The 72,089-nt window shown below is 39.3% G+C and overlaps 2 protein-coding genes across 7 annotated transcripts; both read right to left on the bottom strand.

Moving 5' to 3' along the window:
* Positions 1-22,356: 22,356 nt before the first annotated feature.
* On the bottom strand, positions 22,357-48,563 carry LOC124868852 (cAMP-specific 3',5'-cyclic phosphodiesterase 4C-like). Its single transcript, XM_047366477.1, is given in 19 exon segments — positions 22,357-23,874; positions 23,877-24,371; positions 27,811-27,993; positions 28,133-28,255; positions 28,903-29,057; positions 29,146-29,245; positions 31,447-31,611; positions 31,720-31,818; positions 31,967-32,124; positions 32,226-32,319; positions 33,888-34,050; positions 34,714-34,784; positions 34,909-34,948; positions 35,050-35,232; positions 35,318-35,445; positions 41,730-41,864; positions 45,777-46,516; positions 47,902-47,985; positions 48,363-48,563. Coding segments are annotated over 17 exon segments (2,709 nt in total). The 5' UTR covers positions 45,819-46,516; positions 47,902-47,985; positions 48,363-48,563; the 3' UTR covers positions 22,357-23,499.
* A 3,448-nt stretch (positions 48,564-52,011) lies between these two features.
* On the bottom strand, positions 52,012-68,006 carry cdc37 (cell division cycle 37 homolog (S. cerevisiae)). Of its 6 annotated transcripts, XM_047364657.1 has the most exons (7): positions 67,674-68,006; positions 61,155-61,441; positions 60,506-60,611; positions 56,179-56,484; positions 55,924-56,088; positions 52,780-52,851; positions 52,012-52,681 (listed from the first exon to the last, which is right to left on the bottom strand). In XM_047364657.1, exons 4-7 carry the CDS (start codon positions 56,257-56,259, stop codon positions 52,670-52,672), a joined length of 330 nt encoding a protein of 109 aa, XP_047220613.1. In that variant the 5' UTR covers positions 56,260-56,484; positions 60,506-60,611; positions 61,155-61,441; positions 67,674-68,006; the 3' UTR covers positions 52,012-52,669. The 6 variants fall into 6 exon arrangements, 5 of the variants coding, with proteins under 5 accessions (XP_047220613.1, XP_047220609.1, XP_047220611.1 ...); XM_047364653.1 differs by having other exon boundaries at positions 52,012-52,851; XM_047364655.1 differs by lacking the exon at positions 67,674-68,006 and adding an exon at positions 62,490-62,551 and having other exon boundaries at positions 52,012-52,851.
* Between the last annotated feature and the right edge of the window lie 4,083 nt (positions 68,007-72,089).

Here is a 72,089-nt window from a genome sequence, read left to right as displayed (position 1 = left end):
TATGTCTTTGCCAATGGACTGTCAGAATTAGCACTGATTTAATCAACTAGGACACAACTAATCATTTAGCTTCCCAGCAAATCACTAATTCTCACCCATATTTGCCAGAATTTGATTTGAAAAGGTCTTTAGGAGTCTAATATCAGGATTTCACCATTTAATGGTCTTTAATGAGTATTCATATGTTTGGATTGAGTGAAATTAAAGTAAGAAAATAAGGTGAACACACTTCATCCTAACAAATCTTACAGGTGGAATAAAGACTATAAAATGCATTTTACATTACATCTCCTAACACCAGACATGTTGCATTACCATTTATCAGTGGAGTCAAAACTCAGTTCAGTGTTCCCATTTTTACCCTCAGGGGGACTGCCATGCCCTCCAAAACAGATTTTAATCTAATTCATTTTAGAAAATGGCACATTGTGGTTATCAAAATAATTACCGCTTCATCTGCTCCAACCTTGCCTTTTCCCCTGCATGGGTTTGTGTCTTTCTAAACTTCCCAGTCACTGTATATCTTTGCATGTTTCCATCATAAAAGCTTTAGCCAACAGAAGCCTTTGCTCTATCTTCATTAGTGATAACATTGGTGTCTTAATTAATCCTCATAATTTCTTTTCCACCAATATAATTTCCTCTTCATGAAATGTTAATACAATTTTTATTCAGTCCAGTTTAATTTGTGGGGTTCAACATTTGTTTCAACTGTAATTGTGACAGATATGATTTTTGTCAAACATTAGAAATTAAGTGGCAGGATTTTTAACTTATAGTTCAATTACTTGTGCAACTTTAAACTGGGAACAATTAAATATTCAGTCCTGCTCCTAAGAAAATGGAATTGGCTGCTTCATAGCTTTAAAGTTATATATGGCCTGCACTTGTATAGTGCTTTATCAGGTCAGAGGACTCCAAAGCGCTTTAGACTACAGTCATTTATACACACGTTCACAGTGGAAAACTACATTGTAGCCACAGCTGCCCTTGAGCAGACTGACAGTGAGCCTGCCACACAATTGGCACCACCGGGCCACCATCAACAAGCAAGGCAGAGGACACAAAGGACACAATGACTGAGACAGAAGGAGCAGGGGTTCGAACCGGCAACCCACCTGTTACAGGACAAACCCCTACCACCTCAGCCACCATCATATCACCATACATGATTTACTGAATATTAAACAGTATTTACAATGTCAAAATATAACGCTGCAAATAAAGAAGGATTATCTGTTGAAAATTACAATCAATCAGCAGTTGATGATAAAGGAATAAATCAAATCAAAAAAGAAACATTTTGATTTGAATGAAGTTCACCCTTAAAACTTAAATAAATTTTAGAATATGCACAATTGTTCTGAAAAATACATCAATTACAGTACAATAAATAGCAAATAATTATTATATACAGAAGGAGGTTACTGCAGCCTACATGTGTAAAAAGAGATCTTACTTACAATCCAGGCTAAAGTTTAAACCTCTGTCACAACATTTAGATGTAATTTTAATCCTTTAATATTTTTATTCCATTTTTATTCCATATGCAATCACAAGTAACTGTGACATGTAATTAGAAATGTGATTAAGGCATGGCTTTGCAAGAAAACCTGAAACAACTACTTCATGTAAACTCTTCAAATTGGGAATTTGTTTTTGTTTGTAAAGAAATAGTATCATTTTGGTTTGTTTGGTACATGTGTTAAGGATAATCATTATCGACCCAGAATTTCTCAGCAAAAGCTCCAGAGACAAGAGAAATCCTTTCTAAGCTGCAAACCTTTTGAGACCAGAGAAATCCTCTCAAACACTGGAATATCATTTAAAAAAGTGGTTTGTAGCTTTTTCTGAAGAGTTTATTGGTAAAAATAGATTTATTTTCTAGACATTTGCTTGTGCAAAATGGTTGTTAGTCACTTTACCAAGCTGCAGCGGAGAAAATATTAAGATACAAATCATATTCCTTAAATGCATGAGTCAGAAGTAACTATATCATTACAGTGTTTCTGTACAGTGTACAGAAATCTCATGTAATTCAAATTAAAGAACAATACTTAAAAGTGACAAGTTTAGCTCCTCGCTTGTCGTTTCATTCCTCTATCAATGCTTCTGCTCCTCTTCAAGGCTGAGCTCCAGCTGCTTTTTAACCCTCCCTCAAAACAAAGCCATGTGAAATGAACTGGGTGTGTTTATGGTAATTTTCCTCCTCTTCGCTTCCTCTAACATAGAGATTCTGCATATAAGATGATTTATATAACTAGCATGAAACATGCTTCTATCTGCCCTGTGCTAAAACAAAGATAAATAAATAAAACCTGTTTAGGAAGAAAACAGCCGGAGGGATGATGTTTTGTCCATATTTAGGTCAAAGGTCTGCTACAGTTTTTAGGCATTTTGCATTTTGTGTTAAAGATTAAACAGTGTGAAATAAATTTTAGATTTCACCCTTTTGGACCTGAAGAGCCTTTTGCTGACCGACATGGATGACAGACACTCACCTAGCAGTTTACTGTACACTGAACCAGTGGTTAACCTTTGAATGTATGGCACTACATCTGTGGGTGAAGGGGTTTGGGAGTCTAGATGTACTGGAGAAGAGGCACTTGCTTCAGCAAATAAACCTGTTAAAAAACTAGCAGCTCTTTGGCTTTATGCCTCAATCATTGTCTTTCCTTTTATCATAATTCCTACTCATCTATCAATCTATTGAAATCTTCCGCTTATGTAGGATGAAATTAAATCTACATTGTTTTCTGACAGTTCCAAATGTATTATGCTGATCACACACAACCTTATATTTCTGAGTCACCACATGGCAACGGTCTAATGTATGCATGGGTCCGAATTTTCTCCAACTTTAAGCAGAAAGTAATTGTTTTTGGTTCTGCAAAATGAAAGGTCAGCACTCAACTTGACTCAATGAGGCTAAATGCCATGGAGTATGCAAAAACCTAGGTGTAGTTATTAGCCCAGTCGAATGAATCTACAAATGTCTTAAAAACATGGCAAGAACAAAGGGTTTCCTGTCAAAACATGACAGAAAAAAATAGTGTATGCCTTTATTTTCTGCGTGTTCGATTGCTGTAAGGGTGTCTCTGCCAGACTCTGTAAAAAATAAATCAATCGGGCAGTGGCAGTTTATCCAAGATGCTGCTGCTGGAGTCCTGACCAACACCAGGAAAGTTGATCAGATCACACCAGTCATTAAAGCAATGTACTGTCATCATGTTTGTAAAAGAATAGATTATAAAATCCTGTTACTTGTCTAAAACCATCTGAGAGATGTTGGGCCTGAGTACATTTTTAGGGTATATTGTTTGGTACGAATCATCTAGACAAGTGTCTCCCAAATTTAAATTTTTCAACATCCACAACAACAAAGGCAGAGGTTTGTAAACCTATTAGTGGAGTATCCAAGCTTTAATTGTGTGTCAGTTCAGTAGAGGTAAAATGACAACACAACAGCATCAACAACCAATATATAATATTTTTACATTTTTGTTGATTTTGTTATCTGTTGCAGCATTTATGGAATAGATATGCTTTTATCATTACAAATGGAGTTCAAACGAAAATTCAACATGGAAGACTCACCACCCCGCCACATCCAATCACTCCTCACTGGCTGCTCCAATCAACGGCAGGTCCGCACTCCTCCTCGGCCAATCATCTCCCAGGGCATCACTTTTAAAGACCCTCTGCATGGAAAACACCGCTCTTCTGCTGAGCTTCAACCCTCCTCCACCCCTTCTCCACCATAGGCTCCCAACTCCTTCAATACCAAGGCCTACACCACCACCAGGATCGGATCCCAGGGGGGAAGACGTACCTAATCATAATCATAAGATGTTTATTCAAACCTACTTCATCCTCAGCGTTTACGTCTTCCTCTGGGGTCCGACCACCAAAGAAATAATCTTTCATTAATAAATTCTTTAACCGTCTTCTTGTTGTTTCTCCGTTATGTGAGTCTTTCCAGGTTGAATTTCTGTTAGTTTGATTTCTTAAGAGCATCAGAGGACCTTAAAAGTGCTTCTCAACGTTTCAATTTCTCCTCAACTTTGGAACACATTCCCTAAAATCCTGAGATGTGCAGAAACTGTTGACTGTTAAATCAGGACTGAAAACAATACTGCTTTCTGCAGCTTACCCATAAGGGTCAACAATTATTTTATCAGTTAATTATTGTCATGTCTTCGCTAATTGTTTAGTTTAAAATAGCTTTTTATTTACTTATTTTATGTCATGTCTAAATTTTACAATTATTCTTTTGACTTATTTCTTGTATTTATTTTAATTTTCTTTTTTGCTGTTCCATAATTTTCTGTAAAGGACGTTTAATTATCTTGAGTATGAATACAAATAAACTTGCCTCACCTAAAATGACAGCATCTAACTCTGCTGAAAAATGTCCTGTTCATTAACATTAAAGGGCAGGAATAAAACTTGTACTAATGCTAATTTGTTTTGGCTTCAGTTCCCATGTCCCATTCAAATGTCCAGTGTGTAAATACAGTCAAAGGCTCCATCATTTTCCTGAAGATCTCCTTGCTCTCTCTTATCTTGACTTTAGGCCGTTCAGCTCAATCCTCCAGCATTCTCTATCTTTTCCTGAAGTCTGCTCTTTTCTTGCTCATCAACAGTCAATCATGATCACTGAAGTGTTAATGGGAAAGCACCTTACGTTCCTGGTAGGTGTGCTCCATACAGAAATGTTTCTACTATTATCACTGTACATCAGTACATTAGTGTGTACTGTCAATGCCCTCCTTCTTTGGTTCTTCAGCTTATTGTGACCATTTCCTCTCAGTTCATAAGCTCTCACAGACAAATTGTTTAACATTGCTAACATTGATAAATAAATATAAAATATTGCCAGTTTTGTATTCACTAAGTGATAGCTGAAATCCCCTGAGATTGTAATGAATGCTCTTGGGTTTTTGTGTAGCCTGGCAACAACTGAGCTGATAACGTCACATGCACCATTATAAGAAGCTGTAGGTAGGATCAACACTGCAGCAAAGTAGCACAGATGAATTCTTTAGGTATGTATTATGAAGAGAATCTTACAGCTAACAGCTTTTACCACTTTGCTCCTTTAATACCATGTTCATAACTGCAGTCAGTTCTCATCACTATATTTCTTTATTTATTGTTTCCAAGCATGCAGAGTAATACCTTTAAGTGGGTCTAGGGTATCTGTAGATATCTTGCTTCTAGCAGTCTGTTACAAATAAACAATCAGTCTTTTTTGGTGCAAGCTTTAAAAAGTACAACAGTTAACAAAAACTGAACAACCAAAAACCATATTTTTGCACCACCGAAGTAACAGCCCAAAGCTATTTAGCAGATTGCGTACATTAGATGATCAGCTGAAACATGATGCATCTTTCAGGTCCTATGTCGGGTCTTTGCTGGAGCCTTTCCTATTTCCTGAAGACATGACTCGTAGGTAAAGTATTAGGTAATTTGTAATGGATGTTAAGGAACGTTTTAAAACAACAACGCTACCTGATACAGTTAGCCCTTTAGATAAGAGATATTGAGGATTCAGCCTGTAGGAGCATTTGAGATGCACATAATTCTCATTGGTTTGGGACCCAGAGATTTAGGGTTAGGGTTAGGGCAACAATCCTTCACTGAATGGGGCACCGTGTCACAGTCCACATAAGTACATTTGGTGGCAGAGTTTCCACTCGCTCCTTCTAGACCTCAGATGGTGAGATTTGTCCAAGATTACTTATTGTGTTTTCAGGGGTAGATTTTATTTGATAAACGGACAAAGAGGGTCAGTGACCCAGATTCTGACCTAATCATTTTACCTTTTCATATCAGATTAATATGGTAATAATTAATGTAATGTGAAAGAAATTCTATAGGTTTGTGTGGTTGCACAGTTAGCCCATGTAAGAGCGATAAAACAATGCCTAATGACAAAAAGCACCGATTTTAGACTAAGAATGTATTATTCTAAAGTGATAAGAGCTGTGCCCACTGAGCAATACACTTGATTTCACAGTTAAGGCTAAATGTTCATTTCATTTAATCTCATCTATCCAATAATCAACATTTAGTCCATATGTATCCCTAAATGCCTTTACATTTCATCTAAGTTTAGACCACGAATAAAAAGAGCAGTATTTCCTGTTCATTTATATTCATTTAATTTATATATCCTACAGAAACACATACAAATTTACCAAAGAAAAAATTAACAAAAGCTATAAATAATGCAAAAATCCCAGAAACTGCTGACCGCTGCATTTGATTGAGTTTAAATGAACCCCATTACAATTTTACGTATTGTCTTCCATTTCAATTACAGAAAAAGAAACATACTTTTAATTAAATAATACATCACAGGTGTATGCATTTGCTTCTGTAGTATACATAATTTGATCTCTAGCTAACAAGGCTGCCACAGCTTTTTGGAGATATGGAAGAATTTTGTGCCATGATTGCCACAACTTAGAGGCACCATGTGTACTGCACATATGCTCAACTGCTACAAAACCTCTGCAATTGCTACTTATATGTTCCAGCAGGAAGCCGATAATATAATTAATCTCCTGCTACACTATGCAGATGCTCTGTCTGCATATATGAAGATTGTTTAACCATGGCATGCCTAATACTTAAACTGGCTCCAACAGGAGGTCATTCTGACTTTTGTTTTTTATTTTCAGCAGAATTGATGGGCACTTACTTTCAGCGCACAATGGTTAGGCAATTATGGGAAAGTAAATGTGACATCACAGACAAAGTAACGTGATCTGTCCTGACACAGAACCATGCTATAAACCTTACACCAGTCATCATTCATCCCACCACAAAAAGGAGGAGCTTGAGACATCCTTTATAGATGTGACAGGAACTGATGTTTCACCAAATGCAATTACTTCATGTTTACATGAAACAATGAATCACATACAACATGTCTTCAGATATGCCAACATACTTGGCATAATAAGGAAAAGTGTGATGCCACTTCAAGTTTGTTTACACATTGTAGTTTTCTACATGCAGTAATAACAATTGTGAAATCTCTCATGTCAATGTCATGTTTGTTTGCACATTTCTCACCCACATGCAGAAATGACACTCAGGAAGATGTAGATAAGGATTTGAATGGATTTTATTGACAGAATAATGACTAAGAGTTCTGTAATGGATGGTTCCTTTAGGGTCTTGGTTTCTAAAAGTGGTCAGAATGGAGAAGTGAATATAATTTTCATTAGAAGGTTGTTATTCATGACTTCGGTTATTGTTCTGTTTTGTTGGTTGTTGTTGTTGACTTTGGGGAATGTTTTAACAGTTCTTGGGTTGTTGGAGGTCTGTGACACACTGTAAATCACGAGCAGGTCCAGAGCTGAGCATTGGAGGGACACATAGGTGGCATGGAGTTGGGTCTGGTTGAAGGAGCTGCAAAAGAGCCATTGTGGAAACAGGTGAGTTAACAAAAATCTGTATTTTTGTAGCTTGGCTTGGAATGGAGAAATATTTTCAGGGGAAACGTTCAAGAGGATCTTGCTATCCATTCCAGTTATTTACTCCAGTTTTGAAATGAGTCTTTTAGAACCGGGTCATTCTCCCGCGGTGCTGTGTGCAGTGATTTATCGTCCTCCCAAATACAACAAAGACTTCTTAAGTGAATTTTGTGATCTTTTGGTCGACCTTATGTCAAATATGTTTTAATCAAGTTTTAATCATCAGGAATTTTAACATTCATGTTTGTTGTTCTGAGAAGACTTTGATGAAGGACTTTTTGGATTTGTTTGACTCTTTTGGTTTACCTCCGTCTGTAAATGGTCCAACTCAGGAATGTGGGCATAGACTAGACTTGACTTTATCACAAGGTATTTCTGTTTGTAATCTTAAAATTGGTGATGCTGCGTTTTCAGACCATATGCCTGTCTTATATGAGTTTCTTCCTCTCTGTCGACACTCTAAACTGTGCGCTCCTGCTCGGCTTAGCTGGACGTTTAATCGCTCCACTGCTGCTCATTTAACTGCGGTTTTTAATACTGACGGGATTATTTTAGTTATTAGGTTTGTTTCTCTTTTTAACCTCTGTTGTTTTTTTGTCTTGTTTTTTGAGCTTGATTCGATGCGCCAGGTGCAGCCTGCCACTCCTGGAGCCACGCTCTCCAGGAGATGAAGAATCTGCAGCTCAATGAACCAAACAAATGTACAGACATGCCAAAAATCCCAGAATTATGACAGGCAAATTTGAGTGAATTTATTGATTGGACTAATTTGTTAAAAACCAAAAGCCGTACCAGCTTGAATCTCAGTAAAAATAACAATTCCTAGAGAAAAAATAACGTTTTAGATTTTTTTATGTTTAAATTCTACTTTTTATTTGAAGCGGACATCATTGACTGTATACTTCGCAACAAGTCTTAATGTTTAACTGATGTGAGAATTATATATTGCACATAGATGATCGTATTAAATTACCTTTGCACCTCAAAAGTGTTACTGCTGTGATTGCAAGGTTGCTTGTTTATACTTTATGATTCTATGATTGAAATTGTTTTTCTTTGTCTCCTCTGATTATGAAAATAACGGTGGTTCACAAGTGAGGATATTATTGCCTCAATCCTATGAGACTGATTGAAATCAAATGCAACCAATAGACATTCATACAAATCATCTAATTTAAATGATAATGTATGTTAGATACGCTTTATTCTGATTTGATGTTTAAAACTGGCTCATCAAAACTGTAACAACGGTGGGCATTTCAACATTTCAACAGAGATCCATGGTTCACAGGAAAAATGGCAAATTCTTGCTTTTTGAATTTCAGCAGGTTGTCTCGAAGTTTAATCTGAATATCGATTTCACCCTTTCAGTAGAAGGAAAAATATCTCAGCTCTACCCGAAAGCTATTTTTCAGTTAAATGAGCTGGCAACAGAGATACTTTCTTCCTATATTCCAGTGGAAATCTAAAGAAATCATTAAATGTAAACGTTGAATTAATCTTGGCTGTTGAGTCAGAAGCAGATTGTAGAACAGTTTTCATTTAAAACAAAGTGTTAAACCATGCAGATTCTTTTAAAAACCTTTCAGTTGAATTTACCTACAGCTATGATGTATCTGAAACCTGTACAGCTGAAGATGTTATCAAACTCTGAAAATATGAAATATTAATTTTATAATGGGTCAACAGCAGTATGACGATTTTCATTCCCAAGGCCTGCATGTTAGGTCATAAGGTAATTTTAGGTTGACCGTTTTGTGTTTTTGAGTCGTGCATTTCTGTAGCGGCTCATGACTGACAGCTCAACCTGTACAGTAAAGGTTCGGTACCTCAACACGTAGGAACTCCACACCCTCAATAAGACAGAGATCAATAAATAAATGTATGAATGATTGTTCACAGCCAGTGGCAGTTCCTGCACACAACAAAAACACACCAATATTTATGTGGCATTTTCCAAAATTCCACATATAAAACAAAATAATTTTAAAGCTTTTGTATACATATTTACCAGGCGCTACTATGCAGAAGTCGCTATAGCTAATACGCATGGATATATGGTTTTGTTTGTTAATATTTTACCTGTTCTTGACCCAATTATTATTTTAATGTTTAAAAAGATTGTAATAAATTTTGTTGTCTGTGCAGTCTTAAGATTTATTAATGATCATGTCTGTTTATGTGCAATCATGGCAAAATATGCTATTAGAAACTCTTTTTAGTTTTGTTGTTTTAGAAAAACAAATAAAAAAACATGTTTCTATAAACAAATTGTAATCCAAATATACTTCTCAGTGAAATTAACTGTGCTGTTCACAAACCTCTCATGCAGTTTTTAATTTACAAAATGCCCAAAATCAGGCCAACGAGTAGTAATTATTAATATCAACATAGTAAGTTTTGTTCTGAGATGTGCTTTCATTGTTATTGCCTGAGGCCATATTTTCTAAGAGGAGAGTATGATTCTTGACATCTAAAAATGTTTAGTGTATTTCTTGTTCCACACAGAACCCAGCACAATGCACACTAAAAATACACTATATAAACTTGAGTCACATGAAGTTAGCCATGATATATAATTTAGTTGTCACTGTTTAGTGTTATCAAACCAGCAAAAAGGGTCAGACAGAGTGTAGCTGCACTGTAATTTTGTAGCTGGAGTTTCAAACATTTATCCAAATGAATTTAACTACACACATGGGAAAAATTTTTGGTACCCCTCAGTTAATGAAAGAAAAACCCACAATGGTCACAGAAATAACTTGAATCTGACAAAGGTAATAATGAATAAAAATTCTATGAAAATGTACAAATAAAAGTCAGAAATTGCTTTTCAAACATGTTTCAACAGAATTATTTAAAAAAATAAACTCATGAAAAAGGCCTGGAAAAAAATGATGGTACCCCTGAAAATAATGTGACCAAAGGGACATGTCAAATCAAGGTACTTGTACTCGCAGTCTTCCACTTTATTGCGGACCGGGTCGTGGGGGCAGCAGACTCAGGAGAGAAACCCAGACATCCCTCTCCCAAGACACCTCCTTCAGCTCCTCTGGGGGGAGCCCAAGGCGTTCCCAGGCCAGCCGAGAGACATAGTCCCTCCAGCGTGTCCTGGGCCGTCCCCTAGGCCTCCTCCTGGTGGGACGTGCCTGGAACACCTCCCGAGGAAGGCGTCCAGGAGGCATCCGGTATAGATGCCCGAGCCACCTTAACTGGCTCCTCTCGATGTGGAGGAGCAGTGGCTCTACTCCGCCGCTAAATCAAGGTGTCCATTAATTAGCATCACAGGTGTCTACATTCTTGTAATCAGTCAGTGGGCCTATATACAGGTAGTCACTGTGCTGTTTGGTGACATGGTGTGTACCACACTCAACATGGACCAGAAGAAGCGAAGGAAAGAGTCTCAGGAGATTAGAAAGAAAATTATAGACAAGCATGTTAAAGGTAAAGGTTATAAGACCATCTCCAAGCAGCTTCATGTTCCTGTGACAACAGTTGCACATATTATTCAGAAACTTAAGATCCATGGGACTTTAGCCAACCTCCCTGGACGTGGCCGCAGGAGGAAAACTGACGACAAAACAAAGAGACGGATAATACGAACGGTAACAAAAAAGCCTAGAAAAACTTCTAAAGAGATTAAAGGTGAACTTCAAGCTCAAGGAACATCAGTGTCAGATTGCACCATCCGACGTTGTTTGAGGCAAAGTGGACTTAATGGGAGACAACCAAGGAGACCATTGTTGAAAACAAATCAATGAAAAGCCAGACTGGAATTTGCCAAACTACATGTTGACAAGCCACAAAGCTGGGAGAATGTCCTATGGACAGATGAGACAAAAATTAAACTTTTTGGCAAGGCACATTAGCTCTACAGGTCCTTCTCAAAAAATTAGCATATTGTGATAAAGTTCATTATTTTCCATAATGTCATGATGAAAATTTAACATTCATATATTTTAGATTCATTGCACACTAACTGAAATATTTCAGGTATTTTATTGTCTTAATACAGATGATTTTGGCATACAGCTCATGAAAACCCAAAATTCCTATCTCACAAAATTAGCATATCATTAAAAGGGTCTCTAAACGAGCTATGAACCTAATCATCTGAATCAACGAGTTAACTCTAAACACCTGCAAAAGATTCCTGAGGCCTTTAAAACTCCCAGCTTGGTTCATCACTCAAAACCCCAATCATGGGTAAGACTGCCGACCTGACTGCTGTCCAGAAGGCCACTATTGACACCCTCAAGCAAGAGGGTAAGACACAGAAAGAAATTTCTGAACAAATAGGCTGTTCCCAGAGTGCTGTATCAAGGCACCTCAGTGGGAAGTCTGTGGGAAGGAAAAAGTGTGGCAGAAAACGCTGCACAACGAGAAGAGGTGACCGGACCCTGAGGAAGATTGTGGAGAAGGGCCGATTCCAGACCTTGGGGGACCTGCAGAAGCAGTGGACTGAGTCTGGAGTAGAAACATCCAGAGCCACAGGCGTGTGCAGGAAATGGGCTACAGGTGCCGCATTCCCCGGGTCAAGCCACTTTTGAACCAGAAACAGCGGCAGAAGCGCCTGACCTGGGCTACAGAGAAGCAGCACTGGACTGTTGCTCAGTGGTCCAAAGTACTTTTTTCGGATGAAAGCAAATTCTGCATGTCATTCAGAAATCAAGGTACCAGAGTCTGGAGGAAGACTGGGGAGAAGGAAATGCCAAAATGCCAGAAGTCCAGTGTCAAGTACCCACAGTCAGTGATGGTCTGGGGTGCCGTGTCAGCTGCTGGTGTTGGTCCACTGTGTTTTATCAAGGGCAGGGTCAATGCAGCTAGCTATCAGGAGATTTTGGAGCACTTCATGCTTCCATCTGCTGAAAAGCTTTATGGAAATGAAGATTTCCTTTTTCAGCACGACCTGGCACCTGCTCACAGTGCCAAAACCACTGGTAAATGGTTTACTGACCATGGTATCACTGTGCTCAATTGGCCTGCCAACTCTCCTGACCTGAACCCCATAGAGAATCTGTGGGATATTGTGAAGGGAACGTTGAGAGACTCAAGACCCAACACTCTGGATGAGCTAAAGGCCGCTATCGAAGCATCCTGGGCCTCCATAAGACCTCAGCAGTGCCACAGGTTGATTGCCTCCATGCCACGCCGCATTGAAGCAGTCATTTCTGCCAAAGGATTCCCGACCAAGTATTGAGTGCATAACTGTACATGATTATTTGAAGGTTGACGTTTTTTGTATTAAAAACACTTTTCTTTTATTGGTCGGATGAAATATGCTAATTTTGTGAGATAGGAATTTTGGGTTTTCATGAGCTGTATGCCAAAATCATCTGTATTAAGACAATAAAAGACCTGAAATATTTCAGTTAGTGTGCAATGAATCTAAAATATATGAATGTTACATTTTCATCATGACATTATGGAAAATAATGAACTTTATCACAATATGCTAATTTTTTGAGAAGGACCTGTATGTTTGCAGATGGAAAAATTGAGCATATGAAGAAAAGAACCCTGTCCCTGCTGTGAAACATGGAAGAGTCTCTGTTATGTTCTGGGGCTGCTTTGCGGCATCTGGCACAGGGTGTCTTGAATCTGTGCAGGTATAATGAAATCTCAAGACTATCAAGAGATTCTAGAGAGAAATGTACTGCCCAGTGTCAGAAAGCTTGGTCTCAGTTGCAGGTCATGGGTCTTGCAACAGGATAATGACCCAAAACACACAGCTAAAAACACCCAAGAATGGCTAAGAGGAAACATTGGACTATTCTGAAATGGCCTTCTATGAGCCCTAAATCCTATTGAGCATCTTTGGAAGGAGCTGAAACATGCCGTCTGGAAAAGGCACGCTTCAAACCTGAAACAACTGGAGCAGTTTGCTCATGAGGAGTGGGCCAGAATACCTGCTGAGAGGTGCAGAAGTCTCATTGACAGTTATAGGAATCATTTGATTGCAGTGATCGCCTCAAAAGGTTGTGCAACGAAATATTAAGTTAAGGGTACCATCATTTTTGTCCAGGCCGGTTTCATGAGTTTATTTTTTTAAATAATTCTGTTGAAGCCTGTTTGAAAAGCAATGTCTGACTTTCATTTGTTCATTTTCATAGAATATTTATTCATTATTACCTTTGTCAGATTCAAGTTATTTCTGTGACCATTGTGGGTTTTTCTTTCATTAACCGAGGGGTACCAACAATTTTGTCCACGTGTGTATTTAAGTCAGGTTGGTTAAGTCTGTTTTTTCACAGATTAGTTGTGAGATTAGTTTTTTTTCCTTGGGAAAAAAAGAGCTATATTATGTTCTACTTGATGTTGCATTACATCTGCAGGCTTCAACCGTTAAAAAAGTTATTTATTACTGAGACTCGATGTGACGTAAAACTTTACATTTCACTGCTTTGATTCTGTTGTGCTGCAACTACAAACATGGTGAAAATGTTGAACAGTTCTTCACAACATCTTGAAGCAGTTGGGTTCAAATCTTCAAGAAAGGACAGTTTTTAACCGTGATGTTGGTGGGTTTCCTGTTCAAGTCTGCCCACAACATTTAACCGTTCCTTTAAGAATTAAATTTAGTGTTTTCCTTTTACCGTTTATGAGTGCTTTTCTTTTTAATCAAAAAAGTTCTGTCTGAGCAAAATTAGAGTGTTTTACTTCAACCTTTAACTCACCGAATCAGGTTTGATCTATTTTAGGTGAATAAATGAGCACAATAATGTAGCGCAGTTCTGGCACAGCTTCACCTTCTTCCAGGTTGCAAAGATATGAGCAGTTGAAGACTCCAGCAACACTTGCATTATTGAGAAACCATCTTTGTTGACAATTATGTAACTAAGACATTATAAATCTGTAGGTTTGGCACCACTGGTGGCAAACAGTTGTTTACTGAACAAATTACAAGCAAACCAGCAATATCAAGAAAAGTACGGGATACAGCAGCCAAGACCATCACAAACTTTCCACCATCACGAACTTTCATTTGATTCCTTTAAAGTAAACTATAAAGCAAAGCTTTTAGTGCAAAAAAGCTTTGGCTGAACACTATTTTTAAAGCTGATCTTGCTCTTGTAGGATGCACCAGTGACTCATCAAACAGCCGACTTCTTATCTTTTTAAACATATAAGAAGGTTAGTTCCCTACCAAAGACCGACAGATGCAATCATTAAATGTGTGCTGGCAAGTCGAAAGAGCACGAAGAAGGTTCTTTAAACCACTTTTTCATATCATGCTGCAGAAGCTCGATGTTGTTCAACGGTTACTCTGATGTAGTTTCAGGATAAAAACCCTTTCAATCCATATAGATGGATGGATGGATGGATGGATGGAGAGAGAGAGAGAGAGAAAGAGATAGATAGATAGATAGATAGATAGATAGATAGATAGATAGATAGATAGATAGATAGATAGATAGATAGATAGATAGATAGATAGATAGATAGATAGATAGATAGATAGATAGATAGATAGATAGATAGATAGATAGATAGATAGATAGATAGATAGATTTTCCACAGTGCTTTAACACATGCACAATATGTGCAAGTGTTGTATATTTCAGAAAAGAGTTTAATGGGCTTTTTTTTTATCAGTGCATGAAACCTTTACATTTTATTTTACTATTTCTGTACAAGCAGAGCACCAAAATTCAGTCCTATAGAAGGACACCATCAGATTTATTAAAGTTTGTTGTTGCAGAGTGTCATTAGCAGTAGGTCTTATTAAATATTTTGAAACTGCATGGTTAACTTCTAAAGATAGTTTACTGGCTTTAAATTTTGCCTTGACATTGCAGTTACATTTTCCCCTGGACATGTTATGTCACTTTGAGGTTTGCTCTTGCGGATGTCTGATTCTAGATGATGAAAATGTAAAACACCTCATTGTCCCTCCTTACAGACATTGTTTTATAACACTGACAGGGTTACGTGATTGAAGGACCTAAATACAGGCTTGTAGGCAGGCTTGAAATAAAACTTCCTCGATTAATGACAAACATTTAAACAAAGGCACTGTTATGTTAACAAAAAATCTTAGCAGTACTAGCAGCAGTACTAGACAAAAAAAAAGTCAAACATTATAAAGCCCTGTTCCTAAGTAAGTGGTTACTCTGTAGAGACCCCATATGCTCATCTAGGTACCTGCATGGCAAGGTACCCAATATGTATTGTGAAGATGCCTAATATTTACTTTATAAATACCCCATGAGTACTCTGTAGATACTCAGTAAGTACCTGGCAAGAAACCTGTAGATACCCTGTAAATAAACCATATCAAGGGACCATCGAAGTACCGGTACACAGAAAGTAGCCAATATTTTCACTCTTAGTCATTGTATCTTGGTACCCAGCCAGTTGCTTGTAAGCAACATGTACACATGTTCCCAACCGCTGTGCCATATGTAACTCACAGATACTCGGTAAGCACCTCTTCATCCCACATAGGTACGGGGTAGATACATGGTACCTACCAGGCCCTACCAGGCATCTTCAAAAGTACCAAGATATCTGACAAGTACTATGTAAATAATGCTGGTGGTCGTAGGTAATCTTTGGGCGCTAGGCTGTATTGCTACAAAAATCTTAACACATGAGAAGGAAAACCAAGAGAAACAGCAATCTTAAGCAACCAACTGAAAACAAAATAAAGGGCAAGTGTAAATGGTCTCAGTTATTAAGTCATTGTCAACTGTATTTACCACTCCCTCAGTTAATGTCCATTTTGCTGCAACCCAGATGTGTACATCAAAAACCAGTTTTAACTTTATATATAAAGGTGATTTGGGTAAGTCAAATCCTGGCTGTGGACACTTTTCTGCAGAGTGACCTTGACCATGCAGCTCATATTCATATTCATAGTGCAGCTGGGTTTTTTTTCTCATCCATGGACTGTTGGACAATTGACTAACCCAACTCAAAACCCTGAACAGGACAAACCTGAAAAAAAGAAGGATGGATAGATGGACAGAGTTCACCCTGAAGGGAGCCATGCAAATCCAATTTTCACAGTGGACATTAGGCCTGATTAATTAGACTTATTTCTGACAGAGTTAATGCATGTAACTGCTCAGATACATATAAATAAACAGTGTATTAAAGACCAAAATGGATGATGACTAAAAATATTTTAAGAAGGGATATTTACACATTTAATAATTAAAAAACAACACCAGCCATTTCACATATTTGTAGGTTATTATTTAATCAAGTTTAAATTCACATGATTAAATAATGTTTGGGTTATTACGCAGGACTTTTTACCTAAGAGGAGTTACAGAGAAGTAATAATTAAAAATATTAAAACACGTAAAGTTTTAAGTCTGTAGTTTTGTCTATTTATTTTTGGTTTTCTTGGTGACATGCACACATGCTATAACAGGGGTGTGTATGTGTGTGTGTGTGAGAGAGAGATAAAATGGTACAGGGCATGTCACCATCAGGTTTTTTGCTTGTGTGTTAATCTCACGCCTGATTAGGAGAGCAATAACACAACTGTCTGGGCAGGTTAGTAAAACGTGGGCTTCCTTCCCACACTGCAGCTGCGTCTGCCTTTACATGACTGTCAACCAGGAAAATGTTTATTGAACCTCCTAACTGTTGCATTACGACCAGACAGCTTCTGTTTTTTTCCCCCACATGTAAAGGCCTTTTGTTTCATGCCTATAACACACTACAAATTCCCAGCCCTGACCTTAATCCAACCTTCTCGGTTCCTTCTTTTTACATCTTCTCTCCCCCGTGGCTTCACTTCAATTTCTTTGCCCAGGGAAAGGTTGATTGCAGCGATGCCCACTGGTTGGATCAGTAAACAATGGACACGCTCACTTGACAGATGCTAATAGTCTGCTCTCAGCGTGTTTTTTTTTTTGTTTTTTTTTTCTTAAAGGGATAGGTGTGGATTTTTGAAGTGAGGTTGTCTGAATACGTCAGTCTCTTGTGCAGTAACGGATTGTCAATTTGGAATTGCAAATATGATTGTTTCAAGGAATTTATCTTTTTTTTGCAGCGCCTTTATTTTTGCTTTTTTTTTTTTTTTTTAAGTAGGCAGACAGGAAATGGGCTGGAGATGAAGGGAAGCAGCACAGCTCTCTGGGGTCAGGACTGAAGCGTCCGTAAATGGGTCTACCCCACTCAACCCGCCCCCTAAATGCGATTCTTGATGGATGAGGTAGGACAACTAAATGCTGTTCAGATTATAGAGCTGCCTAAAAGGTTTTTTATTTTGCTTCCTATAGAGAACCAAATCCTTTCACTTCAAAACTTTTCATTTCCATTTAATCAAGGACTTTTGTAAAATGTCTCTTTTGCATCAGTAAAAGATGGAAAAGATGCAGTGATGGAACACAGGTCTTTGTATTAGATGTTAAATAACCGCAATCAGCAATAAAATATGATTTTTACAGGGCCTGGCAAAAGTTGACCATAACAAATGAAAGGAAAATTACACATAATTTTCAAAGGTTTTTAAGAATAAAAATGTAAAACCTGCTATGTGCATTTACTCAGCCCCCCTGAGTCTGTATTATTGTTTTATTACATAACCCTGCTCTAAACCTCTCCACAAATTTCTATCTGGTCCGTCTGTTGAGTCATTTGGTCTTCATGATGCCGATGTACACCAGTGTTCTCTAACAAACCTCTGAGACCTTCACAGAAGAAGTGGATTAATACAAGATTAAACAGATGACTTTTAATGCCCTGGATTTTGTTTCTGAATGGAAAGGCAGGTCATACTTCTCAGTTTTCTTTAGAAAACCGATTAAAAGGCACAAGCCATTTTTCTTCACTTTATTTCAGTTATGCACTACTTTATGTTGGTCTAACATACAAAATTGCAATGAAATACTTTAAAATTTTGTTTGGAACGTGACAAAATGTGGAAAGGTTCAAGGAGTAGAAATACTTATGCAAGGCTTTAAACGTAAGCCTTACTATTCCTTTAAATTGCTGCTCTTCTTCTCTTCTCTTTGCTCACCTTCACTTTATTTTATTCCTTCATTCACTTACAGTATCTGCCCTGTGTGACCTCTCCTTTGTAGTGCTCTTTTTGCTTTGGTTCCAAAAAATGTAGAGAAGCAGAAAGCTTGCAGAAACCCTTTGTGCTTCAGAAATGATCAGCAGCAAGATAACCGCTTATTTTTATCTTTAAGGCAACAGCACCTCCGTGTGGTAAATTCCGTTGTTGCAACACATTCTTTAAATCTGAACAAGGACATTTATGATAATGCCACATATTGTTGCCACAAGTAATACATAATATGCAAGACAGAAGGTATTTCAACTTTTTTGATGGGATTTTAAATAAACTTGTACTTTTTAGAGAGTCAAATATTGCTGCAGTAAAAAACAATATTTATATGGAAGTGATAACATTAAAGTTTGTCAATTCATCTGCTAACAATGTTTTAATCTAAGTAAGATCATGCATCACACACTGTAAGTGGCTAATTCAGAAATATATTTATGGAGTTATATTTCATATTTCTATAGTCCCTCCAAGACACGCTGGAGGCACTACGTCTCTCAGCTGGCCTGGGAACGCCTTGGGCTCCCCCCTGGAGGAGCTGGAAGAGCTGTCTGGGGAGAGGGAAGTCTGGGCAATTCTACTTAGTCTGCTGACCCCGTGACCCGGTCCCAGATAAGTGGAAGACAACGATTTATATTGATACAAAATATATACTTATTGTGCAAGAACTAAAAAAATGTGTTAACCCCCCAAGGGCTGCAAGAACCAAATGACATTATCTTGATCTTGCAGCTTTGATTTTGGGGTTCTTGTTCCATTCATGGTCACGTAAGACCATTGAACACTGATGTGAAAGGGAGCTTTAGAAAAATAATGGAGAAATTGCAATGTCAACAACTATAAATCGGGGTTCTGGTTCTCTTTGAAATACAAAATCTGCTGGCCTCTACCAGAAAACTGGGTCAAGCATAGGGTAACATATGGTTATACTAACACAGAAATGGTTCAACAGACCAAATTAACCTTCTTCCATTGCCATGTTATTCTAAAAGCAATGTAGATATCTTCAAACTGTGAGGTTCTGGAGATTGTGACAGGGAACCAAAAAACAGTTTTATGAATGTGATGACATAAAGGAATTGTTTTATGCTATTCCAGAACCAGAATCAACATGTTGATAAAATAAAAACTAATTTTGATTAAAAATAAAGCAGCAGTATAAATAATCTTCAAATTAATTGTCTCTTTACGCAGTGTGGTGTAGGAAGGTGCTACTCACTGGTGAAATGGCATTATTAACTCAAGCTTGATTATTAGCACATTATTTTTTTACTGAAAAGTTCAAAATTCATCATGAGTTGGTTGTAATGACTAAGCTAGTGCTTGTTTAATTTATATACTAAACTGGAAGCATTTCCTCCACCAAATTAAAGTCAGCAAAACCCAGCCCAAAACATTAGCTCCACAGGTCATGTAAGACAGTTGAAAACTAATGTGAAAGGTAGCTTTGGAAAAACAATGGAGAAATTGCAATATCAGCAGCTATAAATCTTTGAACTCAGCTGAGAAAATTGATAAAACTCAGAGAAGTAATATCCATCTTGTTTCATAACAGCAGACTGAAGCAAAATCCACCGTTGATTAAATTCAGTCGATGAAATTCTCACTTCATTTATATCAACACTTCTCAGAACCAAGTCTTTGCTAAACTAATTAAGTGAATGCTTAGATTTATTTTTTATTTTTTTTTTTTTGCTGTTCCATTTGGTGCTACGATGTTTATTTTCCTAAAGGTTTCAGGCTTTGTTTCCTACCTGCTCAGCAGGAAGCAGGATTGGCGGAGCAGCATGTGGAAAGGCCCAACATCTGATTTGCAGAATTAAATCGGCAGAGGACCTTTGTGTTTAAGACAGAACAATTACAACTCTTTACAATCTCATAGATGTTTACAGTAATAAACAGTCTATTAATATCCATCATTCAAAATTACAAGCTATCTCTATTAATAATAATAACACACCAGATCTCAATTTTAAAAAAAGCATGCTGGATATCCATACTCATATGGAATGGGTTGTGTTAGGAGCAAAAATGATGCCACATCATTTGATGAAACTGATTACTGAAAAGCAGTCGAAAAAATGAGGCAGGAAAACATATTTCTGGCCTCCACCAGCAGAAAACGTCCTGTTTATGTGGTTGTCTGATTGTTGTGTCTTTAGTGTACCTGTTGTTAATTTAATTAACACCAAAACAGTTGGCACTGATTAAAAACCCTCTCTACCACTTAACTGGCCAAATCAAAACTCCTGACCTCAACCTTCCTGAACACTTTTGGGATAAATTAGAGCAGAGGCTGCAATTCCAGTTTTCTCATCTAACGATGAACACACTCCTAAACCTTGTGGAAGATGTTTACGGAAAAGCTAATGTTGCTGGTTCTGGGAACAGTGGGTCCACCAACGATTTGGGTCTTAAAGATGAAGAATATGATGTCATCAAAGTTCATGTACATGTAAAAGTAAACTGTATTTTTGGGGACATATTTATATGCCCTGTTCTCTGAAACTCCCAGTTGGTGGCAGCAGATGGTGCCTGGTTCTGCTGTAGGTTTCTCTCTGTTAATCAGGAGTTTTCCTTTCCACTGTGACCGCCTACAAGCACAGAATCAGGGATTGTTGCAATCTTTTTATCTATTTAAATAATAAGAACTGCATTATTTTATAAATAACATCTTGTAAAATATTTTATTAGATGCTAAAAAAAAAAAAAGGAAAACAAACTTTTGTACAATTTCAGTAAACTTTTTCTAATAATTACGAAATTTTAAAAAAAGTCATTGCACTCATACGTTTTGGAAGCTCCTATAATACATCCAATAATTCCTTTATGAAAGTGCCATTTGTTTCCATCCACTTGTTTTCTTCAAAGAAGCAATGTTTAAAGCTAAAAAAAAATGCTTGAGGTTTGATGATGAGGTTTGTTTGTCTTTTCACAAAATGGTATCAAACATTTTACCACGGGCGGTTGTGTGCCTCAATGTACAGCATCGTCCACATTTATCGGCATTTCTGGTCTTAGACGTGTAAAAAGAAGTACAACACGTATCTTTTACTGAGGAATCATCATTATAAGATTGAAATTTCTAGAAAGCTCCCACCTCAAACTTGAGTACATTTTTTCTTTAAGATTTAATTCTGAGGACTGAATTGTCATGTTTGTCTGCAGCAGACAGCATTTGTGCGCAGACCAAGATATTCATTTTTGGAATGGTGAGAAGAGTTTCCCTGTGGTGCTGCTGACTGGAAAACATTTGTCCCTCACATGAATGGTGGTCCATTCTAAATGAGACTCGTGCTTTTAATTCGCTGCTTGTCTGATGAATGCTTTTCTTGTCAGTTAAAGGTGGGTTTGACAAGTCTTCTGTGTCTTGTTTAAACTTGTGATATTGTTTTATAATCTAAACCCTGCTTTAAACTTCACCACAACTTTCTCCTTGACCTGCCCGCTGTTATTCTTTTAGGCACTCACAGAACAACAGGATTTTTGCTCTGAGATTAAATTGCACACATGTGGACTCTATTGGACTATTTAGGTGACCTCTGCAGGCCATTGGTTGGGTTGCAATGAATGATTTTTAGGACTATCAGAGTAAAGGGGTCTGTATAAAAATGCACACCACACTTTTCAAAATTTTCTTTTTAAAAAAACCCACTTGCATCATTTTATCTTCCTTCCACTTCTCAACCGTTTTACGAAATGTGTGAAGCAGGTAGAAATACTCTGGCAAGCATATAAGATTAACGACGGTTAACCGTTTCTAAATTGTTACAGCAAATTATTTGGGCCCTGGATTCAGAATTGAGTTTCTTCAATGAAAACCACTAATCCATCAAATGAATTGATCATATTTATTATATGACATCAGCAGATTAAATTACATGTTATTATTATGTACATATATGCAACAAGGGTGTTTTTATAAAGTGCCAAATACAATTATTTTACAAAAAACAAAAATGGAATGGAAGACCATCACACCTGCCGGCCTGGTCCCACAGATTCATTGCTTCGTGATGAGTAGTCCTCCGTTTGGAGGCTGCATTGCTCAGTGCTGGTTGTGGGACAGCTTGGCACAACTCAGGTTACAATGTTACAATGGCATAAACACTTGGTGTGATTATTTTCTTTTTTAATCTCCACACGACTGAACATTGACAACATACAATAAATCAGCCTTGTAGGTTTTCACTGTGACGAGAACAGCCTGTGTTTCATTTAGAAATGGGTTCAGAAATCCAGCATCGTTGCTTCAGGGTTAGGATGTGAGGAGCTTACTCTGTTTCCCAACCACAGTGTATGAAACATACCGCTCACAGGTTGAAAAGGGTTTCGTATTAAATATAAGACAGCAAACTACACCATCCTGACCGCATTTTTTAGTCTCTTTTCTGGATTTATTTAAAAATTTGCTCTTTAGTTATAATGGTCTATGTGTGTGTGTTATGGTCCTCATCAATAAGACATTAGACGGTGACCAACAGACAACGCGTAACAGTCTATAACAACCGGAAAACAGGCACACACTTATTTGCATGTACGAATTTCAGCATTTATTTTTTTCCTTTGTTACCAGAAGCTACAAAACGGTTGATCAAACCAGTCCCCCCAGTCTTGTTACAGTTATGTCCCCATTTATCCCAAACGGCAGTGATAGACGCACCGACACAGGGTTAGAAGACCCCAGTTTCTGTCACTACCGGATGATCCGCTTCCTGCAACGATTAGGCTGTTCAGAAAAATCCAGAGTTTGCCTGTCTCCAGCCCTTCGCTGTTGGTGCAAAATATTGCTCTGAAGATGAGCATAGTCTGACCTTCAGATGGTAAAGCAGTTAGAAACAATTTATCTGGAAAGACGGACATGTTTCAGCTTTTTTCCTTCTTTTACAGCCACTCTGCAGCCTTTAAGAGCCTCTCTGGACCCTCATCCTCCCTCCTTTACCCGTTTTCCTCACTGACCCTGATAATTTGTCTGTTTAGCTAACTCTCCTGTTCCTCTTGTAATTCATCATCTTCACCTTCCTGAGGTTCTGCTACCTCCTCTGCATTCTCCTCTGCTACTTCCTGTTCTGCCTCTTCATCTTTACTGTCCATTTCTGTCTCATCCTCTTTATCTTCTTCTGTGTTGCCCTCTTCTTCTTTGCCTTCTTCTCCTTCCGTTAAATTCTCCTCTGTCTCCTCCTCTACTTCTGCATCCTCGTTTTCACCCTCTTCCTCCCCTTGGTTTTCCTCTTCCTCAGCTTTCTCAACTTCAGCCTCATCCTTGTTTACCTCTTCCTCAATTTCTTCATCTCTCTCATCCTCTTCTTTTATTTCTTCATCTTGTTCCCCATTGATTTCTCCCCCCCTCCTTCTTCTTGCTCCTCGAGAACGTCCTCTAGCTCCTCTTCAGCTTCCTCCCCTTGCTTTTCTCCAGTGTTTTCTTCCTCCTCCTCCTCCTCCTCCTGGATTCCATTCTGTTCACCGTTGTGGTTCTCCTCGTCATCCTCTTCAACTTCAGCTTGGTTCTGACCCTCCTCGCCTGTTTCCTCCCGCTCGCCCTGTGTTCTGTCCCCGTTGCTGTCATCACATAGGGCTTTCAGGCTGTTTCTGATGCCCCTGCTGCTGCCGCCGCTGGTCCTTCGATAGATGTTGTTGTGATTGTTGTGCTCCAGCTCTTCGAGTGTGAGTTCAAACTGGAAGCGGTCATGCTGGAGGTGTCTATCAGGGGGAGGTGAAGGTGACTGGGGCATGGTGTTCAGGTACCACTCCCTGTTCTCCTCTAAGGTGTCCAGGATCTCCTGGGCGTCTGGGTGCACCAGGTCAGCCCACGTCTCCCACAGCGGGTGGACAATGTAGTCAATGAAGCCCACCTATAGAGGAGAGAATAGCAAAATCTACATTTACCTACTTGAAGATATGCAAGGGATTGCTAAGAGAAAAACAAATTTTAGAAAAAGTACAGTTTAATTTTCGTCTTCAGAGTTGACACTGAGCAAGAAAACCGTTTGCTTTGTGCTGATAAGACTTCTGAGGGTCACAGTAACACAAATTCCAGCATTTATTATTAGAAAAGCGATTTTAAATATTCTTATCTTGAGAAGGTCAAAAATGTTACACAAAAAATGCACCAAATGGGTATTGTTATGCTTTCAGCTATCCACAGGATACTTTGGCCGCATATGATTGACTATAGTTTTAGCAGCATTAATGCAAATGTCTCCTTCCCCTTACAGGAGGACAGTCATGTCAAAATCCATGTGCTTTTAGGCAGCAATGCTAATACTGCCTTGCAAATGTTTCTGGCAGGGCCGTTCTGATAAGCGTTGATCAAAACCAGTCCTTTGTAGCTCTGGCTGTATGCTTAGGGTTGTGTCTCTGCCACAAGGTGATCTTCCAAACCAGTTTCAAGTCTTTTGAAACTCAGAGCACCTTCCTTCGCATGTTTGCTATGTTTCCTACAACTGCAAAAAGGACCTTTTCTGGCTTTCTTTCAACATGGGATAACACTAAAGATTTGACACCAAGTAAAGCAGTCGGTGTATTGCTTGTGTAATGGTGTAAATGTTCTGTTCCCTCAAAATAACTCAACACACAGCCATTAATGTCATAACCGCTGGCAACAAAATGAGTACACCCCTAGTTGAAAATGTCAAAATTGTGCTCAAAGTGTCAATATTTTTTGGGGCCATCATTGTTTTCCAGCGAGGCCTTAACTCTCTTGGGTATGAAATTCACTAGAGCTCCACAGGTTGCCACAGGAATCTTCTTCCACTCCTCCATGACGACATCACAGAGATTGTGGGTGCTGGAGACCTTGCACTCCTCCACTTTCTGCTTGAGGATGACCCAAAGATGCTCAGTAGGGTTTTTGTCTGGAGACATGCTTGTCCAGTCCAGCACCTTTACCCTCAGTTTTTTTTTTAGCGAGGCAGTGGTCGTCTTGGAGGTGTGTTTGGGGTCGTTTTCATGTGGGAACACTGCCCTGTGGCACAGTTTCTGAAGGGAGGGGATCATGCTCTGCTTCAGTATGTCACAATACATGCTAGCATTCATGGTTACCTCAATGATCTGTAGCTCCCCACAAGTGGCAGCACTTATGCAGCCTCAAACCATGACACCTCCACTACCATGCTTGACTGTAGTCAAAACACACTTTTCTTTGTACTCACCTGCTTGCTGCCACACATGCTTGACAGCATCTGAACCAAATAAGTTAATCTTTATATCAGACCACAGGATATGGTTCCAGTAATATATGTGCTTGTTTCTGGTAAACTGTTTGCAGGCTTTCTTGTGCATCATCTTGAGAAGAGGCTTCCTTCCTTGGAAAGACAGCAATGCAGACCAGTTTGAAGCAGTGTGTGGCGCATGGTCACCTCTTCAACCTCTGTAGCAATGCTGGCAACACTCACACACCTATTTTAGAAGATGACCTCTCAATATGACGCTGAGCACGTACACTCAACCTCTTTGATCGACCATGGCGAGGCCTGTTCTGAGTGGAGTCTGTCCTGTTAAATCGCAGTATGGTCTTGGCCACCATGCTGCAGCTCAGTTTCAGGGTGCTGGCAATCTTCTTATATCTTATATTAGAGAGATCTTTGCTATGAGTTGAGCATTGAACAATTTCCAGTGACCAGTATGAGAGAGCAATAAGACCAAATTTAACACACCTGCTCCTACATTCACACCTGAGACCTTGTAACACTAAAGGGTAACATGACACTGGGAAGGGAACATGGCTAATTGGGCATAATGTGGACATTTTGACTTAGGGGTGTACTCACTTTTGTTGCCAGGGGTTTAGACATGAATGGCTGTGTGTTATTTTAAGGGTACAGGAAAGTTACACTGTTATACAAGCCATATACTGACTACTTTACATTGTATCAGTGTCATATCTTCAGTGTTGTTCCATGAAAAGATATAATAAAATATTTACAAAAATGTTAGGGGTGTACTGACTTTTCTAAGGTACTGTACTAACCATACACACATAGATGAATCTATTTATATACCTTTGTGCATTGACAGTGCCATTGACAATGTCAAGTGTTAAAGTAGTCCAAGAACTTAATACTAAGGAGTTTTCTTAGTGTAATATTACTTCTTAAATTCCTTCACCATTATTTAAGGTTATGCTCTGAAGCAGGCAAGGAAGTCAAATAGTATTGAAGAAAATAGACATGAAGTATGACTACACAAAGGTGCAGAAAAGACAGAAATGTTTATATAAACACAAAATAAATGATGCTAAATACAAATACATCCTTTATTTCTGAATTTTATTTACAAAGAATTTTGAAAACTGTGTATCCTTTCTCTCAGTTTCACAATTATGATCTACTTTATCTTGACATATCAATAAAATCACAATAAAACATATTGAAGTTTTTGGTTGTTACATTTAATATAAAGTTTTTGGTTGTTAAATTTAATTTAAAGTTTGTGGTTGTCACATTTAATGTGAAAAAGTTCGAGTGGCAGGAAAGTTCTTGCCACAAATCAAGGGGCTGCTTTAAATACAAAAGGGACTGGATTTTCCACCACGACTGATGTGGCATAGCTGATGTGGATAACGTTTCTGACTCCAACATGCTAAAGAAGAGAGCAAAATGGCATGCTTTTCATTTTTCTCTAAGATATGAGGACATTTAAGAGTGCTGCTGCCCCCTACTGGTCAGTCAACAGCATTCATGGAAATATTAATCTGCCCAGTGCTTTGAGGTGACATCTGATCAGAAACCTCAACTCCAGACAAATGTGGCAACACATACCAGTGAGGAAGTTCAAATTCAGAGGAAACTGATATGTATCAAGCAGTTAAACTATGATGGATCACATGTGATGCAATTAACCCAATGTGTCTGGGTTAGCGGTAAGGATAAGAAATTTCCATACTGTTTATCGTGGAAATAAAGAAAAGAAAAAAAAAAAAATAGAGAAATTGCCACAAATTATAATGATAAAATATTCGGTCCAGATTGTCCATTCCTTGGTTAGTCGCAAAAGCCACAAAAAAATTTAAAAGATGCTGCCATAGTTTTTCACTTGTAAAAGCAACATATAGGAAACCTTAAACGGTAAATAATGGTTATCAGTAACAAAACAAGAACATGACTTCATGAATTATTCTATTAATATTGCAAAATTAGACATTAACGTAAGAAAAATCCCACTCATTCTAGATTAAAAACATAGAACGTCACAAGAACAATCAAACCATGAACCAGAGGCTTACTATTTATTATTTTGTCCACTTTGTTGCATCTTCAGTGCACTAGCAATGACACCCAGGTGGAGTTTTACCTGACTCTTCTCCACAGAGGCAGTGTGTTTGTCGCACATGGCGCTGATCTCCATCCCCCTCTCTCGTTCTTTGTCGCCCTGTCGGAAGAACTCCTCCATGATCCTCTCTGTCCACTGCCTGTATAACGGTAACAGTTTCGTGGGGTTGCTCAGGTCTGCACAGTGGACCATGTTCTTCAGCACCTGCAAGAAAAAAAAACATTTTTTAGAATATATATGTTTTAAATATTCTTTTAGAGAAATGCACTGATACAGATAAAGATTAGAGGTATTTCAGTGACTGAGATGGGGAAAAAGGAAATCTGTCATGATGACGCCTTACCTGTATCCTCTCTGTGTAGTGATCCAGCAGCAAAACACCTGAACTCGTCACCTTCTTGGTTTCCACCATGGTCTTTAGGTCAGCCAGCAGAGTCATGTGTTTGGACATGTCTGTGCCCAACACCTGCAGACCAACAGAAATATTCAGTTAATCTTTTTTTCTTGTTTTAGTTATTTGTGCCTCTTACTCTCAGATGCTGACTTCCCACTTTACCCCTTTATCACTAGCAGTTGCTGTTTAGAAAATAAAGAGTTGATAATTAAGCAAAAATTAAGGCAACAGTTAAATAACTCTCTCCTTTCTGAAAAAGTTAAATATATATAAATATAATTTAATATAAAATTGTAATCTACTAAACTTCTGTAACTGAAATTCACAAAATGAGCAAGTTATTATAGAAACTTGTTCTTTATTTTGTCTAAAAAGGCCTCTACAAATCTAATCCATAAAATATATTTGAGATTCATTAAATGAATTTTAGCAAACAATATATATTTTATTTTTAATTTTAATTTTAACCTTTGAAACAATTTAATCCAGGACTAATGTACATTACTTTACTAAATCTAATTTAAACAAAGTGAAATTCCATCGTTATGTCAATAACAAGCATCAACAAGCAAAGAGATCATCTCCCACATAGACACGTTGGATTTCTGCAGCATTGTTTGCAAGAAGCAAAGATCGAGAGGCATCATATATATCTATATATAGATATAGATATAAATCTATCATGTGTAGGTTCGATGTGGTTTTGCAGAGGCCCCGACCATATCAATGACGAGTTTCCGTAGGCTCTGCCGCTGCCTCTTGGTGAGGTTCTGGAAAATGTCGCAGTTCTCCTGATGCAGGAGCTTGAAGCCCACAGCCAGGTGGTGGTTCTCCAGGACCGACTCGTCATTGTACATCAGCGCCAACTCTGAGTCTGAGTGTAAAAAAGAGGGGGACATGAACAACAGCAAGACAAATATATACAACCTGTTGTTGGCCTTGTGCTTGAGTGGTGTGCTCACTGGTGTTGATGAGGAACTGGTTGGAAACTCCGGGATGGTCTACATCATGGATAGCTGCAGCAAACAGAGCAGCGAGGATCTCCAGGTCGGTGAAGACAGCCTGGTAGAACCAAGAAAAAGAAGAAAGACAACAAAATGAGCTTCACTGTAGGCCTTTATGTCAAGAAATGTCTGTAAATTTCAGTAAAATTAAAAGAATTTTAAACAGATGCTTCAAAAGGTTATTCTATTTGTTAAATAATCAGTTTGTGCACCAATCAGAAATCGTTTTGATCGATTCTGATCTTTCTTTTATGTAAAAGTGCTGATAAAGATTTTAGCAGTTTCGGATTTCTCATTAAAAATTACAATGACCAGCATTCAAACTAGTTCTTTCTAGCATCCTAAATTAGCAGTTAGCACGATATGCACAGAGTATATTGCTTAGAGAGTGCTGACCCCTTCCTTAACTATGAGATTTCCGAAGGCTGCAAACCTTTCCAAATCCAGTGACGGAAAGAGGTTTAACACAGAGAAACTTTGTTGTGATATGCTCAGTTTCGGTACTGAACCCCAAGTTGCCTTCCGGTCTGTGTGTGGGGTATGAATGGGTGTGTTGAATGGTTAGTTTAACCAAAAAAGCGCTACATAGGTTTAGTCCATTTACCATAAAACAAAACAGCCAACACAGCGAAGGTATAAGATGGAGCTGTCTACCTCTGTGTTACAGCAAACTGAATGAACAGCTGACACACCTGAAAAGACAACTGTTTCTTTAAAATAGCTTCCTACAGGTTTTGTGCTTTTTCCGACTTCATTTTTATTCACCTCACTGATACTGAAAAGCTAACTTTGTGTCGTTTTGCCTCAGTAACAACCCTCACACTCAAGAGTGTGGTTTTCATCACAGTTTTGCAGCTCATTTATGGTATATTCAGTGATTAGAGAAGGATTGGATTTTTAAAGATTGTGGCAAGGTCAGTAAAGCTGCAAATTGACCGGTTCTGGTCATTCCTGATTTCTCTGTGAAGTCTTAATTTCATAGGGCTGTGCCATTTCAGCAAAATATTCATTTGAGATATGATTGCATTAAACTGTTTCAATTACATCTAAAATTTTCATCTCGTTTAACATTTTCGAGATACTTTTTTTTTTTACTGTTACATAATGTCCAAACCGCTCTCCATGAGCTTTAGCATCATAGCCTGCTATAGGCATGAAAGGAAGTTAGAGTCCGTTCAACTGGCCAGTTATGTCATAGATATGCAGAGCAACAACACGACACTTGAAATGTTACAGCCTATGAAATATTGCACCCTAGCAGTTCTTTTTGATTGTGATTTTACACTTGTTGATATTGCATTGATGACAGCTATACTTTGCAGCATGCCTCACTCTTAATGCCATCGCAGATCTTGATAAAAAACTTTTTTTTTTCCTTCACTTATTCAATGAAACCAATTTTTTCTTTGGTTTTTTAGCAAAAGCTGTTTTTTAGGATTTTCTACTCATTTTATCCCCTGTGTGAAAAATTTCTAATTAAACTTACCACAAACCTTGTGCTGGATAAATAGAATAAATATTAAGAAATAAAAAAATGGTAATTGTTCATTGCTATATAAAACCAAAAAACATTAACAATTTAAGCACATACTCTATAGTGCCCTTTATTGCTATTTAGAATTGTTTGAAAAATGAACAACCTTTAAAACTGTGTTCAGTAAATAAAAATCTTACACTCATCCTGGTAAATCTGGCGGAACCTGAGAATTATTATAAAGGACTGAGCTATAAAGAAAAATGGTTTATAATAGTTTATTTTAATTTCTGACTGAAACACCTGACAAGCTCATGTTTACTCATTACTTAGCTGAGTCATTAGCTTCAGTGGCTAGCTGACAGTGAGCTATTAATTTATACAGACAGAGATAGCTACTTGTGTGAATTGTTTCAAGAGGGATAAAAAGGGATGGATGTTACTCCTAATGTAGCCTGTTGTTGTTTGCTTATCATACACAGCTGACTGACAGCTTACAGCAATTAGTCTGGGCGGGACGATGCTATCCTATGTCCCACAGAACTGCAACAAAAACTTTACTCTCTTATTAAAAATGAGTTTAAACTTAAGTAATTGAGTAACGCAACAATTTTTAAAAAACAAGAAAAACCCCAAAACAGGAAATGTCTACATTAAATCTTTCAAGATGTCAGAGATTTTTCTTTTAGTTTCTGTTTCTTATGTTTTCTGCTGAAATGTTCTGAAACATTTCCATAGCACCATGTATATTTGTCCCTTTTTTGGTGTGTGTACAATAAACCTACATCCAGAGCAGGTGTGGAGAGGAGCACGTGTGTGGACTGGGCAACATCTGCAGCATGGAGGCTGTTGTGGTATGCTACGTTTCCATGGTAATGGTCCTCCAGGGTCATCACATAAGTGACAAAAGTGTCAACAGGGATTCGAAATGTCTTCAAGAGCTCACGCTCCTGGGGAGTGAGGCAGACAGAGAGGAGACAGAACATTGAAAATAAAAATAAATGTTTTAAAAACCACAGGGTTAGAAGAATTTGGCAGGTTCTCTTTTCTTTTTTTACCTGAAAGATGGCATACATGATGCAGCTGAGGGGTCTGTTGTTGGAAAACTCTGCTACTCGGAATATGTTAAAACTCCACTTGTTCAGATCCTCCAGTTCCTGTTCAAACACCACAAACAGACACAGAATGATTACAACTAGGATCAAAATTCAGAAACTAGGCGGTCAAAAAGCCAAAATGTATAGAGTTACACCAGAGATTGTTTTAAAAGTGCTGGTTTTTCAGACCAGAAGGGTGTGTGGACACCTTGGCAAGCTCGTCCTCGTGGTCCGTGTTGACCCCAAAGCGAGGCATCGAGGCGCTGGAAAGGCTGGAGCTGTGAGACAGTTTCCGCACTCCACTGATATGAATCATGGGTTTGTCTTTGAGCGTCGGAGACGGGATTTCCATTTCATTCTGCTTGTCTACAGGTGGACAAAAAAAAACAAGCATTTTCTTTGCTGTATTCATTTACAAATGGTCATAAATGTGATGTAGACAGAGATCTGATGGTGATCCAGCTCACCCATAAAGGTGCTGGAGATGTATTCAGACACCTGGTTCCCGGAGCGACTCATCTCTGACAGGTGGGAGAGCTCTCTGTTCAGCATCCTTTTAAACTGCAGCAGAATAAGAACAAAACAAAGGTGCAGTTGGTCAATGTGGTATTTTTATAATTCTCATTATAACAGTAGAGTTGAAACCAGATATTTACACACACTGTATAAACAATGTCTAAGATTATAAACAGACAAACCCTTTCCTGTTTTAAATCAGTTAGCATGATCAAACTTATTTCAATTTGCTGCTATTTGCACCAGAATCATGATTTTTTTCAGGTTTCTGTTATGAACTTCCTTCAGGTTCTGAAGATTAAATACAGTACATCTCCTTAGTATTTGGTAGTAATGCCTTTAATACTGTATGATTTGGGTCAAATGTTCTGGGTATCCTTCCACAAGCTTCTTGCAACAGTTTGCTGGAACATTTTGCAGGACTGAGATCAGGTCTTCATGATGGCCACTCCAAAACATTGATTTTGCTGACTTTAAGCCACTTTCCAACTTATTTGACAGTAGTCATTGTCCATTTATTTGGAAGATCCATTTGTGCCAAAGCTTCAGCATCCTGGCTGTTCACATAATGTTCGTTCCTCATTATGGCATCTCGTTTGTGAAGTGTACCAGTCCCTCCAGCAGCAATACACCGACAAGGTATTTTGCTGCCACCCCAATATTTCAAAGTTGGAAATGGTGCTCTCAGTTTGCAAGTTTCCCCCTTTATCATCCAAATACAAGAATAGTGACTATGGCTAAGCACTCCAGTTTTACATTCTTAAGGGCATGTCTCCAAAAATTAAGAGCCCGGATTTGCACACTGTAATTTCTCCTTTTTACGTTTCTTTTAGAGCAATGGCCCCTTTCTCTCTGAGTGGCCTTACAGCTCATGATACAGAACCTGTTTCACTGCATATACTGACAACTTCTTACCAGCTTCAGCCAGCCTCTTCTCAAACAGTTTTGCTTTTGTTCTGGGTCTCATATGCATGGGTTGCACCAATACACATTAATCTCTGGGACACAGAACCAGTCTCCTTCTTAAACGGTATGATGGCTTAACATATCCAACTGTTTATACTTGCATAAGACGATGACAACTACAGGCCTCTGGAAATTGGATGCAAGGATGAACCAGACTTGTGAAGGTCCAAAATCCTCTTCTTGGCTGATGTCTTTTGATTTTTTTCATCATGTCACTCAAGGAAGCAGTGTGTTTGAGGTATACCTTAAAATACATCCACAGGTGTGCCTCCAATAAACTCCCATGCCAAGACTTTTTCATCTGGGCTTTTAAAAATAGTTTTAAAGTATAGCATAAAATGATAACTCTCATTATTCTGGTGTTTAGTAAACAGAAAATAATTTTGGTAATCTTAACTGACCTAAAACATTTAGTGTGATTTAATGTCACACCATGAGAAGGACAGGTTTTGTCTCCCTTAAACATTGTATGTAAATATCTGATTTTAACTGCTTGGGTGTTTAAAAAAGAAGTAGAAAATGTTGTTTCATAAAGCTTTTACCATCATGAAATCCTTAATCAGAAAATAAAACCAGAATAAATTCAAATTCAATTCAAATTCAAAAATACTTTATTAATCCCAAAGGGAAATTAAATGCTTTTTTACCTTATTGGATGCCATTTCACTGACAGAGCGGTGCGTCTGAATAGTCTCCAGCTGGTCCAAGCACCAGTCCAGCTCCTCCAGCGTGTCCAGGGCGAGCTGCTGGTACTGCTGATCCGAAAGTGTCGCCCTGGGGTTGACACACATTCCACCTAAAGGAGACCTCCTGAAAATACAACAGCTACACTGATCAGAGAGAAGACTGCAGATTGGACTAGTGACTGGAAAATTCTAAATATCAAAAATGTCCTATATTTGAGTTCTTCAGTGAGATGCAGTAAAGTTTTCATGATAAAAGTGAATAAGTTACGGTACAGGTCCGCACTACCACAACTAGACTAGATAAGACGACAGACAAGATAGACTCCTTCAGAGTCATACAGTCAGCTGCATGCCTGTAATGTAAGGTAAGGGTACTTTGAAATCTCATTTAGAGCAGTAATGTCCATATTGCTGCTATGAATTAAGGAAAACTAAATAAAGCGGTATGAGCATGACAGTGATGAGGTGGTTTGTTTTAGAAGGTGACCAACAAGGATTTTCTACAGCTAATGCAGATATTTAAAACTAGGGAGAACTGATGCAAACTGTCTAGGTTTTTTAACCATCTTTTTCTGGAGTCAGAATTTTACCAGTTATTTTTTACCACTCCAACCCTCAAATCTTTGATTTTTGTACTACAACCTAAAGCTTTAGCCACAAGAAGAGCACAAAACCACAATCCAAATTTACAAACAGGAAAAAAAAAATTTATACTTTATTGAGAATATTCCTCTATTTTGATTAGCTATTGTGTGAGCTGATCATTTAGGAAAAGTTTAGTTCTTACTTGACTGTTGGTGTGGCAACGTTGGCAAGGATGGTGAAGTTGCTTCGTACTGATCGCAGACTGGCCAGAACCTAAATCACCACAAATTATCAGAGCATTATACATTTGTATAGAAAAAGGTAAATAAATTGTTTTGCAGTGCTGGATTTTTATGATCATTCACCAGGATTAATTGATTTATCTTGTCAAACTCACTTGAGCAAAAGGTGTGACAATGAAGTCTTCTGCTGTGTGCCTAAAAGGAGGAGGAACAGTTGAAAAAAGAAACAAAGACAACAGAACTCATAGCAGCACTGCTGAGAGCTGTACAATCTCTAATGTCTTTTTTAAGTTCACCCTTCGCTGGCAAGGGAGGAATTACGGGACAGGGCCTTAGGGGACATGTCATAGTCTGAGTCGGATCTGTAGAGGAAGGACTCTCTTCTCTGGCCCTGAGGCAAGGATGTGTGCAACGTTCGGCTTGGACTCTGGGAGCCCACAGGGGTGTGAGCTGGAGACACGCCGTTCTCTGCTTCATAACTGAAACAAAAGGGAACATATAAAACCAAGCTTTGAAATAAAGAATAAGCTTTTTTTTTTTTACTTGTGTAATTTTATGTGATACCTGTCATTGTCCGCTTGTGTGATGGAGATGCGTGGAGGGATGCGAAGAGGAAGCGTTGTGGGACGTGACATATTGCTCAGGATATCGGGGGATCTGGTGCGATCTCGAGGGCGGAGCCAGCAGGGTACCTGACCAGGCAATAAAGCAAACATTGTGACTAAAAGACAGTGGCAATCTTGTGATTCTGGGGGTTTGAAGCACAACCTTAACACAGTTTTATTCTTTGATTTTGGTTAGAAACTACCTGAGGGCTGCAATCAAAGACTAAACAGTATTTTTACCGAGCTCCCTAATTTTAACTTTTGGTGCTTTATTGAGAGAATCAGAAAATTACGTATAAGCTCTATTTTAGCAACTAATAAGCTTAGGTGTAATTGTTTTCGGGACTTCAAATTATTTCACAGTGTTTCATGTTGCTAACTTAGTGAAAAGGTAGCAAACAGTGCTTTGCAAATATATTCATGCCCGTTGAACCTTTTCTCATGTTGTCGCATCACAACCACAAACTTAAATGTATTTGCTAGAAGAATACAATGCAGAGCCTATTTGTAAAGCTGTAGGGAAGCTTACACAAGGCTTTTAAAATTCCTTACCAATAAAAGTCTGAAAAGTGTGGTGTGCATTTGTTTTAGGCTCCTTTACTCTAATACCCACAAATGAAATGTAGTTCAACCAATTGCCTTTTTGGAGTCACCTACTTAGTACACAAAGCCTACCTGTGTGTAACTGATTCTCAGAATAAATGCAATTGTTCTTCAGACTTCATAAATTTCCAAACAGCATCATAACAATCAGAAAACACACCCAGCAGGTCAGAGATATTATGGAGAAGGTTAAAACACAGTTAGCTCATAAAATAATATCCCAAGCTTTAAAAATCTTAACAGGCACTGTTCAGCCCATCACATGTAAAAGGAGTATTGCAAAGCACCAAACCTACCAAGACGTGTCGCCAGTCTAAACTGACAGGTTGGCAAAGAAAGTATTAATTAGAGAAGCAGCCAAGAAGCCCATGGTAACTCTGGAGGAGCTGCAAAAATCCGGAGATCAGGAGGGAGAATCTGCTGACAGGACAACTATTAGTCATGCACTCCACAAATCCGGCTTTTATAGTAGAAGAAAGTAGTTATTGAATGAAAGGAGAAATAGCAAGCATGTGGAAGAAGGTATAGTCTTTAGGTATATTGTATACAAACACAATGAATTTTATTGGAATGTAGAAGAAGGTGCTTTGGTCAGACCAAAACTGAACCAATACTGCACATAATCTGGAAGACATCATCTCTACTATGAAACATGGTGGTGGCAGCATCATGCTATGAGCATGTCTCTCTTTAGCAGGAATAGGCAAGCTTTAAAGGCAAGAGTTTTAGCGAAGTTGGTCAATGGACAATTGACAGGCCGGGAAAAAGACCTGTTAGATGCTGTAAAATACTTATGACTGATGCAGAGGTTCCACTTCCAGGTCCTAAACATATAACCAGAACTCCAACAAAAAGATTTATATCAAAGCATACCCATGTGTCAGAATGGTTGAATCAATGAGCAGACCCAAAATTGATGTTCACAGATGCCCTCAATCCAGTCTAAAAGAAGTATGGGCAGAATGGGCATTCCAATCTCTATATGTGCAAAGCTGGTAGAAACATGCCCGAAAAAGACATTGACTTTTAAGGCTGTGACATGACAAAATGTGAAGCAGTTCAGCGAATAGTTCTGCAAAGCCCTGCACAACAAGTTACTACTTCACAAAAAAGCTAAAACAAAAACCTTTACCACCACCTTGTCTTCTTCTTCTTCTTCTTCTTTCGGCTTTTCCCCTTTCAGGGGTCACCACAGTGAGTCATCTGTCTGCATATAACCCTATCTTCTGCATCTTCTTCTCTCACACCAAATACCTTAATTTCCTTTTTCACTTCATCCATAAATCTCATTTTCGGTCTTCCTCAAACCCTCCTGTTCATTCCCATCACTCCCAAAGAGAACCTCCACATCTTCATCTCTGCTACATTCAGCTCTGCCTCCTGTCTCTTCCTCAGTGTTCTAAACCATACAACATCGCTGGTCTCACAACCGTCTTGTACACCTTTCCTTTCACCTCTTTTCCACACTCACAGTTGCCCTGGACTATTAAACCTAAGTACTTAAAATCCTCCACCTTCATTATCTCTGCTCCCTGTAACCTCATGGTTCCAGTTGGGTCCATCCCATTGTCACACATGTATTCGGTCTTGCTCTGGCTAACCTTCATTCCTTTCCTTTCCAGAACAAACCTCCATCTCTCTTGATTTTCCTCCACATGTTCCCTGCTCTCATCACAAATCACAATGTCACATGCAAATCACAGTCCATGGAGATACCTGTCTAACCTCACCTGTCAGCCTGTCCTTCCCCACAGTAAACAAGAAAGGGCTAAGATCAAATCCTGCAGCTCTCTGATCTCTTTCTCCATACCCACTCCTGTACTTCTTCATTCCACCACCAAGGCTCCTTACCAACTCTCTTTCCATAAGACATTAAATACTACCCTGTCTCCCTGATAGCATTAGCTGTAGCTGTCCAGTCATCAGGAAGCTACCCAGAGACTGTCTCAACTGATGTAATCCTTCAGATTACATCATCTACACAAGATGTAATCCATTTGTGTGCTCCTACCTCCACTCTTGTAAGCCACCTTGTGTTCCTGTATCTTCTGGAAGAATTATTCACTACAGTCATTTTCATCCTCTTTGCAAAGTCTACCACCATTTTTATGCAATCTGTGTTATATATCACTTCATCTAACTCACTCCAGAGAAGTTCACCTTCTCCTTTAACTCACATCCAATCTGTGAGGCATAACCACTAACACCATTGAACATCCCACCTTGAATGTATAGCTTCAGACTATCTCATCTCAATATCATCACCCTATCAGAGACTATTTTCATCTCGAGCACATTTCTGACAAATTCCTCTTTCAAGATAACTCCAACATCATTTATTTTCCCATCCACACCATGGTACAACAGAACCCTGCTCCTAAGCCTGTAGCTTTGCTACCCTTCCACCTGGTCTCCTGAACCCACCGTACGTCCATCTTTCTCCTCTGCATCATGCCAGCCAAATCTCTGGCTTTTTGTGCCATAGTCCCAACATTCAAAGTTCCTACTCTCAGTCCTGGACTCTTGCCTTTCCTCTTCTCTCTCTGCCAATTGACTTATCTTCCTCCTCTTCTTCCTCTTTTTCTTTGCTGACCACCACCTTGTCATAAATCACACTTTCATTAAAGTTTCTTTGTCCAGTTTTAAATAAATTACTGGACAGAAAAAGACTGATTCAGTTCATGAAAAATAAAGAAATGTGTTTGACAGTTTAAAAAACTTTAGAGATTCCACAGCTTGTATATTTTTCTGCAAGATAAGCAAAAGTCGACAGACAAAACAGTACAGATGAAGGCAAAACTGCCTGTGATTTTACAGCATAGTACAGACAATACAGATAACACATATAATTCAGTGCAAAAGTTTTAAGAAAGACTTTTATGTAATGTTTTTAAAGTGATCTTGATTGAAAGTTTTGCAGGCTTTTTTAAAGACTTTCAATGTTTTCTTTTGGATTTTGACTGGATTTTGAAAGTTTCTGTCCAGTCCTTGTAGGTGACAATGACAGCATTTTGTGCAACAAGGAAAAAAAGTGTTCTACCTAATAAAAGGATTATAGTATATGAAAATCATTTCTTTCTTAATAATGCAAAATAAATTAACAAAGCCCTTTCGCTTTACCTAAGACAGAGATAAAATCCTACAGCTGACTATACCCTGGAAGTCAAGCCTGAAGAAAAGTTGATCAAGATCATGTTCAAATGTTACAACAGTGTATGAAGAGACAAAGAACAATTTCAGGCTTTTGGACAGTAGCATACAGAGCACAAGTAGCAATAATATACACTCACCGGCCACTTTATTAGGTACACCTGTCCAACTGCTCGTTATCGCAAATTTCTAATCAGCCAATCACATGGCAGCAACTCAATGCATATAGGCATGTAGACATGGTCAAGACGATCTGCTGCAGTTCAAACCGAGCATCAGAATGGGGAAGAAAGGTGATTTAAGTGACTTTGAATGTGGCATGGTTGTTGGTGTCAGACGGGCTAGTCTGAGTATTTCAGAAACAGCTGATCTACTGGGATTTTCACGCACTACCATCTCTAGGGTTTACAGAGAATGGTCCGAAAAGAAAAAATATCCAGTGAGCAGCAGTTCTGTGGGCGCAAATGCCTTGTTGATCCCAGAGGTCAGAGGAGAATGGACAGACTGGTTCAAGCTGACAGAAAGGCAACAGTAACTCAAATAACCACTCGTTACAACCAAGGCATGCAGAAGAGCATCTCTGAACGCACAACACGTCGAACCTTGAGGCGGATGGGCTACAGCAGCAGAAGACCACACTGGGTGCCACTCCTGTCAGCTAAGAACAGGAAACTGAGGCTACAATTCGCACAGGCTCACCAAAATTGGACAATAGAAGATTGGAAAAACGTTGCCTGGTCTGATGAGTCTCAATTTCTGCTGTGATATTCGGATGGTAGGGTCAGAATAACATGAAAGCATGGATCCATCCAGCCTTGTATCAACAGTTCAGGCTGGTGGTGAAGCACGAATCATCTCAAGACTGCTTTCTTGAACATGACAATGAGTTCACTGTACTCAAATGGCCTCCACAGTCACCAGATCTCAATCCAATAGAGCACCTTTGGGATGTGGTGGAACGGGAGATTCACATCATGGATGTGCAGCTGACAAATCTGCAGCATCTGTGTGATGCTATGATGTCAATATGGACCAAACTCTCTGAGGAATGTTTCCAGTACCTTGTTGAATTTATGCCACGAAGGATTAAGGCAGTTCAGAAGTCAAAAGGGGGTCCAACCCGGTACTAGCAAGGTGTACCTAATAAAGTGCCCGGTGAGTGTAAGCAAGCAATAAGATAATTAACCTCTGCTTTGAAAGCAATAAATGCAGTAGAGAACAGCACATAAAAATAGAAAGGAAAACCTAAGACCAAGTCAAGAACACAACCAGACAATACGAATACCAAGAGAAAACCAATCTGTCAATATGACTAAATTTAATTGATTTGATTATATATTACAATATACACTCACCACCCAATTCATAAAGGCACACATTGCTAGTATTGAGAAGGACCTCTATCTGCAGAGAGAACTGCAATAATTCTTTGTAGATTCGACACAGCAAGGTGTCAGAAACATTTATCAGAGATGTCGGCCCGTACTGACATGATGATATCAAGCAGTTGCTGCAGATCTGACATTACAAAGGGACCTAAAAGGTGCCAAGAAAATATCCCCTATACCATTATACCACCACCTCCAACCTGAGGTTATGCCAAACTCTGACTCTGCCATCTGAATGTTGCAGCTGAAATCAAGACTCATCACACCAAGCAACCTCTTCAAATCTTCTTAGCTGGCAGGAGTGGCACCAGCCATGATTTTCTGCTGCTGTAGCTCCTCTGCTTTAAGTAGTGGTTATTAAAGCTACTGTTACCTTTCTTTCATCCCGAACCAGTCTCCTTTTTCTGTACTATCCTCTGATATCGACAAGGCAGTTTCTGAACTACTTAGACCAGCTTGTCATGCACTAACAACAATGCCACATTCAAAGTCATTTAATCACTTTTTTCTTTAATATTCTGATGTAAAATATGAGCTTCTGCAAGTCAACTTTACCATATCTTGGAGTACCCACCATGTGATTGGTTGATTTAATTTTGAAATTAGTATTAGTTTGTCTTCTAAAGTGCCCTGAGATGATATTTGTAGTGAATTGGTGTTGTGTAAATAAACTGAACAGAATTGAATTGTCTGAGAAAGAGATGTTTTGGAGCAAACATCACAGCAACCAGAAATAAGGAAACTGACAGCGGTTTTCCACACTTTAGCTCTCAAACTGTGGCTGACACATCATTTTTGTCAAAGTTTCAGGTTTGATGTCCCAATATTCATTGGTTTTATGCAGGTGTGGCAGTTTTCAGACGTTCATAGATATTCACCATATTTAAAACACTTGTTTAACATTTTGCAGTAAATGTAATCAAAATGTCCTTAGTGCTATAACATTGCTAATGATTTTATTATAACCCTGTGAATGACTTTTAAAGGTCATCAACAAAAGGACAGAAAAGGTTCAATGTGAGTTGTGATACAAATCCTACATGTTTCTTTTAAAATGGTTAAAACATGCTTTGTTACTTCCACTTCACTTCTCACATGGTTTCTAAATTAATTTAAAATGACGACTGACAGAGCATGAACAGGAAGGACTGGCTGTCAGTAATGCTTCATGGTTCCTTTAAGCTCAACACCCTCCAGGCATGTTAATGTGACCATTCTGTCTTTCTGTACCTGGAGACTGGGAGACAGTCTTCTGGTTCGTCCTCTGCGCAGCTCGGCCCCCAGCGTGGCCCCAGACGTGTAGGATCGGCTGTAGCGAGATGACTCCGCCTTCTCTCCAGCATCTGTTACCTCTAAGTCATTCCCCTGTGAGACAGGAGGGATACAAGGTGAAGAGAGAAAGAGAGCAGGAGCAAGGCAGATCATTGTGTGTCATAGATTGAGCAAACATGAAAAATATGAGGGTTTGCCAGAGTGGGAAAAGTTAAACAGAAATACATAAAACAGCAGTAAATGTGTGTGCATGTATGCGTGTGACTGTGCATGTTTGAAGCTGTGTGTGTGTGTGTGTGTGTGTGTGTGTGTGTATGTATGTGTGTGTGTGTATGCGTGTGACTGTGCATGTTTGAAGCTGTGTGTGTGTGTGTATGTATGTATGTGTGTGTATGTGTGTGTATGCGTGTGACTGTGCATGTTTGAAGCTGTGTGTGTGTGTATGTATGTGTATGTATGTGTGTGTATGTGTGTGTATGTGTGTGTATGTGTGTGTGTGTGTGTGTGTGTGTGTGAGAGAGAGAGAGAGAGAGAGAGAAAGGCCTCAACAGACCGAGCTCTAAGAGGTTGATCTGCACTGCAGCACCGTAGCAAGAAAACACTGGGGGAATGGTAGCAGTTGCTAGGCAACAGTGCCGTGTTGCATTTGATGTAGTCCAGACTCAGATGTGGATAGATGCTCTCAGCCACCCGCATGTACTGTACACGCACACACGGAGACACACACACACGCAGAAGCATGTGGTCACCTGATTAGCATAATCAATGAATGAGCATTTGAACGATGCATGATTTAAAGTCCTTCAGCCAAGGCGTCCCCTTTGAATAAGATCGGCTGATTTACACTCATTTAGCAGGAGCTTATTAATACAAGGGACTGAGACCAAGTGGTTGATGCTTAGAGAACTAGGTTTGAGGATAATAACTGTACCCCTCTTGTGGTGAGTGAATGACATAGCAACCAAATACAACAAAAACTTTAGCCACGCAGTGGTTATCTACAAAAATTACTCTTATAGAGGTGGGAAGAAATGAAAAACATTACATCTAGAAACCAAATCTCCGCGTCTTGTTCTTGCTTATGCATAAGCCGGAGTTTGTACTGCAGTACAGCTAGCTGCTAACAGCAGGTAGAAAATAAGTGGAGAGAGTTAAACAAACTGCTACTTGAAGGAGAAAGTTTTTATTCCTTCTCACTGCAGACTCCAACCTCCAAAGCTTTTAAGAATATGACACAAATGGTTGCTTCAGAAATGTAGATGTGTAACAAACTGTATTCCTTTTCAAATAAACTTTCTATGGGTCTCCTAGCTTAAAAAGGTGAAAGTTCAAACAAAACAAATTGGAGCACATGTTAAACATAGCTGAATTCTTGAACTTGAACGAGGAAGGCTCTTTACAGATGTTTTCCTCTTCACTACTTGTAGAAGAAAACAACACAAGTCTGCCTCTAGGAGCTATCTGCCTGGTGGATAATGCTAAGTAAGTTAACTTTTAGCTGGATGTATGTGGTCTTGTCTAACTTGTTACGAACGTTGAGGGATAAAATCTATGTTTATGTGCATTGTGATGTGATGTGCACATGGACAAGTCTGATTATCTCAGTACGTTGATAACCTAATATCGACAAATGCAAACAGCGGAACTCGGAAGCGCCTAACTTGGCTTGGCAAAAACCATCACCCTCTGTAATAAAGAGAATATGATTTGGGAAGGAGCCACACCATGTGCAGGCTATGTACAACTAAATTCAAATATTATTAAATATATCAAACATCACATCCATATTACACGCTTCCACCCTGAGTAGGAAGAATAACAGCTGATCATACCCTGCCGTGGTCAACCAGAGGACCACCGAGCAAGTGATGTCAAAGCTCAGAAAAGGTGAAGCGAATGACAAAGTTTAGTAATACTTTTACTGTAAAGGATTTTGGACCATTTACAGGTGCTGAGAAGCAGCTCTTTCAGGCTATGGAGATCTCTTTGGATACAACATTGAATCTGAAAGCTATTTCTCTGACAGATTGCACTCCACACACAAGACTAAGAAAAAGTCAAATGATCCATAAAAGCAGGTAGGATAGCTCTAGCATATGATGCATAGACAGCCATTGTCAATGAATGTCCTCAATAACTGCACATATTCTGATGTGCATCAGATAGCATCTTGCGTGCAATGAGAATAACACAGAGGCTATTGTGATAGTAGCAGAGGAATGTCAGATTACGAAGAATAATTTCCTTTTATTTACTGATTAAGTGAGGAGATCTTTGACTTGTTATTTACCTGTGAATAAGGTCAGCTGTTTATGTTAGCTCAGAATGTGCAGAGATCCACAAGCATCCAGAGATGGTGACACAGATTTGCTGTTTATTCATTTTTATTATCCTTTTTTGTTTGTTTGAGGTATTTATTCTATTTTTGTGAGACTGACCGGTCCCATATATTTTTTAATTAACTGACATGTGGCAGATGCACCAAGCTGCAACAATAATAACGGCATCGTAGCTTTCTGAATTGTAATTGAATCAAATCATGAAGAACCAAAATGATCGATTTGATGAGCATTTATTTTATAGCATCAAGACAGTAGATAAACTGAGACATAACTCATGTTAGCCCTTCACAATAAGAGCCTAAATAATTTACAATGCACTCTGAACTGTCAAACAAATGTTTGAAAAGCTAATTAACACGTGACGTTTTCGTAAATTGTTTTTATTGGCTCCACTCGTAAAAATAGAGTGGATTGTGTGTTTGGGCTGCTGATTGCAATTTGTCCCTGACAGACATAATGAAACACAGAGAACATTTGTTGTATGTTAGCGAGAGTGTACCATTACAATCCTTTTTAAAAAACAGTTTGAAACAGAGTATATTTTAACTTTTAAGGATATGCTCATTAATTGTTACTGGTACTTAACACAAGCAAGAAATTGTTAAATTGAATCCTTGCAGAAACATTTTTCAAGCGTAATTCTTTAAGTTTCCTTATTTAACAGCTCTGTTTTTGTTTAGAAAAACCTAATAAAATCGCTATTATGATTTTAGTGTAATAAAAAGTAGATTTTAATTTTTTATCTTTTTGCCATGTAGCCCAGACCTAACTTCACCTCACTCTATTTTTGAACCCAATTCTTCTGTTCCTAAAATGATTTTCTCATTTCTTAAAGTTGAAAACCCTGCAGCCATCTATTATGTTTTCCAATACACAAGATTGTAATTTACAGTGCAGATGAGAGACATAACTATTCTTTTTTTATTTCTAATGAATTTTTTAAAATGTGATGTTGATTGTCACAGCATCAGCTGGATAATTATTATGCCTAAAGAGTCTATAAATAAGTGTGTCCCCGTGTTCTTTGAAAAAGATCTAGGACAGATGGAAATGTATCCATATATAAAACATTTTTCCCTCTGTAAAGAACAAGAGGGTCTGCTTTTATACAATAGTTTAAAACCTTTGCTGATGAGTGATGAGTCTTTGCCCTGCAACTTTAACTGTTGACGTGTGTGTGATTTCTCCTGTTTAAGCATTAGTCAGTAAGATGAAAAACCTTCTTTGTCTATAAATATGTGCTGTCGAGGACTCCTGAAGTGGCATAGCTTTAGCTTCACCTGATTCAAATTCTGTAAAAATCTCCTATTAAACACCTTTTGCTATCAGATTATTAATCAATTAATTAAAAAAATAGTCAACAGATAAATCGATTAGCAAAATAATCGTTAGTTGCAGCCCTACAAATAATATACCTGAACAATACTTCATTAAGCAATGTGATATCCTGAGTAAATATCATGTAAACACCTACATGCAATGTATGAAATGCAAACATTTTTCACAGCCACTTTAGAAAAGTCGTTGTAATGTCCCTGAAAGCTGTTAAAAAATATTAAAGTCAAACAATTTGTGTGTAAGAAACAAACAAACATCTGTTCTGAAAGCCATCCTCTCCCTCCGTTACTTTTATAACTTGTATTGTTTATGTTCTCCAACTCACCTCTTCTCCAGTCACCGACAGCACGCTGCGGCTCTTCTTCATTCTGATTGGCTCGTTCTGGGCCCCAGGGCGGAGCGTTCCGGAACCCAGGCAGCAGAGCAGATGGAGAGCCAGGACCGGAGAGGTCAGAGGTCACTGCAAGCTCAAACTGGGGTCAGACCGGGTCGAAGCCGGCCCCCATTGGAGCTTTGGAGCTGACTCAGCTAGTTAACAGCAGCGCCTGCACTGTCTCCACACCCCGCTCTTCAGATGGATGAAATCAGCCGTTCTTCTGTTGTAAAACAGTAAAGGGGCATCTATCTGCCCCTTAGAAGCTCCAAAATACAAAAAACTGGTTTCTTGCCAAAAACAGAGGAAGAGCAATCAAAGGACAATTGTCATCCTCTGTGGATTTCACTTGATAAGATGAACCTGCAGAACATCCTAATAAAAATCCCAGATGAAGGCTTCATCTCCACAAATTCTTCTCATTTATCCAGCTTGTGGAGTGGGTCACATGATGGCTACGGTAAATTAATCCTGCCAATCAGTCTTTTTTCAACCATCTAGAATCCACGAGAATTTTAACGATTCTGCAGCAGATCTCTTCTGACTCTCAGGTTGGTTTTCCGCAATAGGACCAGTCACTAGGATCCAATCTCGGCTGGGCAAGTCTTTCTGGATATTGCTGCCTCATCTGGGACATCAAATTTAAAACTCCTGATTTGATCAGATGGTATTCATCCTTGAAACTTGAGTCCCTAAGCGAAAAGAACAGAAATAAGGAGTAAGTAGGATTCCAACCTCAAAGCTAATAAACCAGTTTTATCTCAAATCAAAACTATCACAACTCTTCTGCTCTCATATAGTGAATTATTTTCTATTACATAAAAGATATATCTTCTCTCCACATCACTCCTATTTAGCAAGAACATTTAGGCTATTTGGCCGACAACTATGAAGAAGTATATTTTCAGGCATCCATGTCGTCTCAAATTGAAGTTCTTGAACAGAAGGCAACAGAACCTTCTTTGTTTTTCTTCGACCTCTCTTTCAAATATCTTCAGTTTCTCAAATGGACTGCTACATCAGTTCTTGTGGATTGGTAGTTTTAGAATATGTTGTATACTTTGGGCCTTCTTAAAGTTTCTTCAACCTCTTATTTGAATGACTTCATTGGTTCTGGTTATGGATTGGTAGTTTCAGAATTACATTTCATAGTTTGAATGTCATAAGTATTTCTTTAACTTGTCATTGAAATATATTGTTCTTTAGTACTAGATTAGTAGCTTTATAATAATTATATATCTTATTGTAGATTTGCTTTGTGTTTACCAGCAGTTTCAGTATTACGTGTCATAGTTTGGACCTTTGGAGTTTCTTCAACCTCTTAATTGAATGACTTCTTTGAAACTTGGTAGGTTCATTATTACAGATCATTTTGAACTTTGTGTTTCTTTAAACACATTAAAGTAACTTCTTCAGTTCTTCTAATGGATTAGTAGGTTCAGTACTATACGTAGTAGTCTGGACATTCTTAGTGTTTTTTCAGTCTTTGTTTCAAAGTCGATTTTTGCTTGGTGGTTTCTGTTTCATTCAGACCTTCACAATGTTTCTTCGGCCTCTCATTTACATGTCCTCTTCAGTTCCGGTCATTGATTGGTATTTCAGTTGTATATGTCATTGTCTTTTTGTGACTATATTGCAGAAACTCAAAATCCATGATCAAATCTAAAGACCGCTTTCATAAGAGAGGAACAATATCTTGATAAAGAAAGAAGGGAGTCGATTTGCCTTCGGTTCAAGTACTCGGAAGTACGAAACAAATGTTAGGACTTTTCCATTACTGATCAAATGCAAAAACATGTTTTAATATTTTCATTTTTGTACTAAATTTCACAGAAATGCTTAGCTAGTTGGTTATTTGCTTGGAAACAGCAACTTAAGAAAATGTTTCAGCCTGTGGTGGACTTGTCAGAGCTGTACCCATCAGTGTGGCTAATTCTGAGGAGATACTGCAACACCAGAGCTCTCTGATGTTATATAATTACTCCAAGCAATCCGAGTTGACCTAATTTCATTGGATGGGACAGATTCAGCATATCAGGGTGCCTCTGATAAAAGACATGGTGGAAGCGACTTTTACCGGGGGTCACAGGGAACACACCCTCCCAGTAAAAACGGGACCTTCACAGCAGAGTCAGCGTAGATGCACAGAGCGATAACAGTTCTGTGAGGAGAAATCAACAAATGCATAGTGACACAGTGACATATATATGGACACACAACAAGGAAAATGAGCACATACTGGCATACACACACCATGGCTGCCACCACTTCAATCTCCAACAGCTTATAAAACCAAGCAGCACTGCATCAACATGCATCTCCTTTACCAACCTGCTGTTGTTACAAAACAACCAAATGTATATATATATATATATATATAAAACGCATTTACTAAAACAACCGTGTCTACGTGAGGGTTGTCCTGCTTTCATTTCTGCACACACACAGAGCAACAAAAAGAGGTGTGTGTCAGAAAGCCACACGTGCACACATGCATCCACACACACAGGCTGCAAGATGCAATAAAAACACACTCACCTTGATCGCCTGAAGCTCAATAGTAAGATGGGCTGGGCCTTGTCCTGCTTTTACTTGTCTCCTTCGCTCTGTCTTCTGTGTGTCTGTCTGCAGACATTGCAGTGTATCACCAAAGCGAGAGAAAGGGGGGAAAAAAACACTCTCTGTTCTCATGAATATCCGCGGCTTCACCAGCTCCCCTCCTCCCTCCCGAGCTCTACTCTTCCCCTGCCACAGTGGTCTCCCCCAGCCATCCCCCTCCCACCACCACCACCACCACAGGCTTCATGGAGAAGCCCATCCACCCTCCCTCCTCCTCCGTGTTGTCCATTAATCCCACACAAGTCTCCGCTCCTCCTCTCTCCATCGTTATACCCTGCTGTTTCCCTTTGTCTTTTAAAAGGGAGAACCTGTTTTTCTGTTTATCAGCAGCTACCCTATTTGAATAACCAGGCGCCCTCCATCACACTCACACAAAGAGCAGGTTCTTATTGATACACACCACTCATATAAAAAAAATACAAAAAGCATCCATGTCTCCTAGCAGCATATTCTGTGTCCTTTCAAAGCCATTCAAGGACAAACCATAGGACATACAATCTCAAACAGCAACTAACAGTAATTGTTCGTTTTGTTTAACCATATTAGAATAAATATAGATATTAATTCCATGGTGTGAGAGATAAAATACAGAGCAGGAGGATTTAAATGCTCAGTTGCCCAATAACAAGCTGCTTATTTTTGCATTTGAATAACAAATGTCCATTATTTTATTTACAGACCATAAAAGGACCTTGCATTAATGTTCTGATTAGATGATTTAGGAGGGACAAATGGTTCTATATTTTAATGGTCAAGTAAATGCAGCACAAAGCCACCTCTAAGAAGCAAGTGTCAGAATGAAACAGCTTAAAGAAAGGATTCATGCCACTTTTTCACACATTTTGTTGCTTTAAAACCACAAACCTCAATGTATTTTATTTGCATTTTATGGGGAAATAGACAAACACAAAGTGACACTTAAATGTAAAGTGGATGGAAAACTTTACAATTTTTATTCTTTTTTTTAACAAATACATATTATATTTGTATGCAGCCCCCTTTAAGCTTATTTCCCTAAATAAAATCCAATACAACCAATTGCCTTTCTTTTTTAATTTCATTCATTAGTTTATGTTCATAGGGACGACTGTTCGGGATCAACAAATACAGAACAATAAATGATTTCTAGCCAAAGCCAGTTGTGTCAGTTCATACACTGGCTTCTGATTACATAAAATCAAACAATAAAACAGAAAGTTTAAAATGCATGTACAATTCAGCAGAGGTGGACTATTCACGTCCAGAAAGCAAAAACACTGCCTAGTTTTTCTTCATCCTGTTCACTTTACCAGGCGATTAGTCCCCAGTCTATGTTGTGGAGATGGAAATGTAAACAGCTGGAACTAATCTCTGTAAAGGGGTTTTTACTTTCTGGACCTGAACAGCCTCACACCAAAGAAATTGTTGCTAGATAGATTTCATTTACACCCCTTATCTGCAATGATCCTTTCTTACTTACAGACAGCACTCAGGCTTTGTATTTACATAACTCCAGTCCTTAAGAGGCAGAGTTCAGCAACTGTTAGATACAGTATGTCCCAGGTCCAACACATCTGAGTCAGTTGAATGAATTACATCCTCAACATACTCAAGTTCTACAGAGTTCTAGTAATCGGTCATGTATTGGACTCGTGTGATGAGGCAGAGACACATCTTTTAGTTGCAGGACACCTGCACCGGCCCTCAGAGACTGGAGATTGAGACCCCTGATTTAGAGAATCCTGCAATAGGCCACTAATCATATATGTGGAAGGATAGAAGAGAAACAGTGACCAAGCGGGAAATTAATTATACACAATGGACAAACAAGTCCAAATTCAATTAAATTGGGAGAATAGTAATTATTTTCTGTGGACCAAAACAAGGGTAACGGGTCTAGGAGGGAAACCTAGACATCCCTCTCCCCGTCAAGACCCTCCAGCTCATTCTTGGGGTGCCAAGGGGTTTCCAGGCCAGACAGGACATATAGTCCCTCCAGCAGGTTCAGGGTCTTCCCTGGGGGCCCCCAAGTCTAACACACATTTTGATGAAAAGAACGAGACAACCAACTTCAGAATGCCCATAGTCTTTTAATTAAATACAGTGCCTTGCGAAAGTACTCGGCCCCCTTAAACTGATCAACGTCTTGCCACATTTCAGGCTTCAAACATAAAGATATAAAATTCAAATTTTTTGTGAAGAATCAACAAGTGGGACACAATCATGAAGTGGAATGAAATTTATTGGATGTGTCAAACTTTTTTAACAAATAAAAAACTGAAAAGTGGGGCGTGCAATATTATTTGGCCCCCTTGCGTTGATACTTTGTAGCTCCACCCTTTGCTGCAATTACAGCTGCAAGTCGCTTGGGGTTTGTCTCTATCAGTTTTGCACATCGAGAGACTGAAATTCTTGCCCATTCTTCCTTGCAAAACAGCTGGATCTCAGTGAGGTTCGATGGAGAGCGTTCGTGAACAACAGTCTTCAGCTCTTTCCACAGATTCTTGATTTGATTCAGGTCTGAACTTTGACTTGGCCATTCCAACACCTGGATACGTTTATTTGTGAACCATTCCATTGTAGATTTGGCTTTATGTTTTGGATCATTGTCTTGTTGGAAGATAAATCTCCGTCCCAGTCTCAGGTCTCTTACAGACTCCAACAGGTTTTCTTCCAGAATGGTCTTGTATTTGGCCCCATCCATCTTCCCTGTCCCTGCTGACAAAAAGCAGGCCCAAACCATGATGCTGCCACCACCATGTTTGACAGTGGGGATGGTGTGTTCAGGGTGATGAGCTGTGTTGCTTTTACGCCAAACATATCGTTTTGCATTGTGGCCAAACAGTTTGATTTTGGTTTCATCTGACCAGAGCACCTTCTTCCACATGTTTGGTGTGTCTCCCAGGTGGCTTGTGGCAAACTTTAAACAAGACTTTTTATGGATATCTTTGAGAAATGGTTTCTTCTTGCCACTCTTCCATAAAGGCCAGATTTGTACAGTGTACGACTGATTGTTGTCCTATGGACAGACTCTCCCACCTCAGCTGTAGATCTCTGCAGTTCATCCAGAGTGATCATGGGCCTCTTGGCTGCATCTCTGATCAGTCTTCTCCTTGTTTGAGATGAAAGTTTAGAGGGACGGCCGGGTCTTGGTAGATTTGCAGTGGTCTGATACTCCTTCCATTTCAATATGATTGCTTGCACAGTGCTCCTTGGGATGATTAAAGCTTGGGAAATCTTTTTGTATCCAAATCCAGCTTTAAACTTCTCCACAACAGTATCTCAGACCTGCCTGGTGTGTTCCTTGGTCTTCATGATGTTCTCTGCGCTTTGAACAGAACCCTGAGATTATCACAGAGCAGGTGCATTTATACGGAGACTTGATTACACACAGATGGATTCTATTTATTATCATCAGTCATTTGGGACAACATTGGATCATTCAGAGATCCTCACTGAACTTCTGGAGTGAGTTTGCTGCACTGAAAGTAAAGGGGCCGAATAATATTGCACACTCCTCTTTTCAGTTTTTTATTTGTTAAAAAAGTTTGACACATTCAATAAATTTCATTCCACTTCACAATTGTGCCCCACTTGTTGATTCTTCACAAAAAATTTGAATTTTATCTCTTTATGTTTGAAGCCTGAAATGTGGCAAGAGATTGACCAGTTCAAGGGGGCCGAGTACTTTCGCAAGACACTGTAAGCAGATCGAACAAACCACACAAGCTCACAATCAATACTTGTCTAAATTTGCAAATCTACATTAACCTTTGTAATATTAAATATGGTAGATGCACACAACTCTGTCTACAATTGCTTTAATGAACACACAAGCTGAACAATATACAAACAGATGTTAAGATGTTGACAATGTCAAACAGGTCTTTAGCAAAGTGCAGAACGGTGAAATGTGAATCAACAAAAACAACAGAATACTTTGCAAATAGTTGAAAATGCCTATTTGAATACAACATATTAAACTGAGGTTCTTATTAACAAGTTTGTTTTAATTCAATATTTCGATGCTAATATAAATATTTAAATGGATATATCAATTTAAAAAAAAGATCTAAAGCTTGAGTTTTGTTGTACACTACATGACTTCCTAATCTTTTGGACACACAAACATAGAAAGCAACTAAACAGTGAACAGTTTTAGTGTATCATTTCTAATCTTTGTCCTCATCTTCCTCCTTCTGTAAGTCAGTGTCCCACAACCCAGAGTCAATACATCTCTTCAGGTGCTACCATCCCTCCTGTTTACACAATGAAACAAGTTCAACTTCGTATTCAGAATTACTGGAAAACTGTGGATTGCCTAAAAGAAATATTTCTGGAAGAGACACCAGCTCACCACGGGGTCCAGTTTGTCCATCACATCCTGCAGCATCTCAATGTTCTTCTCATCAAAACTCCTCTGCATCACCTGCAAGACATGAGCTGTCAGAGCGATGACATGAAGCAAGAGGCCTTAACATGCCTCACATGCTTCATCCATGTGTCAGGTGCATCACAACAGAATTGAATATCATTGAAAAGTTCATTTATTTCAGCAACTCAGTTCATATGGAGGACCGATTCTGACAAAATTAAAAATAAAAGCAGAAATATATATATTTTGTTTTTCCTTTTCCTTACACATGCCTTTGTTCTTTTGACATTTCCATGCCTCTCTATTTCCTTTACCGTATGCATTTCTCCTTCATTATGCAAATGAGGAGGGCTGCCTTCTTCTCTCCAGCTCCTCTCCTATTGATCAATATACAGGAAGAAGGAGGATCCATGTGCAGGCCGAGGGTGTGTCCCAATTCAGGGGCTGGATCCTTCCAAGTGCGTACTTGTGGGCCGATTACGTCACAGCGCGGCGCGTAAAGTCTGTCAGATGCTGCCGACAAATGTGTCCTTCTTTTGCCCGATTTGAAGGATGCGTTGTGAGTATCCTTCGAGGTCCATTTTTTCCCATGATTCATTGCGGGTTGAAGTGGTTTGGTCAAAGAGGGGCAGCAATGGCAGACAAATGTAAAATTAAAAAATACTTTTTTTTACACTGATATTAAGCAAGATGGTTTTTTATTTGTTGTTTTTATTGTTTAGGGACAAAGGAGCAGATGGGCCAGTTTATTAAGTTCAGGGGTGACAACCACCACCTTTTTACTGGAGCTAAAAACTCAGCCACCGTGGCTTGGAGGTACAATAACATTCTTTGCAGTCAGTTTCTGTCTAGTTTCAATAACTCCTATCTTTCTAACTTTCATAAATCTCCATCCAGTGATTAACATACTTCTTTTGGTTTTCCCTTTTTCTTGTTTAGGACAATTCTGGAGAAGATGGTCCAACAGGGGAAGGTCACCCCCTTGCATGCCAAAAAAAAGTGGGACAATATGAAAAAGAAATATAAAGTTTGTTCAGAAGTTCTCATGTCACACACAAATAAAAAAATATTTCTAAAAGTCTTATTGGTTTCTCTGTTTTGTCAACTCTTCTTTTATTCCTTCTAACTTTAGGATTGCAAGTATCCAGGGTCAGGAGAGGGAGTCAGTGAAAAGCCCACTGCTGCTACTTGGCCCTGGTTTGTCTCTATGGATGAGGTGTTGGGACAGAGGTCTTCCACAACACCTCCTGTCCTAATTGCCTCCATCCCTGAGGACACTCCAGGGCCAAGCGGAGCGGTGGGCAACCAGATGGAGAAGGAAGACAGTGAGCCAGCAGGAAGGGATCAGAAAAGAAAGAGGGACAGAGTTGATGGAGTTGATCAGGGAGGACATGAGGGCACAGAGAGTGGACAGACTGTTTTCCATCTTAGAAAGAATGGTACTGAAATAAGGTGCTATATAAGAAATAATATTAAGTTTTGTTCAGATTGTTTCTTAAAGTTTTAAGCTGTTCTAACACATTTCAATATTGTTTTTGTCACCAATGTATTTTATTTCCATTTGACCTAACAATACATCAACTTCATTTAAATTTCTAAACACAGTTTATTTTGAAAATTACAAATAGCATTTAAACAGAATGTGGAAAAAAAACATTCAAACAGATCAAGATTACAAGACAAAAGGCATAAAATAAAACTATATACAAATATTTACAATGGCGACAGCAGGATCAACCTGAGTGACCGGTTCCTGGAAAAACCTCTTCAACAGAACAAAGAGGCAGATGTCTTTCTGAACACAAAGTCTCTGGTGGTGTGGCTAAATCTCTCGCAAGGTCAGAGACTTGGATGGGATGCTGCAACTGAGACCTGTGGTTTGTCTTTCTGGATGGTGAGCGAAGCATCACACAGGTGGTCTGCAAATGTTTGTGATGCCTCTTTCCGTTGTCCACGTCATCAAGTTTAAAGGGCTGGCTGGACCACATCACTAAGATGTAATAAGGAATATGCAGAATTAGAAGATGGTGCTCACAAAATATGACAATTAGTTATACCCCTCAAACATTATCACATCTATAATATACTTGCCTGCATACAGTAGTCATGTTCTGGATAAAGTTGGATAAAAACCCTCTGTAACAAAATAATTACTAAGTGCATCACTTAAAAAAAAAAAATCCTCTATTTGGCAGCATTTTAGTTGGAGCTTAGAAAATGACACGTGACAAACAACTTGCTGATTGTAAACACGGAGAATAGCTCCACTAACACGATTAAACTGCTGCTGAAGATGTTAAAGTTAGCAACCTATTGGTGCTAAACCAAAGGGATATTTCACATTAATGAGTATGGACTGTATTTGATCCTCCTAAGCTCCAAATGTAGAACTCTTAGTAAAGGAATGAGACCAGAACAGGATTACTCTAACCTAACAAGATATTCTTTAAAAGACAGTTCAGCATTTATTTATTGCTTTTGGGTTTGGACAAAGTTGGAATCAGACAAACTTAACAGCCGCAATACGTAGACGACCAAACCTGAACTGGAATATTCTGCAGTGATGATGAACACATCGTTGCAGATCTGATGTTGACATTTGGTGTTTTTATCCAGCAGAATAAAGTAATACTTAATGTTGAAGTTGCTATCCAGGAGCTCATCAACATTTTAACTGGTTGTCAGTTTCCACGATCTCACTACCAAATCGGTACCAAGTTGGTGGAAACAGAACTGGTGCAGCTTGGGGAAAAGTAAATGCATGCGTTTTTATTTCTGAGCCTACATAGGAGATGAAATCTCTAAACAAAACCCCTACTACAACTGGACAACCTAAATAATCATTGTCATGGTTACGCAGAGAGCAATCTAAATACAATAGAAAAATAAAATTGTCCACCCGTCTCCTACAAAGTCATTCAGTACTTTGAAAATATTAATAATGTAAATGTAAGTTAGCCCCAGAAAGGTTTTATAAATCGCCTTTGCTCCAGCATGTCACTAAATGCTGGATTCATAAAACACAATAGTAAGCTAAACTAGTACATTGAAATTCACCAAGTATTTACAAAGTTATCATTCTGTAACAGTATGAGGCCTGTAGGTTGATGATTATACGTGTTTTACCTTGGGTAATGATTCATAGACCTCTAATGGGTCTAACCCCTCAGGATCCACTCTCTTCTGCCTCTCCTCTTCCTCCAGCTCCTTCATAGCTCCCTCCATACGAGCTTGCACACACCTGCGGTCCAGCTCTCGATTGAAGACATCTTGGTACGGTTTATCTGCAGTCTGACAAGAACACAAGACAACTGGAAATAAACAAATTCTCCTAAACAAACAAGTTCTTGCACAGCAGAGCATGCGCTGGCAAAGACCAACCTTGATCTTTGAGAAGAATCGTCTGAAGCAGCCTCTAGGGTCAACTTTCAGAGTCCAAGCTAAATCCAAGACAAACTGCATGACGAGGGCTTGATGTGCAATCTGCTCCTTGTTTCTACAAGGACAAGCTTCATTCAGCAGGCTCTGTAAGGCTGAGCTGTGTTTTTTATTGACTATTACCAGCAATCACCTCATCTATCTCAAAGTCAATACAGAGGACAACAGGGTAATTAGCACTCTCTTCACACACCGGATGTGGGTTGTTGGACAGATACTTCTGGCTGTCATCCCAACGCTGCAGCATACCTGGTAAACCACATAACAGCAAGTTTAATGTCCTCTGCAAAACAACTCAAACTCAGTCATATTAGGGGTAGACCATCTGAACACCATGTTTCAAGTCTTGCCACAGATTCTCAAGTGGATTTCATTCTGGACTTTGACTTGGCTATTCTAACAGATTATTTAATCTGCACCTTTTTATCGTAGCTCTCGCTGTCAGTTTAGGGTTGATGTCCCTCCTGGAAGGTGAACCTCGGCCTCAACCTGATCTCTTATGCAGCCTCCAACAGGTTTTCTTACAGTATTGTCCATCTACAGGGGTTGGACAATGAAACTGAAACACCTGGTTTTAGACCACAATAATTTATTAGTATGGTGTAGGGCCTCCTTTTGCAGCCAATACAGCATCAATTCGTCTTGGGAATGACATATACAAGTCCTGCACAGTGGTCAGAGGGATTTTAAGCCATTCTTCTTGCAGGATAGTGGCCAGGTCACTACGTGATACTAGTGGAAGAAAACATTTCCTGACTCGCTCCTCCAAAACACCCCAAAGTGGCTCAATAATATTTAGATCTGGTGACTGTGCAGGCCATGGGAGATGTTCAACTTCACTTTCATGTTCATCAAACCAATCTTTCACCAGTCTTGCAGTGTGTATTGGTGCATTGTCATCCTGATACACGGCACCGCCTTCAGGATACAATGTTTGAACCATTGGATGCACATGGTCCTCAAGAATGGTTCAGTAGTCCTTGACAGTGACGCGCCCATCTAGCACAAGTATTGGGCCAAGGGAATGCCATGATATGGCAGCCCAAACCATCACTGATCCACCCCCATGCTTCACTCTGGACATGCAACAGTCTGGGTGGTACGCTTCTTTGGGGCTTCTCCACACCGTAACTCTCCCGGATGTGGGGAAAACAGTAAAGGTGGACTCATCAGAGAACAATACATGTTTCACATTGTCCACAGCCCAAGATTTGCGCTCCTTGCACCATTAAAACCAACATTTGGCATTGGCATGAGTGACCAAAGGTTTGGCTATAGCAGCGCGGCCGTGTATATTGACCCTGTGGAGCTCCCGACGGACAGTTCTGGTGGAAACAGGAGTGTTGAGGTGCACATTTAATTCTGCCGTGATTTGGGCAGCCGTGGTTTTATGTTTTTTGGATACAATCCGGGTTAGCACCTGAACATCCCTTTCAAACAGCTTCCTCTTGGGTCCACAGTTAATCCTGTTGGATGTGGTTCGTCCTTCTTGGTGGTATGCTGACATTACCCTGGATACCGTGGCTCTTGATACATCACAAAGACTTGCTGTCTTGGTCACAGATGCGCCAGCAAGACGTACACCAACAATTTGTCCTCTTTTGAACTCTGGTATGTCACCCATAATGTTGTGTGGATTTCAATATTTTGAGTAAAACTGTGCTCTTACCCTGCTAATTGAACCTTCACACTCTGCTCTTACTGGTGCAATGTGCAATCAATGAAGACTGGCTACCAGACTTGTCCAATTTACTTCCCACACTAAAATGACAGGTGTTTCAGTTTCATTGTCCAACCCCTGTATTTAGCTCTACCCATTTTCCCATCAACTATGAGCAATGTTCCTATTGCTGCTGAAGTAAATATGCCAGCAGCATCATGCGGACACCACGTTTCACCCCATACATGGTGGTCACAAATGGTAAATAACTGAACCTGTATAGCATTTGTCCATTTTTTTATTTAACCAGGATAGTCCCATTAAGATTAAAAACCTCTCTTCAAGGGAGTCCTGGCCAAGAGGCAGAAACAAAGAAAACACAAAGTTACATAAAGAAAAACAACAAATCATTAAAAACAGGAACAGGTTATTAAAGCAGCCTCAATAACTTTTAGTCTGGAAGTAAAAGCAATCAGTGAGATAAGTTCAGTTAATTTAAAAGTTTTCTGAAACAAGTTCCAGGAGAAGGGAGCGGAGTGAACAAAGGCTTTCTTGCCCAAATCAATCCAAGCAAAAGGGACAGAAAGAAGCAGTAAATTGTGTGAACGAAAGGTATACGAATCGACATTTCTCAACGTCATATCCACCACTCACAGCACTTTACACTGGAGCCACAATTCCCAAATCGAACTCACAAATGCGCACATTCATACATCGATACGCAGGTCAGTAGGCAACTTGAGGTAACCTGTCTCGCCTAGGGGCACATCGTCATGTAGCAAGAGGAAGCTGGAATCGAACCCACAACTTCCGTATTGCAAGAATTCTACTCTCCACCTGTTTCTGCATGACCTGTTATAAAAGATAATAGGACTTATTTCAATGGCTTCCCTCCAGTCACTCTTCCATAAAGACAATATTTGTGACTGTAATAGTTGTCCTGTCAACAGATTCTTCCACCTGAGCACTAAATCTCTGCAACTCCTCCAGAGATACCATGAGCTTCTTGGCTGTTTCTCGGATGTCTTGGTAGGTTCACAGTTGTTCAAAGCTAAACCCTTTCCATTTAGGATGGATTGAACAATGCTCATTGAGAAGACCAAACGCTTGTATGTTGCTTTATAAACTAATCATATTTTAAAATTATCCACAGCTTTATCCCTGAACAGTCTGATGTGTTCCTTAGTTTTCATAATGCTTGGGAATAAACTACACACAAGAGGACACTATATAACAATTAGGTGAACTTTGAAGGCAATAAATTACACTGGATTAAGTAACGCCAGAGTAAAGTAGGACTAAATACAAATGCACAATTCAGATTTTCATTTGTAAATACCTTCGAAAACCATGTTTTATTTTCCTTCCACTTTACTATTTCTGCACGACTTCATGTTGGTCTATCACATAAAATCCCCAAAAATACATAGAAGTTTATGACTGTAGTGTGAAAAAGGTTAAGGGTATGAATACTTTTGCAAGGCACTGTATTTAGACATGGCATCAGAGGCAGTGAAAGTCCATTCAACTGACCAAACATTAAATACATGCTTTATATTTGTGAGTGCAGTTAGGCCCCTTTTTACAATTCTGAAATCAGACAGTTTATCACACATGGTGCTGGTCTTGGGATGCTGACTAAATCCTGGCCAATGGGGAAAAATATTTAAGTTTCAGAGCTGCTACACGAGTTCAGCTGTTGGGATAGTTTGCAGCCTTTGATTCAAGAATGAAATCTTTCTCAAAATCAGTATTAGAAGATCACGTTAACATAACATAATCTTCTACCACTGTTGCAATAAGCACTGCAAAAAATACAGACGTGAATGGAAGAAATAAACAAGGATTATTTCTAATGGTATACCGATCGGTCGCCCACGATTTCCTTTATTTTGGGCTATCAGCTGACGATCACATGTGAAACCAATCTTATCTACCTCTCCATCAACCACTGAGCATTTATTTTGGGAAAGAGGTTCAAAACAGGTATGTGATCTAACCTGCTGTGCAAGTTTTGTTTTGTTTTTTTAAACGTGAAAAATAAAAGACTAAAGGAAATGTTTTTTTTTTGTTTCGTTTCGTTAACGTAGTAGGTTGGACAGCAATGCTGTGAACTTTTCGTTTCTATTTGAGAGCACTACCTCATGTGCAGTTAAAACAAGTTCGTAGTGTTTCACGGGTGTTGTTCCATGTTTTTCAATAAAATATGATTGGAACATTGAAGGTGTATTGTCACCTTATAACAACCGATAGTGTCAGTAATAAAAAAAAAAATCAATATCAGCAAAAATTGGAATCGGCAGGTCGAGCTTTTTAAAGATTGGTGATCAGCCAGATATCTGCAATCCGTGCACCCCTAATTTCGAAAGCAGTACAGATTATAAACTGTTCCTATCTGAAAGGTATGGAAAATAGGTTAAAAAGAAAATACAGGGTATCGCTTGAGAGTCGACAACAATGACATGAAAGAGGAACAAAAACGACACACCTCTTGTTTTAAAGACAAGAATAATAAAGCAGACCAAAAGAGGAGGAGAGTAGAGAGGATAAAAAAACATGAGGATGAGAACAGACTAAAACAACAAAAAATATTTATTTTTTTAATTTTACCAAAGTGTTTGAGTTCTTTGGCATACTTCTCCACGAACGTCTTGTGCTTCTTCACCTTCTGCTGCTGCCTTTCCTTGTTAATTTCAGGTTGGATGTTGAGAACACTCTAGAAAACAAGATAAATTCATGAGAGAACCCTGACAAATCAACAGCCACCATATTTACAGCAGGAAACAATCCAACTCATTAAACCATTTTTGGAAATATCAAAATATTCAGTTAACTGGAATAAAAACTGCAGCTGGGATGCGACCGTCCATGCATCACCTACTCCTCTGTGCACACGATACGTCAGGTGTTTGGGGCATCAACAGTTACCCCAATCTGAACTTCACTTAACTCCTCTACTCAGGACAATAGCTGACAGTAATCGTTGCAGTGTGAACCTACCAGCAACTAATATGGGAAGAAAAGCCTGCGAAACAATGTTTTACTCCCCAAAATGAACCACGTTTTCAATTATTCCAACTTAACCTAAGTATGTCTGGTCCAAATCATAATATTGTACTAAACCTGTAATAATATGAACAGCATCACACACATCAAAAGATACAATTTAGTCTTAAAGCTCCAAAATGTTTTTGACTAATTATTGCATATTATCTTCAACACATCTCGAAATGACTTCATGCTAAACACGTTCATTTACCTTGCTGGAACCTTCTCTGCTGACGGTGTCTACATTCCAGGGTAGTTCCTTCACATCTTGCTGATATTATTCTAAGAGGACTTTTCATCCTTCTCAAGTTTCTTCACCTCAGCCTGGACCTTCTTCAGCTCAGCCTCTCGCTCCTCATCCTCCCCTCCCTCCTTCATTCGTTCTTCCAGGTGTCCAAGTCTTCTCTGGGCTTCCTGCAGCAGCCTCTGCCATTCTGCAAAGTTATGTTCCAAATATTCACCCCTCTGCTGAAACTCTGCCGTCTTCTCCAGCCTGGCCTTTTGCGGTACATATGAGTAGATAAAGACAAATGGACACTGATGAAAATGGAACATGTGGAAAAGAAAGTGATAAAGAATGCCAAAATATAGCATATGGGAGGATGAACATATGAATAAAAGACTAGAGGAAAAACTGCATTTTACAAACTGCAGAATGAATAATGCAAAATATAGGAAAAAAAAATAAAGCAACAACACACAAAAGGGTTTTAAGAGACCACAGTTTACACCAAAAACTAAAATTTCCAAATGCAAACATCCCCCATCATGAACCTTATGTTCCATATTTTCATGAACATATAAACTTCTCACTAGCAGAGTTATCTGGACTTTCCCACATCTAGGAGAGTTTTAAGGCTTTACCACTGTTGAATGTCACAAAACAGGAAGGACAACATGGACATGGGCCATCAGGGGAATACCAGATACACACACTATCACTTTCACTTACCAATTTATGATGACGAAGTTTGATCAGTCACTTACAGTGAGGAAAATAAATATCTGAACACCCTGCGACTGCAAGTTCTCCCACTTAGAAATCATGGAGGGGTCTTAAATTTTCATCTTAGGTGCATGTCCACAGTAAGAGACATAATCTAAAAATAAAATCCGGAAATCACAACGTATGATTTTTTAATAATTTATTTGTGTGCTACTGCTGCAAATAAGTATTTGAACACCTGCCAATCAACAAAGATTCTGGCCCTCAAAGGCCTGTTAGTCCGCCTCTAAAAAGTCCACCTCCACTCCACTTATTATTCTAAATTAGAAGCATCTGTTTGAGGTGGTTAGCTGCATAAGGACACCTGTCCACCCCACACAATCAGTAAGACTCTAAATGCTAACATGGCTACGACCAAAGAGCTGTCCAAAAACACTAGAGACAAAATTGTAGACCTCCACAAGGCTGGAAAGGGCTACGGAGCAATTGCCAAGCAGCTTGGTGAAAAAAGATCAACTGTTGGAACAATTATTAGAAAATGGAAGAAGCTAAACATGACTGTCAGTCTCCCTAGGACTGGGGCTCCATGCAAGATCTCACCTCGTGGCGTATCAATGATCCTAAGAAAGGTGAGGAATCAACCCAGAAACCTGGCTGATCTGGACAAGATCTGTGTGGAGGAATGGGCCAAAATCCCTGCTGCAGTTTGTGCAAACCTGGTGAAAACAGGAAACGTTTGACATCTGTAACTGCAAACAAAGGCTACTGTACCAAATATTAACATTGATTTTCACAGGTGTTCAAATACTTATTTGCAGCAGTAACACACAAATAAATTATTTTTAAAAAATCATACATTGTGATTTACGGATTTTTTTTTTTTAGATTATGTCTCTTACTGTGGACATGCACCTAAGATGAAAACTTCAGACCCCTCCATGATTTCTAAGTGGGAGAACCTGCAAAGTCGCAGGGTGTTCAAATACTTATTTTTCTCACTGTAAGCTTAGTACTGATATTCACAACTGACTAAAGAAGCTTCATCACTGGTGATTAAGTCCTACATGTGTTTTAGAAAGAGTGAAGGGTTCCTATACATTTTTCACATAGAAATTCCCTACTTTTCCAGGTTAAACTTTCCAGAGTTTTACATGAATTTATGGCAAAAATTGCTCCCAAGGAGGGAAACACAGAAAGGAAGAAACAGGAAAGGTAGTAAAACAGGAAAGAAAGGAAGGTAGGTCGAACACAAGGACAAAAGGAATGAAGGACAGAAGTTAGAGGGTTGGCCAAAGTGAGGGAAGGAAGGATACAAAGAAGGGATGAGGGTTGAAGGGAGGACACAAGAAATGAAGAAAAGACACACAGGGGAGACAAAATGAACATAGGGAAGGAGGTAGGATAGAAAGAATGAAGAAGAAAAGGGAGAAAGAAAGGATGGAAGGATTGAAAATAAGAGGGGACACATGGAAGGAATAATGGTAGAACACAATGAAGGAAGGGCAGAGGTAAGGAAAGAAGGAAGTACTTGAATGAGGGACGTAAGCAATGACATAATGACACAATGGAGAGAAAGACACAAGATGGAAAGACATAAGAATGGAAGGACAGCAGGAAGGAAAAACACACTGAGTCCAAGCAGTTAAGGGCACCACTAAGGAAGGAAGGAAGAAAGGGCAAATAGTTCATGCTTTGCAGACTGATTAGGAACCTGCTAATATTTGTGCTCCCAAAAAGTATTCTGGATGAGAATTTTATTATAATGAACCTAGGTACTCCTTTTATTATTGTCGTATATTAGTTTTAATTCTACAATTTACATTAAAACTGGTTGATCGGATTCTAGCAAACACAATTGCAAAGAAAATGCGCTTCTAAGTGGCATCTGGCGAACAAACAGAGTCTGGCTAAAGCGCCGCTTAAAAATTAACCAAAACATTTTAACTAAATTAAAGCCTTCTGCTTTCTGTAAAACGTATCTCCAGCATTTCTTCACTGCACCATCTTGTAAAATTTGAGTGAGATTACACCCAAACATGCAAATATCAGGCATAATATTAGGACCACCTGCAAGATAATAAATTTGTTTAAAATTCTGTACCCTTTTTTGCTGCCAAAACTGCCCTGGCCCAACAAGGCATACAGTCCTCTAGACCCCTGAAGATTTTCTGGCACCAAGACATTAGCGCCAGATCTTTAAAGTTCTGTTAGTTACAGGATAGGGCTTGTTTAGCCAGCATATCCCACAGATGCTTGGTTGGATCGAGATCTGGAGAATATGGAAGTCAAGTCAACACATGTTGTGATCCTAAGTGACTCCGAACCAACTTTTACTTTGCGGCAGGGCGCATTATCTTGATGAAAGAGGTATCACCCATTAGGGAATATTGGTTTCATGAATGGGTGTACATGCTTAAGTAGATAAAACACGTTAAAGTAGCATCCACATAGCTGGCAGGACCCAAGGTTTCCCAGGAGAACATTGCTCAAAGCACCACATTGCCTTTGCCGCCTTCCCTTCTTCACAGTGCGCTCGGCCATCCACAGAATAAAAAAAAAAGAAAGGTTACTCATCAGCCCAAACCACCACCTTTCGTTGCTCTGCGGTCCAGTTCTGATGGTCATAGGCCCAATATTGGTACTTGCATGGGGGCCAGGGGTAATTTATCAGTGGTCATAAAGTTATGCCTGATTGGTGTGGAGTATTTAAATGGAGACGCTCATACCAAGGAATAATACTTGTAAAAATAGTATGTCTTAGATGGAGATTACATGTATTAAAGACAGATGGGGTAGAGTAGTCGTCTGCAAGCTAACGTGCAGGTCGCACAGCGCATGCTCGCCGACCAGATACTGAGTGTGGAGCGGACCAACCCGGACTCCTTAGTAATCTTCGTTGGCGACTTTAACAAAGGTAATCTGACCCACGAACTCCCCAAATATAGACAGTTTATAAAATGTCCGACCAGAGAGGACAATATTCTGGATCACTGTTACACCACCATCAGAGACGCTTATCACGCCGTCCCACGTGCTGCACTGGGCCAATCCGACCACATCATGGTCCACCTGATTCCTGCATACAGGCAGAAACTAAAGCTCTGCAAACCTTTTGTGAGGACGACAAGGAAGTGGAGCAGTGAGGCTGTGGAGAATCTCCAGGCGTGTTTAGGCTGTACAGACTGGGATGTGTTCAGGACTACTACCAACAGTCTGGACGAGTACACAGAGGCTGTGACTTCCTACATCAGCTTCTGTGAGGACAGCTGTTTACCATCATGCACCAGGGTGAGTTACAACAACGACAAACCCTGGTTCACAGCTAAACTCAGAAGGTTAAGACTGGATAAGGAAGAGGCCTTCAAGAGTGGGGACAAAGACATATACAGAGAGGCAAAGTACAAGTTTGGCAAGGCAGTGAAAGAGGCCAAACGACTGTACTCTGAGAAGGTCCAAAACCAGTTCTCAGCCAACGACTCTGCGTCTGTCTGGAAAGGGCTCAAGCAAATCACCAACTACAAGCCGAAAGCCCCCCACTCCATCAACGACCGACGCCTCGCCAACGACCTGAACGAGTTCTACTGCCACTTTGAAAGACAAAGGGACAGTCCTGCAACCATCCCCCACGACGCCCCCCAACAGCTGCAGTCACAATCCACCACCCCCATCTCTCCAACCTCAAGAGGGGCCTTGGCACCTCCAACCCCCACCCTGAAGTTCCCCCCCACCAGCCCCCTACCCACGCCAAGGACGGCTCTTTCCATCCAGGAGAGGGACGTCAACAAACTCTTCAGGAGACAGAACCCCCGGAAAGCTGCTGGTCCGGATTCTGTCTCACCAGCCAGCCTGAAGCACTGCGCTGATCAGCTGTCTCCAGTCTTCACAGACATTTTTAACACCTCACTGGAGACATGTCATGTGCCAGCCTGCTTCAAGTCCTCCACCATCGTCCCTGTTCCCAAGAAGCCAAGGACCACAGGGCTTAATGACTTCAGACCCGTCGCCCTGACCTCTGTGGTGATGAAGTCCTTTGAGCGCCTTGTGCTCTCACACCTAAAAGACATCACCGACCCCCTCCTTGACCCCCTGCAGTTTGCCTACAGAGCCAACAGGTCTGTAGATGATGCAGTCAACCTAGCCCTTCACTTCATCCTCCGGCACCTGGACTCCACAGGAACCTACGCCAGGATCCTGTTTGTGGATTTCAGCTCTGCCTTCAACACCATCGTCCCAGTTCTGCTACAGGAGAAGCTCTCCCAGCTGAGTGTGCCCGACTCCACCTGCAGGTGGATCACTAACTTCCTGTCTGACAGGAAGCAGCGCGTGAGGTTGGGGAAGCACGTCTCTGACTCCCTGACCATCAGCACTGGTTCCCCCCAAGGCTGTGTTCTCTCTCCTCTGCTCTTCTCCCTGTACACCAACAGCTGCACCTCCAGTCACCAGTCTGTCAAGCTTCTGAAGTTTGCGGACGACACCACCCTGATCGGACTCATCTCTGATGGTGACGAGTCCGCGTACAGATGGGAGGTGGACCATCTGTTGGACTGGTGCAGCCAGAACAACCTTGAGCTCAACGCTCTAAAGACAGTGGAGATGGTTGTGGACTTCAGGCAGAACCCAGCCCCACCTGCCCCCATCACCTTCTGTGACTCCACAATTGACACTGTGGAATCTTTCCGCTTCCTGGGAACCATCATCTCCCAGGATCTCAAGTGGGAGCCAAACATCAGCTCCCTCATCAAGAAAGCCCAGCAGAGGATGTTCTTCCTGCGGCAGCTGAAGAAATTCAACCTGCCAAAGACTATGATGGTGCACTTCTACACAGCCATCATTGAGTCCATCCTCACCTCCTCCATCACCATCTGGTACGCCGCTGCTACAGCCAAGGATAAGGGCAGGCTGCAGCGTGTCATTCGGTCTGCTGAGAAGGTGATTGGCTGCAGTCTACTGTTGCTCCAGGAACTGTACACCTCCAGGACCCTGAAGCGGGCAGGGAAGATTCTGGCTGATCCCTCCCACCCCGGTCACAGACTCTTTGAAACTCTCCCCTCTGGCAGGAGGCTGCGGTCTTGCACAATGATCATCTGCACTGTTGTATTGCTCTTGCATCTTATACTGCTCTATATTTACTCTCACTCACTTAAAACTGTGCACATATATTTATATTATATTGTAGATATGTTTATACTGTTTAATTTGTATTGTATTGTACTGACTACGCCAAAACAAATTCCTTGTATGTCCAAAAACGTACTTGGCAATAAAGCTTTTCTGATTCTGATTCTGATTAAAATCCAAAAGTGTTGGGTGTGATTCCAGCTTCCTCCTGCCACTGGACAAGGCACTTAGTAGTATAAAACAGGACATGTCAAGCCTAGTTAGAAATTAAGTTCTCCTTGACTGAGTGATTTAAATATGGAGACATATTTTCATAACTAATAGTTGGATCATTTTCATCTTTTTTAAAGGGGGCGGGGATTCTGCTAATTTCAACGTATGTTTCTAAAAACGCATCTACATTTTGTTTATTCACTACTTATTGTGATACATTTTATATAGCACTATAATATCCAAACAATAAATTTGAATCAAATAATCCAGAGTTCTTTTTACTGCCTTGTTTCTTATTTTCCCCACGTTTAACCCCTATCTAAGAGAATAAGCAGAATCCTTACGTAGGAGTTTTAGCCTCATCTGAACTGCTTACAGATCTCTGCATAACACCCGTTAACCAAACTCTAGCAACACTGGCTTTGCTACATGTAACGTTTAGTAAAAACTAACCAGGATTGGGACTCCAAATTTCACAGCTAGAACAAGTGTCTCTGTTGTCCTGGTGTTTCATTCTGAACAAGCTCGGCGTGTCCACGAACGGACAGGCAACGTCTTCATCTTCGGAGACACAGATGTGGTCCCACACGCTGTAGTCGATGCTAATCTTCCCCGACCTTCCGTTTCTGACTATAAACTCTGACAATAAAACATAAACTACCAGTGTAAATCAACACGGCTTCATTTAAAACAGCTAGCAAATCAGGAAAGAGAAGTTAGTCGTTCAGAGAATCAGATTTAAAAGAATCAACTCCGCGGGTCTTCTTCTTCTTCTATAAAGTGGATCACAACAGGGTCTTCTTCTTCTTCTATAAAGTGGATCACAACATCTATGAGGTTTGAGGTGCATAGCGCCACCTACGTTAGGTGGAATATAACCCACTTAAAGTATGTAAAACAAAAATAAAATAAAATAAAATAATGCTCTTCTAAACTATTTATTTATTAATTCATTTATTTACACAGGAATGTCTCTTGAGACCTCATTTACGAGACTTATTACATACATCAACAACAAACATAAAACGTCAAGGTGACTGTGGCTCAGTCATCTTGCACTCAGAAGGTTGTGGGTTCAATTCTGGCTTCCGGCTCAATGTGCCCCTGGGCAAGGCACTTAACCTCAAGTTGCCTACCGATCTGTGTATCAGTGTGTGAGTGTGATTGGGTGAATGTGGCTCTAGTGTAAAGCGCTTTGAGTGGTCTGCATGACTATATGTTCAGTCCATTTACCATTTAAAAACAGTAATACAATCCGCTAAACACCTCTGAAGATCAATAAATACATCACCAGAGGGGCTTTTAAAATTTAACCTATTCCAACTCCATGTGAACCAAGAATCATAGTAGTAAAATAATTCTTTTAGATTTAAATGATTTCTAATCTCTCTCCCCCTGATTCCTTTCTGCGCCTTTATGTATTGTATTCAGCACAGAAAATTAGAATATGCTTGACACGTTCCATTGCACTACAGTGGCTTGCCGTGGTAGTTTTTGCACTATACTGGAGCTTTGAAGGTGCTGACAGTAAACAAGGCCTCTGATTTGTGCTGCAGATAGTGTTCCCTCATTATGCCCCATGAAAGACATCCAATATATTCTACTTATTTATTTATGTTCTATTTATTTATTTTGTCCAAGACTATTGAAATAGTCATTAGGTGACATCAGATTGAACCAATAATGTTTTAATTAAACATACCCTGCTCTTGAGATGATCCAACATGCAATGACTACAGAATTCTCCTGATAAAATGTTTAAATGTGATGATGTTTTCCTTTAAAGTTAAAGCTGTTTTCCTTCGCTGTGAATATCTCATGGCATATGATAATGTAGCGACCCATGGGTGATTCTGCTGCATTTTGAGGCTTGTGTTATAGTAGAGGGAGAGACTTCTGCACCATGAGTTAGGTGTGTGTCCTGTTTATTGACTTTCACAATGTGTTCTGTGTTAATGTCAACAAAAATGCATGTTCCTTTGCAATCAGGAACAGTTTTTAAGAGCAAACCAAATTGGAGCATGCTTTAATTCAGTGTTCACCATGCAGCTCTCCACAATATGATTTTCTCAATGACTATCTAATGTAGAAATGACAAAATTACTTTATTCTGTAGGCTTCTAAGAGTTGAGTCAGTGTGTAAGAGTGTGCAATGGAATGCTGGAAGAAAAATAGAGAAAGGATCACCCTGCAATTGACTGACTAGCCAGCACATGTCAAGAGAAGACTTTGTACCTAAGTAACCAAGCCTGGATCAACTTGGTTAAAAGTTGGCTGTGTTGTTTTTATTCAGTGGGACATTCATTAATTTTTCAGCAAGATTTTTTTGTTTTTGCTGGGGATCATTTTCACCCAATGCAGAGATAAGGCCGAGAGACCTGATGGAACCTGGAGCAAGAAGCACCAGCTGGTTCCCAGAAAGTAAACAGACTCAAAAATTAGGTATTCCCTGTCCTGTTATATGATATGGCTGTTATCTGCCTTCTGACCTCCAGGACTTCCTCTGTTGAGACCCCTCTTATGATTTCTTCTAAACCTTACCTTAGACTCCCAACAGGTATTTACGAATCCACAAAAAAACATGGGTTTACCTTTTTAAGAGACAGAGAGAGGCCATTTAATAAAGTTAAGTCTTTTATCAGCCAAAGAAAATCTGAATGTTCATTATATTAGTGGGATTACTAACAGTTTAACTGTTGATTATTTAGTGGCTAAATGCAATATAATCATTCAACGTGAAGTTGAAGCATTCATATTTTGATTATGAAAATAAATTCATTTTTATTATTTATTTCTCTCATTCCGTTCATCAAATTATTCTAAATGATTTAGGCTTGCTGAAAAAGATAATTTACTCTTAAGACAAACAGACAGATTTTAAAGAGGGAGACTGATAACAATATGTTTAATGAGACTCATCTGATAAATACATACTGGTACTTCCCATGCATCATTTTATCAATTTCTATCAAAAGTCTAGGTTACTGGTTTTCAACTGAGGCTACAAGGGGTTGCAAATGCGTGCTGTTAATTATTACTGTTAATTATGTCATTTTGGATATTTTTTTTGTTTGGGCGAACACATTTCTAGAAATAATGTCATCTAAAGAAGTTTTTAGAATTCACAAATACAAAAAAAAGTGTCACAAACCCTGAAACGCCGACCAGCTGCTTCTGGTCATTCCTAGTTCCAAGCGGAAGCTTAGAGGGGATAGAGTCTTATATTGGGGCCCCTAGGTTAGGCCCTGTTGTGGAATTGTCTTATCAAAGTGGGTAGAAGTTGACTCATAACAAGAGAAAATCCGGACTTTGTCTCAATAAGTTTTATTCAAAGGCATTCAGCGTTTGAAGACCCTGACACTGAGGTTAGTCAGTGAAACAGAGCCCCGATCAACATTTACACACAATATTTATACCAGAACATGACAGTGTTATCCCAACTGCAAAGAGTCTGTGTTTTATGACCCAAACCCTTCTTGAGTTCAAAGGTGACAAGGTTATCTAGGAACAGACCTAACTGCCCTTCCTGACATTGTCCTAAAGATGGGTCTGAACCATTAAACTTCTGATAATAACTTTTACAGCTTTCTCCAATAACACAGATGTTCACAGGAGTGAGGTAACCCAAAGGTCATACACTGTGGAATGCTTACTGCAAGAATTTCCATCACACTCCTTTCTTCTGATTACAAGATAATCACAAGTAAAGGAAAATTCTTCAAAACCATCACCCCTCTCAGCTAACAGATAATCCAAAGCCATTCTAGTTTGCAAACTCATCGTTCTAATAGCTTAGGCTGATTGAAGTATAAGTTGTGACCGTAGGTAGTAAGTGAGCAAGATAACATACTCCAGACCAAGTAGCAGGCAGATACAGATATGATATATTTCCACACATCCAACCCATGTTCTGAGGACATGAGTACCCATCTCATAAAGGAAAAAGAACAAAAACCCTGGTTAATTTACCTGCCTGGCCATACAACTAACCTCCATCCGGTAAGGCTGTAAGATTAAGAGTTAACTCAAAAGGATCTGGAGCCAAAGATTCTGAAATAGTATAAGGATCAGTCCTGACAGGACAAGGTCTAGATGTATTAATGTGGGTCAAGGCACATGAAACTGGTATAATAGTTTTACAACCCTCCGTCTTTCCAAGGAAATAAGGTGTACTTTCCTCCTGTGTAATACAAATATCTGGATCTTTAATCGGATTTCTAATACCCCGAATTCTATAAAGAGTTCCTGTAGAAGCACACGTTAAATTAGTCTCACTAGAAAATTTACTAACATTTCTGCTTTTTCTTACAGTATAATTCCTCACAGTTTTGATGCATCAGTTGCCACCAAACATTATCAGTATGATAATAGTAGTCAGAAAAGTGATGAATCTCTCTTCAAATCCGCTGATGAATATTATTAGTCAGATTAACCACACATTGTCTTTGCTGTACCTTTCCCAAAATGAACACAAGAGTTATAAAAAATATTTGCAATACCAATCATTAGCATCAGAACAGACCATCTTCCATATAGCTGCATCGTGACCTTGAAGTGGAATGTCCTTTCTTCTGGTACTGAAAACAAACCGTTTTTTTTTCAAAGAAACCAAATTATAAACACAACTTAAAAAACAAAAAATCCTGCTGACTCTCTTGAGTGGCTTCAAGCTGCCCTGTTACCAGTCTGGTACAGGTGGGCGGTTGTAGGAAGCTCCTCTAGAAATATATTTAGAAACAGGAACTCTAACCTGCTGGAAGTTAGGCTTCCATAGTCCAACTAAACAACGGTGGAAATGAACACATTCAAATTTGTAATAATACCATAATGATAAATATCAAGCAATAAACATAAAAGTTAGATAAAAGC

This window comes from Girardinichthys multiradiatus, chromosome 5 (assembly GCF_021462225.1).
Source record: "Girardinichthys multiradiatus isolate DD_20200921_A chromosome 5, DD_fGirMul_XY1, whole genome shotgun sequence".
Lineage (NCBI taxonomy): Eukaryota > Metazoa > Chordata > Actinopteri > Cyprinodontiformes > Goodeidae > Girardinichthys > Girardinichthys multiradiatus.
Note: the sequence above shows the minus strand (reverse complement) of the source record. Positions and strands in the feature narration are given on the sequence as shown.

Bases quoted from the DNA above. Each gene is read 5' to 3' on its own strand.
- cdc37 (XM_047364653.1), bottom strand. From the start codon at position 56,259: ATGCAGTTTGTCTTGGATTTAGCTTGGACTCTGAAAGTTGACCCTAGA. The intron at 56,089-56,178 runs GTTGGTCTTTGC...TGTTCTTGTCAG, and splicing joins GATTCTTCTCAAAGATCAAG to ACTGCAGATAAACCGTACCA. The intron at 52,852-55,923 runs GTAAAACACGTA...CATGTCTTGCAG, and splicing joins TCTATGAATCATTACCCAAG to GTGATGCAGAGGAGTTTTGA.